We start from the raw sequence: 72,089 nt of genomic DNA, 5'->3' as shown, positions 1-72,089 counted from the left end.
AATATGTTGATTGAACAACCACAATGTCGATATCTCAGTTTTCTTTCCTTGGTGGTTAAGCCAGTCCCCCTCAGAATTTTTAGTCTGAGGTTTAGTAAAGAGAAATTCTGAGGTAGCTGTTCTTTCCACCATCAAGTGGTATCCTCACAATGACTCAACATTTTTCTTACAATACAAAAAAAAAAAATGGCCACTATTGTTTCCACCACTATCCAGTCGCTGCCTCATGGCACACTCAGGCACAGTTGTCAATGCCATCAAAGTACGACTGTTACTTTCACGAACATTAGTCAGTTTTCCTGTCAAACAGACAAAACTAGCAGCAGATTACAGATCATTAACTGCCCACATATTTGTTGACTTCAAATTAGATTTGTAATGTGGACACGACATTCGACTGGAGGACAGTTGGGAGGCTATTTCGACCACATTCAGCTCCATTAGACTAATGATTTTTCCATGTTGATGTGAATTTTCTCAGTTATATGCACTTGTCACATCATCCTCCCTTGTGAGGATATGGACTGGTGGCACAGGCCAAAGGCACAAGACCTGTCTTTTCCTAGCAGAAAGTAGAAGGGAGACTGGGACTCAAAGCACTAAGCCTGTCTTCTCTGGAAACTAGTAGATGGGAGAACTTAATCCAAAGGGCAATTCTGTCCTCACTTATTTTGAGTCTTACCTATAAATCTAGGACATTGTGTCCTGCCTCTATTTCCTATTAGGAACCAGGTTGCTGACTTTGGTTTTTCAGTTCCAATCCCTAACATATTTCCAGGAAGTAGAGCTGAGAGATTAGCGCACATAATATCTTCCAAATTTCTCCAACATAGACTGAAATGGTGGTATAAGCCCAAGTTCCAAGCCTGTTTTCTGTGAATAAATATTGCTTGGAGCCCTGGCTCAAAGCAAAAGACTTCTTTGGGAAGAAAAAATAAAATGAGTCTGTGGAAATCCGAATCAAGTGTGGACCACTTAAAAGCAAGCAGTTAAACTCAGGGCCACAGCGTTAAGATCATCCAATTGGTAACAATATCCAGTCTAAAGACCTAGGCCCACAAATATCCAACATGGCCCCTGGTAAACGAAACTATAGTTGACAGCTTGGCCTACAGAATCAAGCTGACATCTCCTAGAATGAGGAAGAATGGAGTAGTTGTGCGTGGTTCCAAGATGATCTTCCCTTTAAAATATATATGATAGAATTTGGACCAGGCACCAACCTGTGTCAATACATTCAACATAAACTAGTTCCATGTCACCAAATTTTCCTTTTATACAATTCTTGAACGGTGACCATACATTACAGCACAAAGCCTTTACCCTGGTAATAGAATGTATTTTGGCCACTAAGATACCTGGATCAAAGCCTGAACTGTTTTCTAAGTTACTCAACTGAAGAGCCCGAAAGCACAGACAAGCAATGCTTTTATTTCCAGTTAGTAGAGTGGTGACTTTGGCACACAGAATGTAGTTTAACTTTACTTAACGGATCTTTAGTAGGAAAAAATGTAGATGGAAGTCCATGACCCAGGAACCAGTCCTCTGCTGGAACTAGGGTAAGTTGTGTGGATGTTTAAAACACAACACCATGCCTGTTTCATTTACAGGGTACACTCAATTGCAAAACATTTCACAAACTGAAGCCTGATTCATTGTAAGAAAGGGGGCAAATACCTACAGCCACAGGAAGAAGACTAGTCACCTGGTAGAAACCAGATTCCTGCAGGGTCTTCTTTGACCTCCATGTGAACTTCTCCAGGTATTTTTTGACCTCCATGGAATTCACTGGTGGTTACTTCGTGATTTTCAGGTGACTTCCACCTTATTCCTCTTCTCTTATTTTCAAACAAGTGTTTTCAAAACACATTTCATAAACTCTTATTTTCAATATTTCAGCATTGAGTCATTGGCCTTAAAGCAATTTTTTTTCTACAGTAGTAGCCCAAGATAAACCTTCAAGAATGGCATGGATCTTTCATCAGAACTGTTAAGGGTTCTACTCACAATGACTCAGCATTTCTCCTACGATACAGCACAATGGTGCTTACAGTTTTCACCGCTCTAAGGTAGCTTCATTATTTGGACTCAGCCTCTAAATTTCAATGCGGTTGATGTGTGACTGCTGGTCCCATGTAAACAAGCAGGTGGTCCAACAAGAAACTAAATCTCAGGGCAGTTACCTAAGGACAGTTGTGTGTTAGCTTATTCCGCCATCCTCAAGCAAGTCTTGTCATGCAGATTGAAGGGCTTTTAGGTGGCTTTGTTACACAGGTAATCTTATTTTCTCAGTGCTTAAGTGAATTTTACCAAGGAATGTCGAAGGGTGATACAAAAGTGAGTGCCACATCATCACTACAATTTCACATGATTTTCGTTTGTTGCCCTCAGGCCATTCTCTTTCTGGTCATGCAAATTCTGTGGCAAAGCCTCTTGAGTATCACGAGTTTCCCTAATTCTTGTTATGAGAATTCCAAGTGACTTCCACCTTATTACCACCAAAACTTTTCAGAATATCTTGAAGAAACTGCCTCAATGTAAGTATCTCAGCTTTGCTTCCATATTGGTTAAGCTAGTGTCTCGAAGATATTAAGTTCTGTGGTTTGATATAGAGAAATTCTTAAGCAGCCATTCTTTTTGCAATGAAGGGGTATCTTCACAATGACTGAGCATTTTTCCTACAATAAAGCAACACGGCAGCTATGGTATCAACCACTATCTATTCACTTCCTCACAGTACACTCAGGCTCGATTATGAACGCAGCCAATGTGCAACTTCTGCCTTCACTGACATAGGCAGTTTTCCTGACAAACAGACAAAAATAGAGATGAATTAATGATCATTGACTGCCCACATATACCGTTGAACTCACATAAGATTTGTAATATGGACGTGACATTCGATGGGAGGTCAGTACTTTATCTATCTCAGCCTCCTTTTGTTCCAGGCGTACTAATGATTTCTCAGTGTTGATGTGAATTATCTCAGTAATATGCACTCATTATTTCAAAGAAAGCACTACATCATCTTACCTTGTAGAATGCGGATTGGTGACATGGGCCCAAGGCACAAGGTTTGTCTTTTCCTAATAAAAAGTAGAAGGGAGATTGGGACCCAAGGCACTAAGCCTTTCCTTTCTGAAAACTAGTAGATAGGATAATTTAATCCAAAGGGCAAGCCTGTCCTCATGTAATTTGAATCTTATCTAGAAACCTAGGATTTTGTCTTTTGTATGCATTTCCTATTGGGATCCAATGTGCTGTCCTTGGTTGCAGTTACAATTCTTACCTCTATTTCCAGAAAGTAGATTTGAGAAATTAGCCCAGAATTTCTTTGACAGAGACTGAAAGGATGGCATAAGCGCACAGTTCCAAGTCTGTTCTCTGTGTACAAATGTTGCCTGAAGTCTTTGTCTCAAAGAAAAAGTTTTTTTAGAAAACAAACAGAAAAATGGAGACTGTGGAAATCTAAATGAAGCCTGGACCACCTAAATGGACATAGTTAAAAACCAGGCCCACAACATCAAGACCATCCAATTGGTAACAATGTCCAGTCTCAAGACCTAGACTTATAAACATCCAGCCTGGCCCTTCTTACCTGAAACTCTCGTGGACACCTTGGCTTATAGAACCAAGTTGTCATCTCCTAAGAGGAGGAAGAATGAGGGACTCGGTGCACACCTCCCAGACTATACTCCCTTGAAACATTTATGATAAGAATTGGGCCAATGGCACCAACCCCATGTCATCATAACAGTACATTCATCACAACCTGGTCCCATGTCACCAATTTTCTTTTTAGATGATTAGTGAAAGGTGACAATACCTTGCGGCACCAAGCCTTTCTTCTGGTAAGAGAAGGTAGTGTGGGCAGTGAGAGATCTGGCCAAAGCTTGGACTGTTCTTTAAAAAACTTGCAACTAGCAATCACAACTGGGCAACTTGCAATCACAACTAAGTGTTGCTCCTCTTTCTAGAAAGTAGAGTGGAGACCTTGACCCACAGAATCTAGCCTAACTTTACATAACAAATCTTTAGAAAGAAAATGTAGAACACGGTCCCAAAACATTTTTGGCAGGAAAAGAAAAGTTGTTAGAAGTCCATGGTATATGAGGCAGTCTGCTGCTGGAACTGTGGTATGTTGAGTAGATGTTTGAAAACACAACACCACGCCAATCTCATGTGTAAGGTAAACTCATTTGCAATACGATTCATTCTGTGAAACCTCGTTCATTCTAAGAAGTAATGTGAAAATCTACGGCCACTACAACAAGACTGGTCACTTGGTATATACCAGATTAGTGTGGGGTATTCTTTGATCCACATATGAATTCTACCAGGTGTTTACTCGATCGCCGCTTGATTCTCTAGTGATTTCTAAGTGATTTTTGGTGATTTCCACCTTATTCCTCTTCCTCTATTTTCAAACAAGTGTTTTCAAAACTCTTCTCTTAAACTCTTATGTTCAATATTCAGCATTGAGTCATTGTCATTTAAGCAATTCTCGTCAATGGAAGTGGCAAAACGTCCACGTGAAAGAATAGTGCGGGAGTCCCACATGAAGTCGTACAGAGTTATACTAACAATAACTCAGATTTTTTGCTATAATACAGCAAAATGATGCTTGCAGTTGACACCTCTCTAAAGCAGACGCAGCCTCCAAATATCAACGCAATTAATATTTGATAGCAGTTTCCATTGAGTTCAAACAGGTTGTTGGACCACAGATGAAAACTGAGGCCATTTATCTGACAACAATTTTCCATACACCTATGCTGATGTCCTCAAGTGAAAATTCTCAGGCAGACATGACCTTTCAGTTGAAGGGCCATTAGGTGGCTATGTTACATAGACACTATCATTTTCTCAGGAGTTATCTAAATTTTATCAAGAAATGGAGAAATTTAACTCAAAAGTGAGTGTCATACCGTCAACCCAATATCGCGTGACTCCCTATGATGCCCTCAGGCCTATCTACTGATGGTCACATGAATCATGCAGGAAAGCCTTGTGAATATCACAAGATTCCCTAATTCTTGTGACGAGATTTCCAGGCTACTTGAACCTCACTTTCCTCTGCTAGGCTAAAATAAGCCTCTTCAGAACACGTAGATGGAACAGCCTCAATGTCAACATCTCAGTTTTCTTTCATTGGTGATTAAGCCAGTCCCTCTCAGAATTTGTAGTCTAAGGTTTGTTATAGAGAAATTCTGAGACAGTCGTTCTTTCCGCCATCAAGTGGTATCCATACAATGAGTCAACCTTTCTGCTACAACACAGAAAAATGGCGGCTATTGTTTCAATCACTATCCAGTCACTTACTCACGGCACACTCAGGCTCAATTTTCAACACCGCCAATATGCCAGTTGCCCCCACAAAACTAAAGCAGTTTTCCCGACAAACAGACCAAACTAGAGGTGAATTAGAGATTATTGACTGCCCGCATATACCGATAATTTCAAATTAGATTTGTCATGTAGACACAACATTCGATTGTGGGATGATTAGGAGGCTGTCTTGGCCACCTTCTGCCCTACATAGATGACTTCTCTATGTTGATATGAGTTTTCTCAGTTATATGCACTTGTCACTACAAAGGGAGCACTACATCATCCTCCCTTGTGAGGATATGGATTGGTGACATGAGTCCAAGGCACAAGACCTGTCTTTTCTTAACAAAAAGTAAAAGGTAGACTGGGACCCAGAGCACTAAGCCTGTCCTCTCTGAAAACTAGTACACAGGAGAACTTAATCCAAAAGAGAAGACTGTCCTCAAGTAATTTGAGGCTTATGTTGAAACCTAGAACTTTGTCCCCTGCTTCTATTTCCTATTAGGAACCAGTTTGCTGACCTTCGTTTTGCAGTTCCAATCCCTAGCCTTATTTCCAGGAAGTAGATCTAAGAAATTAGCCCACAGCATTTCTTCCAACTTTCTCTGACATTTACTGAAATGTTGGCGTAAGCCCAAGACCAAGCCTGTTTTCTGGGAACTAATGTTGCCTGGAGCCCTGGCTCGAAACAAAAGCCTTGTTATGGAAGAAAAAAAAAAGGAGACTGTGGAAATATGAACCAAGTCTGGATCACCAAAAAGGAAGCAGTTAAACTCCGGGCTACAACATCAAGATCATCCAAATGATAACAATATCTTGTCTGAAGACCGAGGCCCACAAACATCCAGACTAGACCCTGCTACCTGATACTCTTGTAAAAAACTTGGCCTACAGAATCAAGTTGTCATCTCCTAGTAGGAGGAGAATAGAGGGCATAGTGCACAGTTCCAACTGCCCTCTCTTTAAAGTAATTATGATAAAAATTGGGCAAAAGACACAAACATGTGTCCTTATAAGAGTACATTCAGCACAAACTGGTTCCACATTACCAATTTTTCATTTATACAATTATTGAAAGGTGACCCTACCTTATAGCACCAAGCCATTCTCCTGGTAATAGTACATAGTTTGGGCATAAAAAAAGAAACCTGAATCAAAGCCAGAATTGTTTTGTAAGTTACTCGATTGAACAGCTGGAAGCACAGCCAAGCATGGCTTTTATTTTCAGAAGGTAGAGTGGATACCTTGGTATAGAGAATCTAGACTAACTTTACTTAACGGATCTTTAGAAAGAGGACATGACACAAAATCACAACACCTTCTTGGCAGGAAAAAAATGTCAATGGAAGTCCATGGCCAAGGACCCAGTGCTCTGCTGGAACTAGGGTAAGTTGTGTAGACGTTTAAATATGCAACACCATGCCCTTCTCATTTAAAGGGTACACTGGAATGCAAACATTTCACAAATTGAAGCCAGATTCACTGTAAGAAGTAAGGCAAAAGCAAACAACCACAGCAACAGTACTAGTCTCCTGGTAGATACCAGATTCCTGCAGGACTACCTTGATCCCCACGTGAATCTCTCCAAGTATTCACTTGACCTCCATGTAATTTCTTGGTGATTACTATGTGACTTTTAGGTGATTTCTATCTTATTCCTCTTCCCCTATCCTCAAACAAGTGTTTTCTAAACACATCTCATAATCTCTTATTTTCAATATTTCAACATTGAGTCATTGGTCTTTAAGCAATTTCTTCTCAACAGTAGTTGCTTAAGTTTTACCTTCAAGAATAGCATGGATCTGCCACCAGAACAGTTAAGGATTCTGCTCACTGTGACTCAACATTTCTGCTACAATACAGCATAATGGCACTTAGAGTTTCCACTGCACTAATGTAGCTTGGTCATTCAGACTCAGCCACTAAATTTCAACGTGGTTGATGTGCAGCCACTGCTCCCATTTTATACAAACAGGTTAATGACCAGAGACAATACCTTAGGGCAGTTACCTAACAACAAGTGTGTGTTAGCCTATGCCGCCATCCTGAAGCAAGTCGTCTCATGCAGATATGACCTTTCGATTGAAGGGCTATTAGGTGGCTCTATCACACAGGTAATTTTATTTTCTCAGTGCTTATGTGAATTTGACCAAGGAATATAGAATGATTAAACAAAGTGAATGCCACACCATCACCCCAATTTCATGTGATTTTCGTGTGTCGCTCTCAGGCCAATCTCTTCCTGGTTTGTGAATCCCGCAAGAAAGCCTCGTGAGTATCACGAGATTAACTAATTTTTGGAATGAGATTTTCAGTCAACTTCCACCTCATGACATCTGCTAAGCTAACACAAGCCTTTTCAGAACACATTGAACAAAGTGCCTCAATGTCAGTATCTCAGCTTTTTTCCATATTGGTTAAGCCAGTCTCTCGAAGATTTTTAGTCCATGGTTTGATATAGAGAATATCTTATGCAGCTGTTCTTTTTGAAAAGAAGAGGTATCCTCACAATGACTCAGCATTTTTCCTACAATAAAGCAATATAGCAACTACGGTTTCAACTGTTCTTCATTTGCTTCCTCACAGCACACTCAGGCCTATTAATGAACACAGCCAATGTGCAACTTCTGCCTACATTGACATAGGCAGTTTTTCTGACAAACAGAAAAAAATTAGAGCCTATTAAAAATCATTGACTACCTGCATATGCCGTTGATTTCACATAAGATTTGTAATGTGGACATGACATTCGATTGTAGGTAGGTATGAAGTCTGTCTCCGCTACCTTCTGTCCCACGCATACTAATAATTTCTTAATGTTGATGTGAATTTTCTCAGTGATATGCATTCATCAATTCAAAGAAAGAATTATATCATCTTCCCTTGTGAGGATGTGGATTGGTGACATGGGCCCAAGGCACAAGGCCTGTCTTTTCCTAAAAAAAAAAAAAAAAAAAAAGTAGAAGGGAGACTGGGAACCAAGGCACTAAGTCTATCCTCTCTGAAAACTAGTAGATAGAAAAACTTAATCCAAAGGATGAGTCTGACCTTGTGTAATGTGAGTCTCATCTTAAAACTTAGGATCTTGTCTCCTGCCTGCATATTTTATTGGGATGCACTCTGCTGTCCTTGGTTTCAGTTACAATTCTTACTTCTATTTACAGAAAGTAGATTTGAGAAATTAGCCGAGAATTTCTTACAATTTTTCCACATAGACTGAAAGAGTGACGTAAACTCATAGTTCCAAGCTTGTGATCTATGAACAAATGATGCCTGAAGTTTTTGTCTCAAAGCAAAAGCCTACTTTAGGGAAGAAAAAGAATATACGAAGACTGTGGAAAACTGAACCAAGCCTGGACCTCCGAAAAGGACATAGTTAAAGCCCAGGCCCACAATGTCAAGATCATCTAATTGGTAACAATGTCCAGTCTCAAGACATAGACCAACAAATATTTAGCCTGGGCCTTGTTACCTAAAACTCTGTGGAAACCTTAGCCTATTGAACCAAGCTGTCATCTCCTAGGAGGAGGAAGAGTGGAGAACTTGGTGCATGCCTTCAAGACCTTACTCCCTTGAAAGCATTTGCAATAGAAATTGAGCCGATGGAACCAACCCTGTGTCATCATAACAGTACATTCTGCACAACCTGGTCCCACATCACCAATTTTTCTTTTAGACATTTATTTAAAGGAAACCATATCTTGCAGCACAAAGCCTTTCTTCTGGCAAGAGAAGGTAGTGTTGGCACTCAGAAACATGGCCAAAGCCTGGACTTTTCTTTATAAAACTCGACTGGGAAGCTTAGAATCACAACCAAGTATTGATCTAGTTCTAGGAAGTAGAGCGAAGACGTTGGCCCACAGATTCTAGCCTACCTTTCATAACGAATTTTTAGGTGGAGGACTTGGAAAATGGTCACAGGACACTCTTGGTAGGAAAAGAAACGTCATTGGAAGTCCATGGCTTAGGATGCAGTCCTATGTTGGAACCGGGGTAAGTTGGGTGGATGTTTAAAAACACAACACCACGCCAATCTCGTATTTAAGGTAAACTCGATTATAATACTATTCATGGTGTAAATCCTGGTTCATTCTACAAAGTAATGTAAAAACATACGGCCACAGTAAAAGAGTGGTCAAAGTGTAGACACCTGATTAGTGCGGGTTATTCCTTCATCTGCATGCGAATTCCACTAGGTGTTTACTTAAGTATGCATGATTCCGTAGTGATTTCTAAGTGATTTTTTTAGGTGATTTATAACTTTATTCTATACTGTATTTTCAAAAAGTGTTTTTAAACTCATCTATAAACTTTTATTTTTGATATTCAACATCAACTCTTTGGCCTTTTAACAATTCTCTGTCAACAGTAGTGGCCAAAGTTTTGCATAAAAGAATAGTGCTTGAGTCCCACCTGAAGCCATTAAGAGTTATACTCACAATAACTCAGCATTTTTGCTATAATACAGCAAATGGTGCTTACAATTTACACCGCTCTAAAATTTCTTTGGCAAGCAGACTCAGCCTCCAAATATCAACGCAGTTAATGTTCGACAGCACCTTCCATTGTGTTTAAGCAGGTTGCCTGACCAAAGATGATACCAAAAGCCAGTTATCTAACAACAATTGTCTGTTCCCCTATGCCGCCATCCTCAAGCGAACCTTCTCAAACGGACATGACCTTTAAATAGAGGGGCCACTAGATGGCTATGTTACACAGACACTATCATTTTCTCAGTTGTTATCTAAATTTTAACAAGGAAAGGAGAAGGGTAATTCAAAAGTGAGCACCACACTATCAACACAATATCACTTTACTCCCTGTGATGCCCTCAGGCCTGTCTATTGACGGTCATGTGAATCCTGCAGAGTAGCCTCGTGAGTATCGTGAGATTCCCTAATTCTTGTTACGAGATTTTCAGGCCATTTCCCCCTCACTTTCCTTTGCTTGACTAAAATAAGACTCTTCAGAACACGTTGATGGAACAGCCTCCATGTCAATATCGCAGTTTTCTTTCTTTGTGGTCAAGCTTTGAGGTTTGATACAGAGAAATTCTAACGAAGCCGTTCTTTCCTCCTTCAAGTGGTATCCTTACAATGTCTCAGCATTTTTCCTACAATACAGAAAAATGGCGGCTATTGTTTCCATCACTATCCAGGTGCTGCCCCAAACACACTCAGGCTCAATTTTCAACACCGCTAATGGGCAACTGTAGCCCCCACGAACATTAGGCAGTTTTCCTGACAAACAGACCAAACTAGAGGCAAATAAAGACCATTGACTGCCTGCATACACCGTTGACTTCAAATTAGATTTGTAATGTGGATAAGACATTCGATTGGAGGACAGTTAGGAGGCTGTCTCGGCCATCTTCTGCTCCACATAGACTAATGACTTCTCAGTGTCGATGTGAATTTTTTCAGTGATAGGTGTTATCACTACAAAGTGAGAACTGCGTCATCTTCACTTTGGAGGAAATGGATTGGTGACACGATCCAAAGTCCCAATGCCCGTCTTTTCCTAACAAAATGAGAAGGCTGTCTGGGAATCAAAGCATTAAGCCTGTCTTTTCTGAAAACTAGTAGATAGAAGGACTTAATCCAAAGAGCAAGCATGTTCTCATATATTTTGAATCTTACTTAGAACCTATGACCTTATCTCCTGCCTCCGTTTCTTATTCAGGGCCAGGGTGCTGATCTTGGTTCTGCAGTTCCAATCCCTACCCCAATTTCCAGGAAGTAGATCTGAGAAATTAGCCCATAGCATTTCGTCCAACTTTCTATGACAAAGACTGAATCAGTGGCCTAAGCCCAAATTCCAAATTCCATTTGTTGTTTACTATGAACAAATGTTGCCTGGAGCCGTGGCTCAAAGCAAAAGCCTTCTTTAGGAAAGGAAAAATAAAATGGAGACTGTGGAAATCTGAACCAAGCCTAGACCACCTAAAAAGAAGTAGTTAAACTCAGGGCAACAACATCAAGATCATCCAATTGGTAACAATATCCAATCTGAATACCTAGGCACACAAACATCCAGCCTGGCTCCTGCTACCTGAAGCTATTGTAGATAACTTGGCCTACAGAATTAGACTGCCACTTCCTAGAGGGAAGAAAATAGGATGACTTGGTGCCCAGTTTCAAGATTGTCCTCCCTTTAAAGCATTTATGATAGAAATTGGGCCAAAGACTTCAACCTGTGTCATCTTAACAGTACATTCAGCACAAATTGGTTCGACGTCACCAATTTTACTATTATACAATTAATGAAAGATGTCCATATCTTACAGCACCAAGCCTTTCCCCTGGTAATAGAACATAGTTTGGGCACTGGGAAACCAGGATCAAAACCTGAACTGTTTTGTAAGTTACTCGATTGGAGAGCCTGCAAGTTTGGTCAAGCATTGCTTTTATTTCAAGGAAGTAGAGAGGAGGACTTGGCACACAGGATCTAGCCTAACTTTACTTAATGGATCTTTAAATAGAGGACATGGTACATGGTCACAAGACCTCTTTGGTAGGACAAAATGTCGATGGCAGTCCATGGCCCCGGACCCAGTCCTCTGCTGGAACTAGGGTAAGTTTTGTGGAATTTTGAATGCACAAACTATGCCGGTCTCATTTACAGAGTACACTTGAGTGCAAAACACTTCATAAATTGAAAACTAATTCATGGTAAGAGGGAAGGTGAAAACGTACAGCCATAGCAATAAGACTAGTCACCTGGTAGACACCAGATTTTGCAGGCTCTTCCTTGATCCCCACGTGAATACTTCTAGGTGATCACTTCACTTCCATGTAATTTTCTGGTGATTACTATGTGCTTTCCAGGTGACTTCCACCTTATTCCTCTTCCCCTATACTCAAATAAGTGTTTTCAAAACACGTCTCATAAACTCTTATTATCAATATTTAAGCATTGAATCAATGGCCTTTAAGCAAATTTTTCTCGACAGTAGTAGCCTAAGGTTCACCTTCAAGAATAGTATGACTCTCTAACCAGAACCATTAAGGGTTCTGCTTAAATGACTCAGCAGTTCTGCTATAATACAGCATAATGGCGCTTAGAGTTTCCACCACTCTAGAGTAGCTTCGTCATTCAGACTCAGACTCTAAATTTCAATGTGGTCGATGTGTGACGGCTGCTCCCATTATATACAAGCAAGTTGCCAGAGCAGAGTCGAAATCTCAGGACAGTTACCTAACAACAAGTGTTTGTTAGCCTATGCCACCATCATCAAGCAAGTATTCTCATGCAGACATGACCTTTCGAATGAAGGGCTATTAGGTGGCTATGTTATACAGGTAATTTTATTTTCTCAGTGCTTACGTGAATTTTATCAAGAAATATAGAAGGGCAACCAAAAAGTGAGCACCATACCATAACCGCAATTTAATGTGATTTTCGTGTGTTGCTCTCAGGTCAGTCCCTTCCTGTCATGTAAATCCCGTGTGTGTATCCCTTGTGTGTATCCCAAGATTTACTATTTCTTGGTAAGAGATTTTTGGAGACTTCCAGTTCATGACCTCTGCTAGGCTATAAAAGCCCTTTCAGAACATGTTGAAGAAACTGCCCCAATGTTGAACCTCAGCTTTTTATCCATATAGGTTAAGCCAGTCTCTCACAGATTTTCAGTCTGTGGTTTGATATCAAGAAATTCTCAAACAGCCATTCTTTTTGCAATGAAAAGGTCTCCTCACAGTAACTCAGGATTTTACCCACAATAAAGCAGTATGGCAGCTATGGTTTCAACCACTATCTATTGGCTTCCTCACAGCACAATTAGTCTCAATTATGAATGCCACTCATGTGAGAATTGTGCCTCCACTGATGACAAAAGACAAAAGTAGAGGTGAATTAAAGATCATTGACTGCACCCATATACCATTGAACTCATATAAGATTTGTAATGTGGACATGAGATTCAATTGGAGGTCAGTACCAAGTCTGTTATCAGCCATCTTCTGTCCCACACATACTGATAACTTCTCTGTGTTGATGTGAATTTTTCAAGTAATATGCACTCATCTCTTTAAAGAAAGCATTAGATCATCTTCCCTTGTGAGGATGTGTATTGGTGACATGAGCCCAAGACACAAGCTCTGTCTTTTCTTAACAAAAAGTAAAAGGAAGACTGGGAACCAAGGCACTAAGGTTATTTTCTCTGAAAACTAATAGATAGGAAAACTGAAACCATGGGCAAGTATGTACTCATATAATTTGAGTCTTATTTGGAAACCTAGGACCTTGTCTCCTGCCTATATTTTCTATTGGGATACAGTGTGCTATCCTTTGTGGCAGTTACATCCCTGCCTCTATTTACAGAAAGTATCTTTGAGAAATTATCCCAGACTTTCTCCAACATAATCTCACAGTTCCAAGCCTGTTCTATGTGAACAAATGTTGCCTGAAATCATTGTCTAAAAGCAAAAGCCTTCTTTAGGGAATAAAGAGTCAAATGGAGACTGTGGAAATCTGAATCAAGCCTGGACCTTATAAAAGGACATAGTTAAAGCCCAGGCCCACAACATCAAGACTATGCAATTGATAACAATGTCCTGTCTCAAGACCTAGACCAAGAATATTCAGCCTGGCCTTTGTTACCTGAAACTCTTGTGGACACCTTGGCCTAAAGAACCAAGCTGTGATCTCCAAGAAGGTGGAAGAGTGGAGGATTCGGTGCATGCCTCCAAGACTGGGATCCTTTGAAAGCATTAACTATATAAGTTGGGTCAATGGCACCAACCCTTTGTCATCATAACAGTACATTCAGCACAACCTGGTCCCACGTCACCAATTATCCTTTTAAACATTTACTGAAAGATTACAAAGCCTTTCTTTGGTAAGAGACGGTATTATGGGCACTAAGCAATCTGACCAAAGCCTAGACTGTTCTTTAAGAAACTCGGTTGGGGAGCTTGGAACACAACCAAGTATTTTTCCTATGTCTAGGATGTAGAGTGGAGACCTTGGCCCAAAGAATATAGCTTAACTTTATATAATGAATCCTTAGGTAGAGGAATTGGCAAATGGTCACAAGACATTCTTAGTAGGAAAATAAAAGTTGTTGGAAGAACATGGACTAGGAGGCAGTCCTCTGATGGAACTGGAGTAAGTTGGGTGGATGTTTGAAAACACAATACCATCTCATATATAAAGTAAACTTTTTTGCAATACGACTCATGCTCTGAAGCCTGGTTGATTCTACGAAGTAAAGTGAAAACCTACGGCCACAGCAACAAGACTAGACACTTAGTAGATTTCAGATTCGTGCAGGTATTCCTTGATCCTCATGTGAATTCGACCAGGTGTTTATTTGATCTCCGTGTGATTCTCTATTGATTTCTAAGTGATTTTCAGTGATGTCCATCTTATTCCTCTTCCACAATTTTCAAACAAATGTTTCAAAACTCATCTCATAAACTGTTATTTTAAATATTCAGCATTGAGTCATTGGCCTTTAAGCAATTCCTTATCGACAGTAGTGGCCAAAGGTGCACATAAAATAATAGTGTGAGAGTCCCACATGAAGCCATTCAGAGTTATACTCCCAATGACTCAGTGTTTTTGCTATGATACAGCAAAATGGCGCTTACAGTTTACACTGCTCTAAAGTAGCTTCGTCAAGCAGACTCAGCCTCCAAATATCAATGGAGTTAATGTTTGACAGCAGCTTCCATTGTGTTCAAGCAGGTTGCCTGACCACAGATGAAACCTAAATCCACTTATCTAACAACAATTGTTTGTTCACCTATTCCACCTTCCTTAACGAACTTTCTCATGCAGACATGACCTTTCGATTGAGGGGCCATTAGGTGGCTATGTTACACAGATACTATCATTTTCTCAGTGGTTATCTAAATTTTACCAAGGAATAGAAAAGGGTAACTCAAAGTGAGTGTCACACCATCAACCTAATATCACGTGACTCCCTGTGATGCCCTCAGCCTGTCTCTTAACGGTCACATGAATCCCGCAGGTAAGCCTCGTGAGTATGGCGAGGTTCCTTAATTCCTGTGACAAGTTTCACAGGCGACCTCCACCTCACTTTCCTCTGCTAGACTGACATAAGCCTCTTCAGAACACGTTGATAGAACAGCCTCAATGTCAATTTCTCAGTTTTCTTTCCTTGGTGGTGAAGCCAGTCCCTCTCAAAATTTGTAGTCTCAGGCTTAGTATAAAGAAATTCTGAGGCAGTTGTTTTTTCCTCCACCAAGTGGTATCCTCACAATGACTCAGCATTTTTTCCTACAATACAGAAAAATGGTGGCTATTATTTCCACACTATCCAGTCACTTCCTCTCAGCACACTCATGCTAAATTATCAACAGCACCAATGTGCGACAGTTGCCTCTATATACATAAGGCAGTTTTCCTGAAAAACAGAACTAGAAGCAAATTAAAGATCATTGAATGAACGCATATATAGTTGACTTCAAATTAGATTTGTAATGTTTACACGACATTTGATTGAGGACAGTTAGTAAGCTATCTTGGCCATGTTCTGCTCCAGGTAGACTAATGACTTCTCGATGTTGATGTGAATTTTTTCTGTGGTATGCACTTGTCAGTACAAAGATATCACTACATTATCCTCCCTTGTGAGGATATGGATTGTTGACACAGGCCCAAGGCAAAAGGCCTGTCTTTTCATAACAAAAAGTAGAAGAGAGACCGGGTCACAAAGCACTAAGCCTCTTCTCTCTGAAAACTAGTAGATAGGAGAAATTTAATCCAAAGCGCAAGCCCGTCAGTTGTAGATTGAAACATTTCAGATTGTGCATCTTGTGTGACACATGTAGTAGCCATTCCTGATCACAGAACACAGACTTCTTATTTGCATAATCTACATTGCCTTACCTTCAATTAAGCTAGATACACAAGGTGCTCAGACATGAAATGTACATGATGTACTGATGTACACAGAGGGATTTGAGCCAATTACCTTTGCTGTCACTTCCCCTTTTAGAAATTCTGTTGGCTGCTGACTTATAAAACTGCCTTCTTTGGAACTGACATGTAAAATAAAAGCACTGTGCTCAACAAAAACAAAAACAAAACATATGCATACAAATATAACATAATTATTATTTATCTGACAAACTTCTCATGCAACTTTAGTATATCAAATAAGACTGATTAGTTTAAATGTTCTCTTTTATAAAGAGAAAGAACAAATTTTTGAAGTATTCCAGCAGCCCACTGATAGAATGACCTAAAGCCATTTCCAGGTTAAAAAATGTCTCTTTTATATTGTGAACTCTGGGAAGTTCCTCAAACGTGCTTGACCAAAAGGATTGTGTATCATTATGAAACAATATTAAACTATCCATTTTTCAAAGTGAAAATAAAAGATGTCAAACATAAATACAAGTTACTAGTTTTATGAAAATCTTAATTTTTAGGATTGAGATTATTTTTTTGAGTAATCAAGTGCCTGATTAAGATAACATTAAATACACAAAATACTATTTTTTTAATAGAGAATCCTTGCTTTTTAGGTAGAAAACCGTACAATATCTTATCTGGAGCAGAACAATAGAGAAAAACTTTTATACTGTCCTTTTGACAGTGTAAAAGAGAACCAAACTCTAATTCTGAGAAAAACTTTAAGTTTTGCAGCATTTACATTAATAAATCTAAAATATAATCAAAGATTAAGCATTGTTATTTGACAATTCTTTTTGTGTAATTTAACATACCAAATAGGCCTAATTATTTTAATTTCTCTTTTTATAAGGAGAGGAAACAAGTCTTTGAGGTATTTCAGGTATCCTTCTGAAAACCTCCTACGTTCTTAATCTCAAATGTCAAGAAAATGACTCTCCTTAGATTTTGAATCTTAGGAAGTTTGTCAAACATAGTCAACCAAAAAGATTCTTTCATTATTGTAAGGCAACATTAAATTATTTATTTATCCAAAGTGACAATAGAAAATTTTAAATATAAATACAGAAGTTTACATAATTATTAGCACAACTTAGTTTTTACTATTAGAATCTAATTTTCAAAAAGAAGAAAAGAAAAGAATCTTGAAAGAAGCAAGAGAGTAGTTAGTGGTCACATATGAGGGATTCTCAATAAGATTATCAGCAGATTTCTCATCAGAAACTTTAGAGGACAGAAGACAGTGGCAGATATATTCAAAGTGCTAAAAAAGTAAAACTCCAATACAAAATCTTATATTTGGCAAAGCTGTCCACCAAAACTGAGGGAGAAATTAAGATATACACTAGATAAATAAAAGCTGAAGGATCTGTGACCACTAGATATGTCTGGCAAGAAATACACAAGGGAGTCCTGCAAGGTAAAATAAAAGAACTCTAGAAAGAAATTCAAAGCCATGTGAAAAATTAAAGATCTCAGCAAAGGTAAATATGTGGACAATCATAAAGTTAGTATTATAATAATGTTTTGTAATAGTACTTTTTGTTTACTATGTGATTTGAGAGACTAACATATTTAAGGAAAAAAGATTACTATCGTAAAAGCTAGTATTAATATAACCTTGGTTTGTAACTCCAAATCTTATTTTCTACATAATTTAAGAGACCGACACATGTAAAAGAATTTTAATTTATGTTTTAAAACACACAATATGTAAAGACAATTCTGTGTATCCGTAAGTGAAAAGGATGGGGATAGAAGTGTAAAGAATCAGAGTTTTTGTATGTTGTTGAAGTTAATCTGATATAAATTCAGATTAGAGTATTATAATGTTGGAATGTTCTAGGAGATCTCCTTTCATAGTACCAGTAGAAGTCCAAGGTCCAGAACCCAGTCCTTAGCCCAGATCAGGAGAAGTAGAGTGGATACTGGCCTCATTTTCAAAGTAAACTCGAGTGGAAAACGTTTTCCACACACTCAAACCTGGTTAATTTTAAGAAATAGAGTGAAAACCTACACCCATAGCAACAAGAATAGTCACCTGGTAGACACATGATTCCCTCAGGGTCTTCTTTGACACCCATGTGAATCCTGTGAAGTGTTCAAATGACTGCCGTGTGATTCCCTAGTGAGTGCTATGTGATTTTCAAGTGACTGCCACCTTATTCCTCTTCCCCTATCCTCAACCAAGTATTTTCAAAACACGTTTCATAAATTCTTCATTTTCAATATTCTGGCATTGATGCTTTGGCCGCTAAGCAATTCCCTTTCGATAGTAGTGGCCTAAAGTCCTCATACAAGAATAGTGTGGGAGTCGCACCTGAAGCCTTTAAGAGTTATGCTCACAATTACTCAGCATTTTTGCTACAATACAGCAAAATGGCTGCTGTTGTTTCCACTGCTCTAAAGTAGCTTCCTCAAGCAGACTCAGCCTCCAAATTTCAATGCGGTTAAAGTGCAACAGCCTTCAAACAGGTTGCCCGACCACAGAGGAAACCTGTTATGTAACAGCAATTGTCTGATAGCCTACACTGCTATCCGCAAGCAAGTCTTTTCTTGCAGATTTGACCTTTCAACTGAAGGACAGTGAGGTGGCTGTATGGGTTATGGTCCATTACACACAGACTTTCCTTTTGAGGCATTTATGTGAATTTTACCAAGGAATGTAGAAGGATAACTCAAAAGTGAGTTACCGCACCATCACCCCAATGTGACATGATCTCCCTGTAATGCTGTCAGGCCAGTCTCTTGATGGTCATGTGATTCCCATGGGGCAGCCACATGAATATCGCAAGATTCCCTAGCTATGAGATTTTTAAGTGACTTTCACCTCATTTTCTTCTGCTAGCCTAAAGCAAGGGTTTTCAGAACACATCGAAGAAACTTCCTCAATGTCAATACCTCAGCTTTCTTTCTAGGCCGTCTCAGAATTTGTAGTCTAACGTTTGCTAGAGAGGAAATTTTTAATTTATTTTTTTATTTTTACTTTTTATATTAACTTTATTGGGGTAACATTGGTTAATACAATTATACAATTTTCAGGTGTACATTATAATTTGACATCTATATATTCTATTGTGTGTTTACCACCCAAAATCCAGTTTCCTTCAGCTACATATATTTGATCCCCTTTACCCACTTCACCTTCCTTCTACACCCCTATATTTGACCTCTTTTACACTGTCTACCTCCCTCCTCCTCCTCCCCCACCCTCTACCCTCTGGTAACCACTAGTCCATTGTCCATGTCCATGAGTCTTTGTTTGTTTGTCCTGTTCATTTGTTGCTTTTAGGTTTATATCTCACATGCAAGTGATATCATGTGATTTTCAACTTTTTCTGTCTGGCTTATTTTGCTTAGCATGATTATCTCAAGGTTCATTATTGTTGTTGCAAATGGCAGTATTTTATCTCTTCTTATGGCTGAGTAATATTCCATTGTATATATGTACCACAGCTTCTTTAGCCAATTATCTATCAGAGGACATTTCGGTTTCTTCTATGTCCTAGCCACTGTGAATAATGCTGATATGAACATCAGTGTGCAAATCTCTTTTTGGATATGAGTTTTCAAGTCTTTGAGGTAAATACCCAGTAGAGGGATTGGTAGATCACTTCTTAGTTTTTTGAGGAACCTCCAAACTGTTTTCCATAGTGGCTGTACCAATTTGCAGTCCCACCAGCAGTGTGGACTTTTTTCCGCATCCTCTCTAACACTTGTTACTACTTATCCTGTTGATTATAGCTCTTTTAACAGGTGTGAGATGGTATCTCATTGTGGTTTTGATTTGCATTTCTCTAATAGGTGGTGAAGTTGAGCATCTTTTCATATATTTATTGGCTAATGTATGTCCTCTAGGGAGAAATGTCTATTCAGTTCTTGTGCTCATTTTTTGATTGGATTGTTTGTTTTTATGTTGTTTTGAGTTCTTTGTATATTTTAGATATTAGGCCTTTATCAGAGTCATCACTTACAAATATATTTTCCTATTTGGATGATGTCTCTTTGCCTTGTTGATGATTTCTTTTGCTAAGCAGAAGCTTTTTAGTTTGATGTCTCATTCCTTTATTTTAGCTTTTACTTCACTTGCCTTTGAGATCAAATTCACAAAATCCTATTCAAGTCCAAGGTCCTTGAGTTTAGTTCCTATATTTTTTTCTATGCATTTAATTGTTTCATGTCTTATATTCAGGTCCTTAATCCATTTTGAGTTAATTCTGGTGTGTGGTGATAGACCGCAGTCTAGTTTCATTCTTATTGAAGTGGCCTTCCAATATTCCCAGCATCATTTCCTTTCTCCACTATATGTTTTTGGCCATTTTGTCAAAAATTATTTGCTCATATAAATATGGGTTTACTTCTGGACTCTTGATTCTGTTCCACAAGTGTGTCCGTTTTGCTGCCAATACCATGCTGTTATGATTACTGTCTCTTTGTAGTATAATTCGAAGTTGGGCAGAGTGATGCCTCCAGCCTCGTTCTTTTTTCTCAGAATGGCTTTGGCAATTGGGGTCTTTTGTGCTTCCATACAAATCTGATGATTTATTTGTTCTATTTCTTTAAAAAATGACAATGGGATTTTGATGGGGATTGCATTAAATTTGTATAATGCTTTAGGTAATATGGTCATTTTAACTATGTTCATTCTTCCAATCCAAGAACACAGAATATCTTTCCATTTCTTTCTATCTTTGATTTCTTTTAATAGGGTATTGTACTTTTCATTTTACAGGTCCTTCACATGTTTCGTTAAATTTATTCCTAGGTATTTTATTCTTTTTGGCGCAGTAGCGAAATAAATTATTTTTTCTACTTCTTTTTCTGACACTTCATTATTAGAGCATAGGAATGCTATGGATTTTTACATTGATTTTGTATCCAGAAACTTTACCGTATTTGCTTATTGTATCTAGTAGTGCTCTTGTGGAGTCTTTAGGGTTTTCTGTATAGAGAATCATGTCATCCTCAAATAGTGATAGTTTGACTTCTTTGTTTCCTATTTGGATGCTTTTATATCTTTCTCTTGCCTGATTGCACTCGCTAGGACCTCTGATGTTATATGGAATAACAGTGGCAATAGTGGACAGCCTCGCCTTGTTCCTGATCTTAGAGGGAAGGTTTTTAGTTTTTCACCATTAAGTGTAATGTTGGCTGAGGGTTTGTCATATATGGTCTTTATTATGTTAAAGTACTTTCCTTCTATACCAATTTTGTTAAGTGTTTTGATCATAAATAGATGCTGTATCTTCTCAAAGGCTTTTTCTGCATCGATTGATATTATCATATGATTTTTATTTTTTAATTTATGTGGTATATCATATTAATCAATTTGTGTATGTTGAACCATCCCTGTGCCTCTGGGATGAAGTCCACTTGATCATGGTGTATAAATTTTTTAATATGTTCCTGTATTCGGTTCGCTAGTATCTTATTTAGGATTTTTGTATCTGTGTTCATGAGAGATATTGGTCAGTAGTGTTCTTTTTTGTGTTATCTTTATCAGGTTTTGTTATCAGAGTAATATTGGCTTCATAAAATGAGTTGGGAAGTATTGCCCTCTCTTCAATTTTTTTGGAATACTATGAAGAAAATAGGTATGAAATCTTTGACTGTTTGGTAGAATTCACTGGTGAAGCCATCTGATCCTGGATTTTTACTTTTTGGTAGGTTTTTGATGATTGTTTCAATTACCATACAATTGATCTATTTAGATTTTCCAGATCTTCTTGATTCAGCTGCCATTTCAATTGCCATACAATTGATCTATTTAGATTTTCCAGATCTTCTTGATTCAGTCTAGAAAGATTGTATTTTTCTAAGTACTGGTCCAGTTCTTCTAGTTTATTAAATTTGTTATTATATACTTTTTCATAGTATGCTAGCATGATCCTTTGTATTTCTATGATGTCAGTCATAATTTCCCCTCTTTCATTCTTGATTTTGTTTATTTGTGTCCTTTCTCTTTTTTCTTTAGTGAGTCTACCCAGGGGTTTGTCAATTTTATTAATATTTTCAAGGAACCAGCTCTTTGTTGTATTTATTTTTTCTGTTTTTTTTTCTATTTCAATTTCATTTATTTCTGTTCTAATTTTGATTATTTCCTTCTGCTGACTTTAGGCCTCATTTGTTCTTTTTCTAGTTTTTTGGGTTTTTTGTTTGTTTGTTTGTTTGTTTTTAAGATGAAGTGTTAGTTTTGTTATTTGGGCTCGTTCTTGTTTTTGGAGATAGGCCTGTAATGATATGAACTTTCTTCTTATGACCGCTTTTGCCATGTCCTACAAGATTTGATATGTTTTACTATCATTATCATTTGTTTCTATGTATCTCTTGATCTCTCTTTTATTTCTTCCCTGACATGGTTATTTTTCAGTAGCATGTTGTTTAATTTCCATGTATTTGTGGTTCTTCCTGATTTCTTTTTGCAGTTGATCTCTAGTTTCAATGCATTATGTGCAGAGAATATGGTTGGTATGATTTCAACCCTCTTACATTTGTTGAGGCTATCTCTGTGTCCCAGTATGTGGTCAATTCTTGAGAATGTTCCATGTGCACTAGAGAATGTATAAGCAGCTGTTTTGAGATGGAAGGCTCTGTAACTGTCAATTTTGTCCAGTTGGTCTAATGTGTCTTTTAAGGACGTTATTTCCTACGGATTTTCTGTTTGGATGATCTGTCCATATCTGACAGTGGTTTATTTAGGTCCCCTAGTACGATAGTGTTTTGGTCTTTTTCTCCCTTTAGTTCTGGTAGTAATTGCTTTACATATTTCAGGGCTCCCTGATTGGGAGCATAGATATTAATAAGTGTTATGTCTTCTTGGTGCATGATTCCCTTTATCATTATGAAGTGTTCCTCAGTATCTTTCACTACCTTTTTTATTTTGATATCTATTTCATCCAATGTTAGTACCACTACTCCTGCTTTTTTTCTGAATGCCATTTGCTTGAAATGTCATTTTCCACTCTTTCACTTTGAGTCTGTATTCGTCTTTGGAGCTGAGATGTGTCTCCTGGAGGCAGCATAAGGTTGGGTTTTGTTTTGGGGTCCATTCTGCAACTCTGTGCCTTTTTATTGGTGACTTCAGTCCATTTATATTTAGGATGATTATTGAAATATGAGGTCTTCTTATAGCCATTTTATTTTTTGCTTTTGGTAGGTCGGTGTTTCCATTGCTTCCTTGTCCTTGTGTTTGTTTATTTTGGTTGGATTATGTGGATTTTCCCTCTTCTTCTTTTATATTATATATTTTAGTTCTGAATCTTTGGTGTGTGGTCACCATTACGAATATGTAAAGGATAGTTATATATATACAGTCATCCATTTTCTTCTGTGTTTGCCTTATCTTCATTCCTCTTTGCAAATTTGGATCTTTGAATCCTTACTTTTTCAAGTCATTGCTATCTCATTTTGTCCCTATGTATGCTGAACGTTCATCACTACCTTGCTATAGCAATTCTCTTATTATTTAAGCTTATAATACCTTGTTTTTAATAAGGATTGCACTCCTCTGCTTCTATTTGCCTTATAGTCACTTTGCTTCTAATTATGTTTTATTTTTTTTTTATTTCTGTCATTTTGTTTTAGGTGAGCTGACCTTTTTCAGTATTTCTTGTAGTACAGGCCTCATATTGGAAAAATTCCTCATTTTTATATGTCTGGAAAGGTCTTAATTTTTCCTTCATATCTGAAGGGGACCTTTGCTAGATACATTATTTTAGGCTGGTAGTTCCTTTCACTTAATAGTTTAAATATTTCATTCCATTCCTTTCTAGCTTGTAAGGTCTGTGCTGAGAAAACTGATGATAATATAATGGGCTTTTCTTTATAAGTTACCATTTTCTTCTCCCTGGCTTCCCCGAGAATTCTATCTTTGTCATTGATTTTTGATAATTTTAATACAATGTGTCTTGGTGAAGGCTTTTTTAGGTTGAGATAATTGAGTGATCCGTTGACTTTTTGAAATCAAAGCTCCAGCTCATTCCTTAGATTTGGGAAATTCTTGTCAACTCTTTATCGGAAAATGCTTTCTAGTCCCTGCTCTTTTTCCTCGCCTTTGATAATGCCCATTATACTTATGTTTGCTCTCCTATTGGTATCAACTAGGTCTTGTATTTCTCTTTCATTATTTTTCATTCTTTGGTTTCTCTGTTCTTCCTTCTGGTTTATTTCCAGATTTCTGTCTTTGATATCACTGACCCTTTCCTCCATTTAATCGACTCTATTTCCCAAGCTTTCTATTTCATTTTTCAACTCTTGCAGTGTGTGTGTGTGTGTGTGTGTGTGTGTGTGTGTGTGTGTTTTATCTTCAGAAGATCTATTCCGCTCATCTAGTTGTTTTTTCAATTCCTGAAATTATTGATATGACTCATTTCAGAACTCAGTGAGTTTTTTCAGAAGCACCAACCTGAATTCTCTGTTCTTTAAGTTGTATATTCCTATGCTTGTAGTCTATTTTATGGAGATTTTTCTCTTTCTTTCTGATATCCCTTTTCACCTTGATTGTTGATAGTGTTTAATGGACTATTTCTCTGTCTGAGCGTTAATGGAAGTGTATTTTGCTGTTTTCCAGAAAGAATATTTATTACATAAAAGTCTCTCTTTAACCTGCTGCAAAGAAAGTGCTTTTCTTTTGGTTTCCAGCAGGTAGTGTCTAAGCCTCTTGGACCCTGCATTATATAAATCCTAAATAATGCCTTTTTTGTTTAATTGTATCTATTTAATCATGCTTGCTACCCTCAGTTTCAGTCCCTGTCAATGTCAGTGACAGTCTTGGCAGCTTTTGCTCAGATTCTGCTTGGGCTATGTGATGATTGTTCTCTGAGGGTATAGAGGAAGGAGCCCTCTGGGTTGGGAGCTGGGGGCTGCAGCTCAACCTCAGCTTTGCAACCACAGTCGGTAAAAATCAACTGTTATTTCGCTATGGTCCTCTCCTGCTTCTTTGCTTTCTGCTCTGATGACTGGGTCCTGCTGTCAGCTGTGTGGAGATCGCAAAACCTCCAGACAGGGCAGTTCAGGGAAGTTGTCACAGCTACTCTCCTCCCCTTTCTCCTGCAGGGAGCTCCAGAGGCTGTGAGAGGCAGCTTCAGTATCAGCAGCATTAGGAGAGAGGAATTCTGAGGCAGCAATTCTTTCTGCCATGAGGAGGTATCCCTACAAAGATTCCTACAATACAGAAAAATGGCGTATGTTGTTTCCATAGCTATCCAGTCACTACCTCACAGCACAATCAGCCTCCAATTTTCAAGGAGACAAAGATGGGACAGCGCCTCCACTGCCATAAAGCAGGTTTCCTGACAACATACAAAATCTGAGGCAAATTAACTATCATTGTCTTGCTGCATATACCGTTGACATCAAGTAAGTTTTATTGTAATGTGAACACAACATTCGATTGGAGGTCAGTTAGGAGACTTTCCCGGCAACCTTCTGTTACACACAGAATAATGTTTTCTCAGTGTTTATGTGAATTTTATCAAGTGATCTGCACTCATCATTCAAAAGGGAGCACTGCGTCATCCCCATCTGTCACACAATCTCCCTTTGTTTCATACAGGACAGTCTATTGATAGACACGTGACTCTTGTGGGACAGTCATGTGATCCTATCATGACTCCCACTAGGCCATGTCTCTGACATTAAGACTGTCTAATTTTGAACAGACTGGGCAAAAGACCTACGCACACTACCAACAGCTTAGACTCTGTGACAAAAAGAAATGTGCAGTGCATGACCCACAGATCAAAGCTATCTACTCTTAAGGAAAGAAAGGAAATAACCATTCATGGTAAAAGTACTGTCCTCCCTTCAAATGATGTAGACTGGAGGCCTGGGCCCATGACACAAAGTCGGTCTCTTCCTAACACTTATGCAACAGAGCCCTGGTCTAAAGCCACCAAGCCTGTCTTCATTGAAAATTAGATTGGAGACTTAAAACCACAAGGCCAGCTTTTCCTCATGTAAGAATATCTTTCTTTGAGAACTAAAACCTTGGATCTAGGCCTAGACTTTCTGTTAGAGCGAGAGTGGTGACTTTGGCTTACTGTTCCAACCCCTTCACTTATTCCAGGAGGTATAACTGAGACCTCAGCCCACAGCATTTCTCCTGTCTTTTCCTCACAGAGACTGAAGTGGAGGCCTGGGCCCACGGTTCTGAGCCTGTCCTTTATGAATGAATGTTGTGTAGTGTCTTAGTCTCACAGCAACAAGCCTGTCTTTATGCAAGAGAAACTAGAATGGAGACTTTGTCCTGTGACACCAAGCTTGGACTTTCCTCACGGGAACTAGAGTGCAGTTCTAGACTCCCAAAGTCAAGACCATCTAATTGATAACAGACTAGATGAAGAAACTACTCACACTACACCCAAGATAGCCCCAGTGAACAGAAACTTACGTGGAGTGCATGGCCCACAAACAAAGCTGTCTTCTCTGAATTAAAGAACAAAAGAAGGCCTCCATTCGTACCAGCAACACTGTCTTCCCTTAAAAGGATGTGGAGTGGTGACACGGACCCAAGGCAGAAAGCCTGTTTTTCCTACCAATAAGTACAAGGGAGACTGGGACCCATGGCACTAAGCATATCCTCTTTGAAAACTAGTATTAGAAGACCTTACCACACAGGGCAAGACTATCTTCAGGTAAGAGAATCTTAACTCGAAACCTAGGACCTTGTCTCCTGTCCAGATTTTTAATCAGGAACGAGAATGCTGACCTTGGTTTGCAGTTTCAATCCCTTCTCCTGTTTCCAGGAAGTAGAGCTGAGAAATTCACACACAGCATTTCTTCTGACTTCCCCTAAGAGACCGAAGTGGTTTCCTGGGCCCACAATTCTAAGCTTGTCCTATCTGTATTAATGTTGCCTTCAGTCTTAGGCCCAGGAAAACAAATGTTCTTTGTGGAAGAGAAACTAAAACCAAGATTGTGAAAAAAGGCACCAATTCTGGAACTCCTAAAAGGAACTAGTTGGCAGCCACAGGCCCACAAGGTCAAGAACATCCAATTAGTTACAAGACCAGACTGAAGACAGGCCCACAACACTTAGCCTGGCCCAAGAAATACTTGGGGAGACCCTGGACCACAGAACCATGCTGTCATCTTCTAGGAGGTGGAAGAATGAAGGACTAGGTTCACAGGACCAAGATAGGCTTCTTTTAAAGGATTTACAATAGAAATTTGGGCCAAAGACACCAACCTTGTGTCATCCTAACAGTCCGTTCAGCACAAACTTGTCCAATGTCACCAATTTTTCCCTTTTGGCATTGATTGAAAGGTGACTGTTACCTACAGCGCCAAGCCTTTCCTCAGGTAAGAGAAGGTATTTTGAGCACTTAGAAACTTGGCACAAAACCTGGACTCTTCTTTCAGGAACTCAATTGGGTAGCTTGGACGCATGGCCAAGCATCGTTTCTATTTCCGGGAAGTAGAGTGGAGACCTAGAAACACAGAATATAGTTTATCTTTTCTGAATGGAAGCTTAGGTAGAGGACTTGACACACAGTAACAGGATTGTCATGGTAGAAAAAAAAAAAGTCAGTAGAATTCCATGGCCCAGGACACAGTCCTCTACCCAGATCAAGGGAAGTAGGATGAATGTTTGAAAACAAGACACCATGCCAGTCTCATTTTCAACATAAACTTGAGTGGAAATTGTTGCACACTCATTCAAGGCTATTCCATTCTATGAAGTATAGTGAAAACTTACATCTGCAGTAACAAGCCTAGTCACCTGGTATACACAACTCCCTCGGGTTCTTCCTTGACCCCAAGTGAATTCCACGAGGTGTTCACCTGACTGCCTTGTGATTTCCTATTGATTGGAACATGATTTTCAAGTGACTTCCACCTTATTCCTCTACCTTAATTCTCAAACAAGTGCTGTCAAAACACATCTCATAAACTCTTCATTTTCAATTTTTAATTTTGGATCCACTGTCTGTTAAGCACATCCCTCTCAACTGTAGTGGCCTAAGGTCCGCATACAAGAATAGTGCAGGAGTCGCACCTGAAGTCGTTAAGAGTTATGCTAACAATGGCTCAGACTATTGCTACAATACAGCAAATGGCGACTGCTGTGTCCAACATTCTAAACTAGCTGCTGCAAGCATACTCAGACTCCAAATTTCAACGTGGTTAATGTGCAACAGCCGTTCCCATTGCCTTCAAGCAGATTTTCTGATCACGGATGAAACCTCAATCCAGTTATGTAACAACAATTATCTGGTAGCTTACATTGCTGTCTGTAAGCAAGTCTTATCATGCAGACTTGACCTTTCCATTGAAGGGCAGTGAGGTGGCTGTCTCAGCCAAGTTGTTACACGTAGACTCTCATTTTCTCAGTGTTTATGTGAATTTTACCAAGAAATGTAGAAGAGTAACTCAAAAGTGAGTGCCACACCATCACTCCAATGTGACCTGATCTCCCTGTAATGCCCTCAGACCAGTCTCTTGATGGTTACGTGATTCCACCGGGCAGCCACATGAATATCATAAGATTCCATAGTTCCAGCAACGAGAATTTCACGTGACTTCCACTTCACTTGCTACTGGCTAAATCAAGGGTTTTCAAAACACATTGAAGGAATTGCTGCATTATCACTAGAGCAGCTTTCTTTCCATGGTCCTTAAGCCAGACCCTTTCAGACTGGTCCATTCTAAGAAGTAGAGTGAAAATTTATGCTCAGCAACAAGACTAGTAACCTGGTAGACACAAGATTCCCACGGGATCTTCTTAGATCTCCATGTGAATTCCTTGAGGTACTCACATGAGTGACGCATGATTCTCTAGTGATTGCTATGTGATTTTCAGGTGACTTTCACCTTATTCCTCTTCCCCTATTCTCAACCAATTGTTTTCAAAACACATCTCATAAACTCTTCATTTTCAATATTTCACTTTTGATATATATATATTGGCCGTTAAGCAATTCTCTATCGACAGCAGTGGCCTTTGGTCCGTATCGAAGGATAGTGTGGGAGTCGCAAATGAAGCCGTTAAATGTTATCATCACTAATGTGCAGTGCATGGCCCATAGACCAAAGCTCTCTACTCTTACAGAACAGAAAGGAGACCTCTGTTCATGATAACAGTACTGTCCTCCATTCAAATGATATAGACTGGAGACCCAGGACCATGACACAAAGCCAGTCTTTCCCTATCAATATTACTCTGGAGCACTGGTCTAAAGCCAGCAAGCCTGTCCTTTTTGAAAATTAGTAAATTGGAGACCTTAATCCACAAGGCCAGTCTTTCCTCTGCTAAGAATATCTTTCTTGGAGAACTAGAACCTTGGCTCCATGTCTGGAATTTCTTTTAGGGGAGAGAGTGGAGACTTTAGCTTTTAGTTCCAATATCTTCACCTTTTCTATGAGGTAGAGGTGAGAGAGCCACAGCATTTCTTATCTCTTTTCCTAAGAGAGGAGGCCCATGGTCTAAGCCTGTCCTCTCTGAATGAATGTCGAGTGGTGTCCTGGGCCCACAGCAACTATCCTGTATTTATGTAGGGAGACTAGAATGCAGACTTAGGCCTATGATAGCAAGCCTGAACTCTCTTCTCAAAAACTAGAGTTCAGGCCCAGGCTCTCAAAGTCAAGACCATCTATTGATAATAGACTAGATGAAACAACTACTCACACTACACCCAAGGTAACCCCAGTGAACAGAAACTCATATGGAGTTCATGGACCACAACCAAATCTGACTTCTCTGAACAAAAGATTGAATGGAGTTGTCCTGTTGTATCAGCAACCCTGTCTTCCCTTGAAAGGATGTGGAGTGGAGACATGGTCCCAAGGCACAAAGCCTGTCTTTTTCTAATAATAAGTACTAAAGAGATTGGGACCCATTACAGTAAACCTTTCCTCTGTGAAAACTATGATAGAGGAGATCTTACCCCACTGGGCAAGCCTGTTGTCAGTTAACAAAATCTTAACTCTAAACGTAAATTCTTGGCTCCTGCCTAGATTTTTAATCAGAAACCAGAGTGCTGACCTTGGTTTATACTTCCAGTCTTTTCCCCTATTTCCAGGAAGTAGAGCTGAAAAATTAACTCACAGCATTTCTTCTGTTTATCCTTAACAGATACTTAACAGGTGGCATGGACCCACGATTCTAAGCCTGTCCTCTCTGAACGAATGTCACTTCGAGTCCTAGGCACCCAGCAACAAGCCTTCTTTATAGAAGAAAAACTGGAACGGAGACTGTGGAAATTGGCACCAAGCTTGGACCTCCTCAAAAGAACAGGTTAGCAGCCCAGGCCCACAAGATCGAGACCATTCAATTGGAAACAAAGTCAAGACTGAAGATGTAGGCCCACAACACCCATACTAGCTGTAAGAACTTCTTGGGGAGACCTTGGCCCACAGAACCAAGATGTCATCTACTGGGAGGTGAAAGAATGGAGGACTCGGTTCACAGCACAAGACTATCCTGTCTTTAAAGCATTTGCAAAGGAAATTTGACCCAATAACACCAATGATGTGTCTCCTTAAGAGTCCATTCTACACAATCTAGACCCATCTCACAAATTTTCTCTTCTGGCAGTTATTGAAAGGTGAGTGTAACCTATAGCACCAAGTCTTTCCCCTAGTAAGAGAAGATACTATGGGCGCTTACAAACTTGGCACAAAGTCTAGACTCTTTTTTCAGAGTCTCAACTGGGGAGCTTGGAAGTACATCCAGCAGTGGTCCTATTTCAAGGAAGTAGAGTGGAGATTTTGGCCCATGGAATCTAGAATAATTTTTCTTAACAAAACCTTTGATGGAGGACTTGGCACACGGTGACAAGACCGTCTCGGTAGAAAAAAAAAAATAGGTTGATAGAAGTCCATGACTCAAGAACCAGTACTGTGCCTGCATCAGAGGAAGTAGAGTGGAGGTTTAAAAACACGACACCATGCCGCTCTCATTTTCAAGGAAAATTCGAGAGGAAACCGTTTCACGCACACTCGAACCTGGTTAATTCTAACAAGTAGAGTGAAAACCTACACCCACTGTAATAAACTTGATATCTGGTAGACAAATGATTCCATGAGGTCTTCCATGACTCCCTTGTGAATCCCGTGAGGTGTTCATGTGACCGCTGCATGATTCTCCAGTGATTACGGTGTGATTTTCAGGTGACTTCCACCTTGTTCCGCTTCCCCTATCCTCGACCAAGTGTTTTCAAAACATGTTTCATAATCTGCACATTTTTAATATTTCAGCATCGATGCATTGGCCATAAATCAATTCCCTCTCAACAGTAGTGCCCTAAGATTCACATCCAAGAATAATACGGGAGTCACACCTGAAGCAGTTTAGAGATATGCTCACAAAAACTCAGCTTTTTTGCTCTAATACTGCAAAATTTCCTGCTCTTTCCACTGCTCTAAGGTAGCTTCCTCAAACAGATTCAGCTCCAAATTTCAAGGCGGTTACTGTGCAACAGCCGCTCCCATTGCCTTCAAGCAGGTGGCCTGACCATAGCCAAAACCTCAGGCCAGTTATCTAAGGATCATTGTCTGGTAGCCTACACTGTTGTCCTCAAGCAAGTCTTCTCATGCACACCTGAACTTTTGATTAAAGGGCAGTAAGGTGGTTGTCTGGGCTGTGCTCTGTTACACACAGATTCTCATTTTCTCAGTGTTTATGTGAATTTTACCATGAAACATAGAAGGGTAACTCAAAAGTGAGCATCACACCATCACTCAATGTCAAGTGATCTCCTTGTGATGCCCTCAGGCTAATCTCTTGTTAGTTACGTGATGGCTGTGGGCAGCCACGTGAGTATCGTGAGATTCCCGCATTCTTTCTATGCAATTTCAGGTGACTTTCACCTCGTATTCCTATCCTGGCCTAAACCAATGGTTTCCTGAACACATTGAAGGAAGTGCTTCAATATCAATATCTCACCTTCCTTTTTATGGTCGTTAAGACAGTCCCTCTAAGGATTTGTTGTCTGAAGTTTGCTGTTGAGAAATTTCGAGGCAGCCATTCTTTCTGCCATGAAGAGGTATCCTCACAATGACTCAGCACTTTACTACAATACAGCAAAATGTCAGCTGTTGTTTCCAATGCTATGCAGTCGCTTCCTCACAGCACATTCAGCCTCCACGTTTCAACGCAGCCAATATGCGACCGCCTCCTCTACTGCCATAAGCTGATTTCCTGACAACAGACAAAACTTGAGGCGTATTAAGGATCAGTCTGGCCATATATACCATTGACCTCAAGTAAGTTTTGTAATGTGGACACAACATTTGATTGCAGGTCAGTTAGAGGCTATCTCAGCCACCTTCTGTCACACAGACTAATGTTTTCTCAGTGTTTATATAAATTTTATCAAGTGATATGTAGTTGTCATTCAGCAGGGAGCACTACATCATTTTCTTCTGTCACATGATCTCCACATGTCAGACATACCAGTCTTTTGATGGGCACATGATTACTGCATGGTGATCTCCTGATCCTGTCTTGACTCCCATCGGGCCATGTTCCCAAGGTTAACACTGTCTAATTTTGAACAAATTAGACAAACAAACTAGTCACACTACCAAGAACCTAGACCTTGCGACGAGAACTAATGTGAAGTGCTTGGACCACAAACAAACCTGTCCACTCTTACAGAAAAGAAAGGAGATCTCCATTCATGAACAGTACTGTCCTCCCTTCAAAAGATGTAGATTGGAGACCTGCACCCATGACACAAAGCCAGTCTCTTTTAACACTAATACAATAGAATCCTGCTCTAAAGCCATGTAGCCTGTCCTTGTTGAAAGTTAGTAGATTGGAGACCTGAAACCACAAAACCAGTCTTTCCTCTGGTAAGAATATCTTTCTTGTAGAACTAAAACCTTGGCTCCTTGTCTGGAATTTTTCTGAGGAACGAGAATGGTAGCTTTGGCTTGCAGTTCCAATCCCTTCACCTTTTCCAGCATGTAGAGCTCAGGCAAAGTCTTACAGCATTGCATCTGTTTTTTTGTTTGTTTGTTTGTTTGTTTTTGTTTTGTTTTGTTTTGTTTTTGCTAACAGAGATTGAAGTGGTGGCTTGAGCCCATGATTCTAAGCCTCTCCTCTCTGAGCGAATTTCGAGTGGTATCCTAGGTGCACAACAATAAACCTGTCTTTATGCAAGGGAAACTAGAATAGAGACTTAAGCCTGTGACACCAAACCTGGACTCTCTTCACAGGAACTGGAGTGTGGGCCCAGGCTACCAAAGTCAAGACCATCTAATTTATAACAGACTACATGAAACAAATACTCACACTATAACTAACGTAGCCACTGTGAACAGAAAGTCATGTGCAGTATACGGCCCACGAACAAAGCTGTCTTATCTGAACAGAAGGAAGAATGAAGACTTCTGTTCATATCAGCAAAAGTGTCTTCCCGTGTAAGGATTTGGAATGATGACACTGGCCCAAAGCACAAAGCTTGTCCTTTCCTAACAATAAATATAAGGGAGACAGAGACTCTTGGCAATAAACCTGTCCTCTCTCAAAACTAGGAGAGAAGAGATCTTACCCTACAGGGCAAGCCTGTCCTCAGGTAAGAGAATCTTAACTCGAGACCTAGGACCTTGTCTCATGATTAGATTTCTAATCAAGAACCAGAAAGCTGACCTTGGTTTGTCGTTTCAATCTGTACCCTTATTCCAGGAAGTAGAGCTGAGAAATTGACTCACAGCAATTCTTCAGTCTTTCTCTAACAGAGAGTGAAAGGGTGGCCTGCGCCCACGGTTCTAAGCCTGTCCTCTCTGAATGAATGTCACCTGGAGTCCTAGGCACACAGCAAGAAGCCTTCATTATGAAAGAGAAACTAGAATGGAGAAAGTGGAAATTGGCAGCAAGCCTGGACCTCCTCAAACAACTAGTTGACAGTCTCAGGCATACAAGGTAAAGACCATCCAATTGATAACAAAATCCAGAATGAAGATCTAGGACCACAACACCCAGCTCAGCTCCCTCCTATAAGAACTTCTTGGGGAGACCTTGGCCCACAGAACCAAGATGTCATCTCCTAAAGAAAGAAGAATGGAGAAGTCTGTTCATGGCACCAGGATTGTCCTCCCTTTATAGCGTTGTGATAGAAATTTGTACCAACAGCACCAACCTAGCATCATCCTAACAGTCTATTAAGCATAACCTGGTCCCATGTCACAAATTTTTCCTTTTGCCAATTATTGCAAGGTGACCTTAACCTATAGCACCAAGCCTTTCCCCTGGTAAGAGAAGGTAATGTGAGCACTACAAACTTGGCACAAAGAATGGATTCTTTTTCAGGAACTCGATTGAGGAGCTTGGAAGCACAGCCAAGCATAGTTCCTTTTTCTAGGAAGTAGAGTGCAGTCCTTGCCCACAGGATGTAGTCTGAATTTTCATAAAGTAACCTTTGGTGGAGGAGTCGGCACACGGTAACAAGACCATATCGGTAGAAAAAAAGAAACTGATAGAATTCCATGGCCTATGACCCATTTCTCTGCCTTGATCAGGGGAAGTAGAGGAGATGTTTGAAAACACGACATCATGTAGGTTTCGTTTTCAATATAAACTTCAGAGGAAAACGTTTCACACACACTCAAGCCTGGTTCATTAAAAGTAGAGTCAAACCTATGCGCACATTAACAAGTCTCGTCACCTGGTAGACAAACTATTCCTATAAGGTCTTCTATGGCCTACATGTGAATCCTGCAAGGTGTTCCCATGACTGACGTGAATTTCATGTGACTTCCACCTTATTCCTCTTCCCTTATCCTCAATCAAGTTTTCAATCCAAGTCTCATAAACTGCACATTTTCAATATTTCAGCATTGATGCATTGACCATTAAGCAATTCCTTCTTGACAGTAGTGGCCTAAGGTCAGCATCCAATAATATTAGTCACACCTGAAGCCATTAAGAGTTAATGTCCGAGTAACTCAGCACTTTTCTCTAATACAGCAAAATGGTGATTGCTGTTTCCACCGCTCTAAGGTAGGTTCCTCAAGCAGACTCAACCCCCAATTTCAAGGGAGTTAATTTGCGACAGCCACTCCCATTGCCTTCCAGCAGGTGGCCTGACCATGAACAAATCCACAGTCCAGTTATCTAATGACAATTGTCTGATAGCTTGCACCACTGTCAGCAAACAAGTCTCATGCAGATTTGACCTTTCAATTAAAGATCAATGAGGTGGCTGTCTCAGCCACGCTGTTACACATGGACTCTCCTTTTTTCAAGGTTTATGTAGATTTTACCAAGGAATATAGAAGGGTAACTCAAACTTGTGCACCACACCATAACCCAATGTCATGCGATCTCCCTGTGATGCCCTCAGGCCAGTCTATTGATGGTCACGTGATGCCCGCGGGGCAGCCACGTGAATATCACGAGATTACTGCGCTCTTGCTGTGAGATTTTTCAGATGACTTCCACCTCATTTTCCTCTACTAGCCTAAAGCAACAGTTTCTAGAACACATTGAAGGAACTGCCTCAATGTGAATATCTTGGCTTTCTTTTTAAGGTCATTAAGCCAGTCTCTCTAACAATTTGTAGTCTGAGGTTTGCTATAGAGGACTTCTGAGGCAGCCATTCTTTCCACCATGAAGAGATATCCCCACAATTACTCAGCATTTTACCTACAATACAGCAAAATGGCTGCTCTTGTTTCCACCGCTATGCAGTCGCTTCCTCACAGCACACACAGCCTTTGGATTTCAATGTGGCCAATATATGACCACCTCTTCCACTGTCATAAAGCAGGTTTCCTGGAAACAGACAAAACCTGAGGCAAATTAGAGATCATTGTCTGGCCACATATACTGTTGACCTCAAGTAAGTTTTGTAATGTGGACATGATATTCCATTGGAGGTCAGTTAGGTGGCTGTCTCAGCCACCTTCTTTTACACAGAGACTACGTTTTCTCAGTGTTTATGTGAATTTTGTCAAGTGATATTCCCCTGTCATTCCAAAGAGAGCACTATGTCATCACAATCTCTCACATGATCTCCCTAAGTTTCAAACAGGCCAGCCTCTTGATGGGCATGTGATTCCCACGAGGTGTCACATGATCCTGTCGTGACCCCCACAGGGAGCTGGTCCTGAGTTAACACTGTCTAATGTTGAACAGACTAGGTTAAAACGTACTCACACTACAAATAACATAGACTCTGTGATGGAAACTACTCTGCATTGCATGGCTCATCATCCAAAGCTGTATACACTTATAGAAAAGAAAGAAGACTTTCATTCATGGTAACAGTACTGTCCTCCCTTCATATGATGTAGAATGTAGACCTAGGCCCATGACACAATGCCAGTCTCTTCCTAACAATAATGCAATGGAGCCCTGGTCTAAAGACACCAAGCCTGCCCTCATCGAAAATTAGTAGAATGCAGAACTTAAATCACAAGGCCAGTCTTTCATCTAGTAAGATATTCTTCTTGGAGAACTAGAACTTTGGCTCCGTGTATAGAATTTCTCTTAGGAGAGAGATTGGTGACTTTGGCTTTCAGTTCCAATCCTTTCACCTATTCTAAAAGGTAGAGCTGAGACCTTGTTCCACAGCCTTTCTTCTGTCTTTTCCTAACAGAGACAGAAATGGTGGCCTGGGACACTGGTTCTAAGCCTGTCCTCTGAACGATGGTTGAGTAGTGTCCTAGGAACACAACAACAAGCCTGTCTTTATGCAAGGGGAACTAGAATGGAGACTTAGTCTTGTGACACCAAGCCTGGACTCTCCTCACAGGAACTAGAGTGCACTTCTAGACTCCCAAGGTCAAGACCATCTAACTGATAATAAACTAGACGAAGAAACTACTCACACTACACTGAAGGTAGCCATTGTGAACAGAAACTCGTATGGATTGCATGGCCCACAAACCAAGCTGTCTTCTCTGAACAAAAGGAAGAATGGAGGTCTCCATTTGTACCAGCAACACATTCTTTCTTCAAAAGGATGTGGATGTGGTGGAAAGGAAAGGATGTGGTGGCATGGGTCCAAAGCACAAGCCTGTTTTTCCCTAACAATAAGTTCAGGGATACTGGGACTTATGATAATATAACTATCCTCTCTAAAAAGTAAGATAGAGGAGAGTTTACCCCACAGAGTAAGCCTATCCTCAGGTAAAATAAGCTTAACTTGAGAAGTAGGACCTTGTCTTTTTCCTGGAATTCTAAGCAGGAACCATAGTGCTGACCTTGGTTTGCAGTTCCAATCCCTTCCCCTATTTCCAGGATGTAGAACTGCGAAATTGGCCAACAGCATTTCTTCTGTCTTTCTTTAAAAGAGACCTAAGAGGTGGCCAGGGCCTACGGTTCTAAGCCTGTCCTTTCTGCAAGAATGTCTACTAAGGCCTAAGCCCACAGAAACAAGCCTTCTTTATGGAAGAGAAATTAGAATGGAGGCTGTAGAAATCAGCACCAAGCCTGGACCTCCTCAAAAGATCTAGTTGACAGTCCCAGTCCCACAAGGTCAAAACCATCCAATTAGTAACAAAGTCCAGACTGAAGACCTAGGCTCACATAATCCAACCTAGACTCTGCTACCAGAAACTCTTGGGGAGGCCTTGGCTCCCAGAACCAAGATGCAATCTCCTAGGATGAGGAAGTATTGAGAACTCGATTCACGACACAATACTGTCCTCCCTTTAAATCATTGACGGTAGAATTTTGGGCCAATGGCACCAATATTGTGTCATCCTAACAGTCCATTCAGTACAACATTGTCCCATGTCACCGATTTCCCCTTGGCCAATTATTGAAAGGTGATCATAACCTACAGCACCAAGGCTTTCCCCTGGAAGAGAAGGTAGTGTGGGAACTTAGAAACTTGGCACAAGGCCATGACTTTTTTTCAGGAACTCATTTGGGGAGCTTTGAGCACAGTCAAGTATTGTCCCTATTTCCAGGAAGTAGAGTGGAGACCTTGGGGCACAGAATATAGCCTAAATATTCATAATGAAACATTTGGTACAGGTCTTGGCACATGGCAACAAGACCATCTTGGTAGAAAAAAAAGTTGATAGCAGTCCGTGGCCCATGACCCAGTTATCTGCCTGTATCATTGGAAGTAGAATGGATGTTTGAAAACCAACACCATCATATCTCATTTTCAAGGTAAACTCGAGTGGAAAACATTTCATACACACTAAAGCCTGGTTTATTCTAAGAGGTAGAGTTAAAACCTAGTAGATAAATGATTCCTGTGGAATCTTCCATGACACTCATGTGAATTCCGCAAGGTGTTCACATGACTGCTGCATGATTCCCCATTGATTGCTACGTGATTTTCAGGGGACTTCCACCTGATTCCTCTTTTCCTATCTTCAACCAAGTGATTTCAAAACAGGTCTCATAAACTGCACATTTTCAATATTTCAGCATTGATACATTTGCCATTAAGCAATTCCTTCTAGACAGTAGTGGCCTAAAGTCCACATCGAAGAATAGTGCAGGAGTCGCAGCTGAATCTGTTAAGAGTTATGCTTACAATGGCTCAGCCTTTTTTCTACATTATGTCAAAATGGCGGCTGTGGTTTCCGCCTCTCTAAAGTAGCTTCCTCAAGCAGTCTCAGCCTCCAAATTTCAACGAGATTAATGTGCGACAGCCGCTACAATTACTTTCAAGCAAGACCCTAACAACAGACAGTACTCGAGGTTAATTAAGGATCATTGTCTGCCTGCATATACCATTGAACTCAAGTAAGTTTTGCAATGTGGACACTATATTTCAAAGGAGGTTAGTTAGGAGGCTGTTTTCGGCAACCTACTGTTACACAGAGACTAATGTTTTCTCAGTGTTTATGTGAATTTTATCAAATGATATGCGCTCGTCATTCCAAAGGGAGGAGTACGTCATCCTCATCTGTCACATGATCTCCCTGCATTTCATACAGGCCAGTCTCTTGATGGGCACATGATTCCCACAGGGCCATCATGTGATTCTGTCATTATTCCTGTAGGGCCGTGGTCCCGAAGTTAACACTGTCTAATTTTGAATAGACTAGGCTATGACCTACTCACACTACCAACAACCTAGACCTATATCAGAGACTAATGTGCAGTGCATGAACCACAGAACCATGCTCTCTATCTTTTAGAAAAGAAAGGAGACCTTTGTTCACAGTAACATTACTGTCCTCCCTTCAAATGATGTAGACTGGAGATCCAGGCCCATGATACAAAGCCAGTCTTTTCCTAGCAATAATACAATGGATCTCTAGTCTGAAGCCACCAAGCCTGTCCTCATTGAAATTAGTAGATTGAAGACTTTAAGCTACAAGGCCAATCTTTCCTCTGGTAAGAATATCTTTCTTGGAGAACTAGAACATTTGCTCCATGTCTAGAATTTATCTTAGGAGTGGTAGAGCTGAGACCATGTCCCACAGTATTTCTTCTGTCTTTTACTAACAGAGACTGAAGTTGTAGCCTGGGCCCATGGTTCTAAGCCTGTTCTCCCTAAACAAATGTCTAGTGATGTACTATGTGCAGAGCAACAACCTGTCTTTATGCAAGAGAAACTAGAATGGAGACTTAGGCCTGTGACACCAAGCTTGGACTCCCCTCACAGGAACTAGAGTGCAGACCCAGGAACCCAAGATCAAAACCTTGTAATTGATAACAGACTTGACTAAACAACTACTCACACTACACTCAAGGTAGCCCCCATGAACAGAAACTCATGTGGGTTGCATGGCCCACAAACAAAGCTGTCTTCTCTGAACAAAAGGAAGAATGGAGGCCTCCATTTGCAGCATTAAAACTGTCTTCCCTTGAAAGAATATGGAGTGGTGACACGGGCTCAAGGCACAAAGCCTGTCTTTTCCTAATAATGAGTATAAAGGGGACTGGGATCTATGGCAATAAATATGTCCTCTGTAAAAATTAGGAGAGAGGAGACCTTAACCCACAGGGCAAGCCTGTCTTCAGCTAAGAGAATTATCACTTAAGAACTAGGACCTTATCTCCTGCCAGGATTTCTCATTAGGACCAGAGTGCTGTCTTTGGTTTACAATTCCAATTACTTCCCTTATTTCTAGGAAATAGAGCTGAGTAATTGGCCTACAGCATTGCTTTGGTCTTTGCCTAACAGAGATGAAAGAAGTGGCCTGGACCCACCATTCTAAGCTTATCTTCTCTGAATGAATGTCTCCTGGAGTCAAAAGCACACAACATCAAGCCTGGTTTATGGAAGAGAAAGTAGAATGAAGATTATGGAATTTGGCACCAAGCCTGGTCCTCCTCAAAAAAACAAGTAGGCAGACCAAGGCCCACAATGTTAAGATGATCCAAGGGTAAAAAAAAATCCAGACTGAATACCAAGGCCCACAATACCCAGCCAGGCCCTTCTACCAGAAACTGTTGTAGAGACCTTGGCCCACAGAACCAAGATATCATCTCCTATGAGAATGAAGAATGAAAGACTTGGTTCATGACACAAAGACAATTCTCCCTTTAAAGCATTTATTATATAAATTAGGGCTGATGACACCAAGCTTATGTCATCCTAACAATCCATGCAGCACAACATTGTCCCATGTCACCAATTTCACTTTTTGCCTATTATTGAAAGGTTACTGTAACCTACAGCACCAAGACTTCCCCCTGTTAAGAGAAAGAACTGTGTGCACTTAGAAACTTGGCACAAAGCCTGGACTCTTCTTTCTGGAACTCGATTGGAGAGCTTGGAAGCATGGCCAAGCATTGTTCCTATATGTAGGAAATAGAATGGAGACTTTGGCCCACAGAATATAGCCTAAATTTTCATAATGGAACCATTGGTGGAGGACTTGGCACATGGTAACCACACCATCTTGGGTAGAAAGAAAAATAAATCAATAAAAGTTCATGGCCCATGACCCAGTCCTCTGTGTGGATCATGGGACAATGTGGATGTATGAAAACAGGATACCATGCTGGTCTCTTTTCAAGGTAAACTTGAGTGGAAAATGTTTCACAAACACTCAGGCCTGGTTATTCTAAGAAATAGAGTGAAACCTATGCCCACAGTAACAAGACTAGTCACCTGGTAGACAAACGATTCCCGCTAGGTTTTACATGACCCCCATGTAAATCCCGCGAGGTGTTCCCATGAATGATGCATGTTTTCCTAGTGATTGCTATGTGATTTTCAGGTAACATTAACTCTATTCCTTTTCTCTTTTCCTCAACCAAATGTTTTCAAAACACATCTCATAAACTGCACATTTTCAATATTTCAGCATTGATGCATTGGGCGTTAAGGTATTCCTTCTTAACTGTAGTAGCCTAAGGTCCGCATCAAAGAAGAATGCAGGAGTCATTAAGTGTTATGGTCACAATGACTCAACATTTTTGCTACAATAGAGCAGAATGGTGGCTGCTGTTTCCACCACTCAAAGGTAGCTTCCTCAAGCAGACTGAGCCTCCAAATGTCAACATGGTCAATTTGTGACAGCTGCTCCCATTGACTACAAGCAGGTTTTCTGACCAGAGCCATAACCTCAGGCCAATTATCAAAGGATTACTGTCTACACTGTTGTCCTCAAGCAAGTCCTCTTGCAGTCTTGATCTTTTGATTGAAGGGCAATGACGTGGCTGTCTTGGTCACACTCTGTTACATGTGGACTCTCCTTTTCTCAGTGTTTATGGAAATTTTACCACGAATGTAGAACAGTATCTCAAAAGAGAACATCCGACCATCACTCAATGTCACGAGATCTCCCTGTGAAGCCCTCGGGCCTTTTGCTTGATGGTCACGTGATTCCTTCAGGGCAGGCATGTGAAAATTGCGAGTTTCTCATTTCTTTGTTATATGATTTTCAGGTGCCTTCATTTTCCTCTACTGGCCTAAGCAAGAGTTTCTAGAACATGTGGAAGGAATTGCCTCAATGTCAATATCTCAGCTTTCCTTTTATGGTTGTTAAGCCAGTCCCACTCTGAAGTTGTAGTCTGGGATTTGCTAGAGGAACTATGAGGCAACCATTCTTTCTGCCATGAAGAGGTATCCTCAGGATGAGTCAGCATTTTGCCTACAATACAGCAAAATGGTGGCTGTCATTTTCACCGCTATGCAGTCACTTCCCCAGAGTACACTCAGCCACCAAGTTTCAACGTGGCTGATATGTGACGCTGTCTCCACTGCCACAAAGCAGGTTTCCTGACCACAGAGAAAACCTTAGGCGAATTAAGGATCACTGTCTGCAAATGCCATTGACCAAAGTTTTTTTAATGTGGAAACAACATTCAATGGAGGTCAGTTAGGAAGCGTCTCAGCCACCTTCTGTTACACAGAGACTAATGTTTTCTGAGTGTTTTTGTGAATTATATCAAGTGACATGCACTCGGAATTCCTAAGGGAGCACTACGTTATCCCCATCAGTCACATAATCTCCCTGTATTTCATGCAGGCCAGTCTCTTAATGGGCACGTGATTCTCACGGGGCAGTGAAGTGATCCTTTCATGACTCCTGCATGGCCATGGTCCCAAGATTAACATTGCCTAATTTTGAACAGACAGGCAAAAACCTACTTACTATCAAGAACCTAGACCCTGTGACAGAAACTAATGTGCAGTGCATGGCCCACAGACCAAAGCTGTCTACTCTTACAGAAAACAAAGGAGACCTCCATTCGTGATAACAGTACTGCCCTCATTTCAAATGATGTAGACTGGAGACCAAGGCTGGTGACACAAAGCCAGTCTTGTCCTGAGAATAATACAACAGAACCCTGGTCTAAAGCCACCAAGCCTGTCCTAGTTGAAAATTAGTAGATTGGAGATCTTATACCATGAGGCCATTCTTTCCTCTGGTAAGAAAATCTTTCTTGGAGAACTAGAACTTTAGCTCCATGTTTGGAATTTCTCTTAGGAGGGAGCATGGTGATTTTGGCTTGCAGTTCCAATCCTTTCACCTTTTCCAGGAGGTAGAGCTGAGACCTTGTCCCACAGCATTTATTCAGTCTTTTCCTAACAGAGATGGAAGTGGTGGCCTGGGCCCACGGTTCTAAGACTGGCGACCTGAATTCATGACGAGTGGTGACCTAAACCCAAAGCAAAAAGATTGTCTTTATGCAAGAGAAACTAGAATGGAGACTTAGGCCTATGACACCAAGCCTGGACTCTGCTCACAAGAACTATAATGCAGGCCCAGGCTCCCAAGATCAAGATCGTCTAAATGATAACAGACTAGACAAAACAACGACTCACACCACACCTAAGGTAGCCCCTGTGAACAGAAACACATGTGCTGTGCATGGACCACACAAAAAAGCTGTCTTCTCTGAACAAAAAAAAAAGAATGGAGGCCTCCGTTTGTACCAGCAACACTGTCTTCCCTTGAAAGAATGTGGAGTGGTGACATGAGCCCAAGGCACAAAAGGCACAAAACTAGATGAGAGTTGACCTTACCCCACAGGGCAAGCCTGTCCTCAGGTAAGAGAAGCTTGACTCAAGATCTAAGACCTTGTTTCCTGCCTAGATTTCTAATCAGGAATGAAAGTGCCGACCTTGGTTGAAGTTCCAAACCCTTCCAATATTTAAGCATGTTGAGCTGAGAAATTGGAAACAGCATTTCTTTAGTTTCCCTAACAGATCTTGACAGGTTGGTCTGGGACCTCAGTTCTAAGCTGTCCTCTCTGAATGAGTGTTTTAGGCACAGAGCAACAAGCCTTTTTATGGAGACTAGATGGAGACTATGGAAATTGTCAACAAGCCTGGACCTCCTCAAAGGAACTAGTTGGCAGCCACAGCTTAAAAGGTCAAGACCAATTAATTGGTAAGAAGTCCAGACTGAAGACATAGGTTCACAACACCCAGTCTGACCACTGCCATGGGAAACTCTTGGGGAGATCTTGGCCCACAGAACAAAAATGTCATCTCCTAGGAGTAGGAAGCATAGAGAATTCAGTTGACAGCACCAAAACTGTCCTCCATTTAAAGCATTTATAATAGAAATGGAACCAAACTTGGAACCAAACTCTGTCATCCTAACAGTCCACTCAGCATAACCTGATCCCACGTCATCCATTTTCCCTTTGGCCATTGATTGAAAGGTGACTGTAACCTATAGCATCAAGCCTTTCCCCTGGTAAGAGAAGGAAGTGTGGACACTTAGAAACTTGGCACAAAGTCAGGACTCTTTTTTTAGGATCTCGAATGGGGAGATTGGAAGCATGGCCAAGTATTGTTACTATTTTCAGGAAGTAGAGTGGAGACCGTGGAACAAAGCATCTTGCCTAAATTTTCATTATTGAACCTTAAGTGGAGGACTTGCCACACATAAAAGACTATCTCCATTAAAAAAAAAAAAAAGTCGATAGAAGTCCATGGCCCCTGATCCCATCCTTTGCCTGTATCAGGGGAAGAAGAGTGGATGTTTGAAAACACAACACCATGCTGGTCTCATTTTCAAGGTAAACTCAAGTGGAATATGTTTCACACACACTCAAGCCTGGTTCATTCTAAGAAGTAGAGTGTAAACCTACACCCACAGAAACAAGACTAGTCACCTATGTGACAAAGGTTTCCCACGGAGTCTGCCATGACCCTCATGTGTATCATGTGAGGTGTTAACGTGACCATTGCACGATTCCATAATGATTGCTACGTGAATTTCAAGTGACTTCCACCTTATTCCTCTTCCCCTATCCTCAACCAAGTGCTTTCAAAACACATCTCATAAACTGTACATTTTCAATATTTCTGCATTGATGCATTGGCTGTTAAGCTATTTCCTCTTGACAGTAGTAGTGGCTTAAGGTCCGCATTCAGGAATAGTGCAGGAGTCACCCCTGAAGCCTTTAAGAGTTATGCTCACAATAACTCAGCATTTTTGCTACAATACAGCAAAATGGCGGCTGTTGTTTCCTTTGCTCCAAAACAGCTTCCTCAAGATGACTCAGCCTCCGAATTTCAACAGGGTTAATGTACAACAGCCGCTGCCCTGGCTTCAAGCAAGTTTTCTGACCAAGATGTAATCTCAGGCCAGTTATCTAAGGATCAATGTTTGGTAGCCTACACCACTGTCCTCAAACCAATCATCTCATGAAAGCCTGACTTTTCGATTAAAGGGCAGTAGGTGGCTGTCTGGGCCATGCTCTGGTATACAAGGACTCTCCTTTTCTCAGAGTTTAAGTGAATTTTACCAATAATGTAGAAGGGTAACTTAAAAGTGAGCACCACACCATCACCCAGTGTCACAAGATCAACCTATGATGCCCTAAGGCCAGTCTCTTGATGGTCAGGTAAATCCCGAAGGACAGGATGTGAATATTGCGAGCTTCCATCGTCCTTGCTCTGAGATTTTCAGGTGACATCCACCTCACTTTCCATTGCTACCTAAAACAAGGAATTCTAAAACACGTTGAAGGAACTGCCTCAATGTCAATATCTTAGCTTTCTTTCCATGGTCGTTAAGCCAATCCCTCTCAGAATATGTAGTCTACGGTTTGCTATAGAGAAAGACTCTAGAGGCAGCCATTCTTTCCGCCACGAATAGGTATCCTCACAATGACTCAGCATTTTACATACAATACAGCAAAAAGACAACTGCTTTTTCCACCTATCTAAAGTTCCTTCCTCAATTAAACTCAGCGTCCAAGTTTAAACGTGGTTAATGTGCAAGAGCAGCACCCATTGCCTACAAGCAGGATGCCTGACCACAGCCGATATCTCTGGCCAGTTATCTAAAGATGTTGTCTGGTAGCCTACACTGCTGTCCTCAAGCCAATCTTCTCATGCAGACTTGAACTTTCTATTGAAGGGCAGTGACGTGGCTGTCTCTATCATGCTTTGGTACACACAGACTCCCTTTTTCTCTGTGTTTATGCAAATTTTACCAAGGAATGTAGAAAGGCAACTCAAAAATGAGTGCCACACCATCAACCAATGTCACGTGATCTCCCTGTGATGCCTTCATGTCAGTCTCTTGACAGTCTTGAGATTCCCACAGGGCAGCCACATGAATATAGCGATATTGCCGTGTTCTTGCTACAAGATTTTCAGGTGATTTCTACCTCATTTTCCTCTGCTGGCTAAACCAAGGGTTTCCAGAACACATTGAAGGAACTAGCTCAATGCCAAATTCTCAGCTTTCTTTCCATGGTCGCTACACCGATGCAACAGAATTTTAATCTAGGGTTTGCTATAGCAGAATTCTGAGGCCACCATTCTTTGTACTCTAAAGTGGTATCCACACAATGACTCAGCATGATACCTACAATACAACAAATTGGTGGCTGTTGTTTTCATCGCTATCCAGTTGCTTCCTCACAGCACACTCAGCCTCCAGGTTTAATTGCGTTGGTTATGTGACTGCCGCCTCCTTGCCATAAAGCAGGTTTCTGGACAACACACAAATCCTGAGGCATTTTAAGGATCATTGTTTGGCCACATATACTGTTGACCTCAAGTAAGTTTTGTAATGTCGATAGGACGTTCAATTGGAGGTCAGTTCGGAGGCTGCCTTGGCTGCATTCTATTATATACAGACTAATGTTTTCTCAGTGTTTATTTGAATTTTATCAGGTGATATATACTTGTCACTCAAAAGGGAGCACTATGTCATCCCCATGTTTGACATGATCTTCCTTTTTTTCATACAGGCAAGTCTCTGATGGGCACCGGATTCCCACGGGGTGGTCACTTGATCCTGTCATGACTCCCGAGGGCTGATAGTCCCAAGGTTAACACTGTCTAATTTTGAACAAACTATGCAAAAGACCTACGCACACTACCAACATCCTAGACCTTGTGACGGAAACTAATGAGAAGTGCTTGGCCCACAGACCAAGGCTGTCTACTCTTATAGAAAAAAAAGGTGACCTCCGTTCTTGGTAATAGCAGTGTCTTCCTTTCAAATGATGTAAACTGGAGACTCATGCCCATGACAAAAAGGGTGTCGCTTCCTAACAATAATACAGTGGAGCCCAAGACTAAAGTCACCAAGACTGTCCTATTGAAAATTACTAGGTTCGAGATGTTAAATTGCAAGGCCAGTCTTTCCTTTGATAAGATTATATTTCTTGGAAAATTAGAACCTTGGAATTTCTCTTAGGAGCGAGAGTGGTGACTTTGGCTTGCAGTTCCAATTCTTTCACCTTTTCCAGCATGTAGAGCTAAGGCAAAGTCCTACAGCATTTCATCTGTTTTTGTTTTTGTTGTTGTTGTTGTTGTTGTTGTTGTTGTTGTTGTTTTCCCTAACAGAGATTGAAGTGGTGGCCTGGGCCCATGATTCTAAGCCTCTCCTCCCTGAGCAAATTTCGAGTGGTATCCTAGGTGCACAACAACAAGCCTGTCTTTATGCAAGGGAAACTAAAATAGAGACTTAGGCCTGTGACTCTCCTAACAGGAATTAGTGTGCAGGCCCAGGTTCCCAAGGTGAAGACCTTCTTATTGCTAATAAACTAGAAAAAATCTACTTCTCACACTATGTCCAAGGTAGCCCCTGTGAATAGAAATTCATGTGAAGTTTATGGCACACAAACAAAGCTGTCTTCTCTGAACAAAAGGAAGAATGTAGGCCTCTGTGCCAGCAACACTGTCTTCCCTTGAAACGATGTGGACTGGTGACATGGGCCCAAGGCATAAAGCCTTTCTTTCCCTAATGATAAGTACCAGGGAGACTGGTACCCACGGCAATAAACCTCTGATCTCTGAAAACAAGTTAGAGGAGACCTTACCACAGGTCAAGCCTGTTCTTGGGTAAGGGTATCTTTACTCGAGACCTAAAACCTTGTCCCTGCCTGAATTTCTAATCAGGAACCAGAGCGCTGACCTTGGTTTGCAGTTCCAATCGCTTTCCCTATTTCCAGGAAGTAGAGCTGAGAAATTGGCCCAAAGCAGTTCTTATGTCTTTCCCTAAAAGAGACTGAAGCGGTGGCCTGTGGACACAGTTCTAAGTCAGTCCTTTTGAACGAATGTCATCTTTGGTCTTAGTCACATGGCAACAAGTCTTTCTTTATGGAAGAGAAACTAGAGTGGAGACTGTGGAAATCGGCACCAAGCCTGGAACTGATTATAGAAAATAGTTGTCAGCCACAGGCCCACAAGGTCTAGACCAATCAACTGGTAACAAAGTCCAGACTGAAGACGTAGGCCCACAATACCCAGCCTGGCCCCTGGAACTAGAAACTCTTGGGGAGACATTGGTCCAAAGAACCAAGATGTCATCTCCCAGGAGTAGCAGAGAATTCGGTTCACGGCACCACTACTGCCCTCTCTTTAAAGCATTTATGATAGAAATTCGGGCCAATGGAAACCAACTTATATTATACTAACAATCCACTCAGCACAACCTAGAACTCATGTCACAATTTTCCCTTTTGCCATTGATTGAAAGGTGACTGTAACCTATAGCACCAAGTCTTTTTCCTGGTAATAGAAGTTACTCTGGACACTTAGAAACTTGGCAGGAAGCCTGGACTCTTCTTTGAGGAACTTGAATGGGGAGATTTCAAGCATGGCCAAGCATTGTTCCTATTTCCAGGAAATAGAGTAGAGACCTTGGCTCAGAGTATCTTGCCTAAATTTTCATAAAAGAACGTTTGGTAGAGGACTTGGCACACATAAAAAGACTGTCTTGTTAAAAAAAAATAATGTTTGATAAAAGTCCATGGCTCATGACTCTGTCCTCTTCCTACAAGTAGAGTGGATAATTAAAAACATGACACCATGCCAGTCTCATTTTCAAGGTAAACTCGAGTGGAAAACGTTTCACACACACTCAAGCTTGGTTCATTCTAAGAAGTAGAGTGAAAACCTACATTCTCAAGAACAAGACTAATCACCTGGTTGACACAATTTCTGCGAGGTCTTCCATGAGTATCGTGTGAGGTGTGAACATGACCACCGCACAATTCTGTAGTGATTGCCATGTGAGATTCAGGTGACTTTTACCTTATTCTATTTCCCCTATCCTCAACCAAGTGATTTCAAAACACGTCTCATAAACTGCACAGATTCTATATTTCAGCATTGATGCATTGGCTGTTAAGAAATTCCCTTTCGACAGTAGTGGCCTAAAGTCCGCTTCCAAGAATAGTGCAGGAGTCATATCTGAAGCCTTTAAGAGTTATGCTCACAATAACTCAGCATTTTTGCTACAATAGAGCAAAATTGAGGCCACTGTTTCCTCTACTCCAAAATAGCTTCCTCACATCAACTCAGCCTCCAAATTTCAACGCGGTTAATGTGTGACAGCTGCTGGCCTTGCCTTCAGCTGATTGCCTGACAAAGCCATAGCCTCAGGCCAGTTTTCTAAGGATCATTGTTTGGTAGCCTACACTGCTGTTCTCAAGCCAGTCTTCTCATGCAGACCTAACCTTTCGATTGAAGTGCAGTGAGGTCGCTGTCTTGGCCACGCTGTGGTACACATGGACTCTCTTTTTCTCTGTGTTTATGTGAATTTTACCAAGGAATGTAGAAGGGTAACTCAAGTGAGGGTCACATCATCATCCAATGTCATGTGTTCAACCTGCGATGCACTTAGGCCAGTCTCTTGATAGTCATGTGAATCCCTCAGGGCAGCCACGTGAATATTGTGAGACTTCCAGATTCTTGCTACAAGAATTTCAGTTGATATTCTGCCTCATTTTTCTCTGCTGCTTGGACCAAGGGTTTCCAGAACACGTAGAAGGAACTGACACAATGTCAAATTATAAGCTTTCTTTCCATGTTCGTTAAGCCAATCCCTTTCAGAAATTGTTGTCTGAGGTTTGCTATAGAGGAATTGTGAGACAACCGTTCTTTTCAGCAAGAAGAGGTATCCACACAATGACTCAGGATTTTAACTACAATCCAGCAATGGTGGCTGTTGTTTCCATTGCTGTTCAGTCGCTTCCTCACAGCACACTCAGCCTCCAGGATTCATCGCGCTCCATATGTGACTGCCACCTCCATTGCCATAAAGCAGGTTTCCTGACAACACACAAAATCTGAGGCAAATTAAGGATCATTTTCTGGCCGCATATACCATTGACCTCAAGTAAGTTTTGTAATGTGGATAGGACATTCGATTAGAGGTCAGTTAGGAGGCTGTCTTGGCCAACTTCTGTTTCACACAGACTAATATTTTCTCAGTATTTATGCGAATTATGTCAAATGATATGCACTCATCATTCCAAAGAGACCAGTACACCATAATCTATGTGTGACATGTTCACCTTCTATTTCATTCATGCAGGTCTCTAATGGGCACTAGATTGCCAAGGGGCTGTCCCGTTATCCTGTCATGACTCCTGCAGGCCGATGGTCCCAAGGTTAACACTGTCTAATTTTGAAAAGACTATGCAAAGACCTACTCAGAAAACCAGCATCCTAGACCTTGTCACATAAACTAACGTGAAGTGCATGGCCAACAAACCAAAGCTGTCTACTCTTACAGAAAACAATAAAGACCTCCTTTCATGGAAACAGCACTGCTCTGCCTTCAAATGATGTAGACTGGAGATTCGCGCCCATGACACAGAGCCTGACCCTTTCTAGCAATGATACAATGGAGCCCTGTCCTCGTTGAAAATTAGTAGGTTGGAGACGTTAAATATCAAGACCAGTCTTTCACTTGGTAAGAACATCTTTCTTGTAGAACTGGAATCTTCCTCCATGTCTGGAATTTCTCTTAGGAGCGAGAATGGTGTCTTTGGCTTGCAATTCCAATCTTTCACCTTATATAGCATGTAGAGCTGAGACCTAGTCCCACATTTCTTTTTTTCTTTTTTCCTAACAGATATTGAAATGGTGGCCTAGGTCCATGATTCTAAGCCTATCTTCCCTGAATGAATGTCAAGTGGTGTCCTAAGCCCACAGCAAAAATTCTGTCTATATGAAAGGGAAACTAAAATGAAGACTTATGCCTGTGACACCAAGCCTAGAGTCTCCTAACAAAAATTAGTGTTCAAGCCCAGATTTCCAAGGTCAAGATCTTCTAATTTATAACAGAATAGACAAAACAATTTCTCATACTACACCCACGTAGCCCATGTGAAAAGAAATCCATGTGAAGTTTAGGGCTCATAAACAAAGCTTTCATCTCTGAACAAAAGGAAGAATGGAGGCCTCCATTTGTACAAGCAACACTGTCTTCTCTTGAAAGGAGATGGAGTGGTGACACAGGCTTAAGGCAAAAAGCCTGTCTTTTCCTAAGGATAAGTACCAGAGAGATTGTATCCAAGTAATTAATGTGTGCTCTCTGAAATCAACTTAGAGGGGACCTCAGCCCACAAGGCAAGCCTGTCCTCAGGTAAGAAAATCTTAACTTGAGACCTAAAACCTTGTTCCTGCCTGTATTTCTAATCAAGACCCAGAGGGCTGACCATTGTTTCCAGTTCCATTTCCTTCTTTACAGTAAGTAGAGCTGAGAAATTGGCCCACAGCATTTCTTCTATCTTTCTCTAACAGAGACTGAAGTGGTTACCTGGCATCACAGTTCTAAGCTTGTCTTCTCTGCATGAATGTCTCCTGAAGTCGTAGGCGCACAGCAACAAGCCTTCTTTATGGAAGAGAGACTAGAATGGAGACTGTGGAAATCAGCACCAGGCTTAAACTTCTTAAAAGTAACTGCTTGGCAGTGCCAGTCACAAAAGGCCAACACCATTGAATTAATAACAAAGTCCAGACAGAAGACCTAGGTCCCCAACAGCCAGCCTGGCCTCTGCTAACAACACTCTTGGGAAGACCATGGTCCACAGATTTAAGATGTCATCTCCTAGGAGGTGGAAGAATAGATGACCTGGTTCACAGCACCAAGACTGTCCTCCCTTTAAAGCATTTACGATAGAAATTTGGGCCGATTGTACCAACCATGTGTCCAACTAACAGTCCACTCAGCACAACTTGGTTCCACGTCTCTAATTTTCCCTTTTTGCCATTGTGTGAAAAGTGACTATAACCTACCAATCCAAGCATTTCTCCTGATAAGAGAAGGTAGTGTGAACACTTAGAAACTTGGCACAAAGCCTGAACTCTTCTTGCAGGAACTTGAATGGAGAAATTGGAAGAATGAACTAGCATTATTTCTATAACAGGGAAGTAGAGTGGAGACCTTGGCCCAGAGTATCTAGCCTAAATTTTAATAACAGAACCTTTAGTGTAGGACATGGCACAGGTAACAAGACATAATTGGTAAAAAAAAAAAAAAAAAAGATACAAGAACATGACCCATGACCATGTCCTCTTCCTGGAAGTAGAGTGCATTTATGACACCATACTGGTCTCATTTTCAAGATAAACTCAAATGGAAAACATTTGACACACTCAAGCCTGGTTCGTTCTAAGAAGGAGAGTGAAAACCTACTAACTCAGGAACAAGACTAGTCACGTGGGTGAAAAACTGTTCCCACGGGGTCTGCATTGACCCCATGTGTATTCTCCTAGGTGTTAACATGACAGCCACATAATTCTCTAGTGATTGCTATGTGATTTTCAGGTGAATTTCACCTCATTTCTCTTCCCCTATTCTCAACCAAGTATTTTCATAGCATGTGTCATAAACTGCACATTTTCAATATTTCAGCACTGATGCATTTGCATTAAAGCAATTCCCTCTCGACTGTAGTGGCCTCGGGTCCAAATCCAAGATTAATGTGGGAGTCGCACCTGAAGCCTTTAAGAGTTATGCTCACAATGACTCAGCATTTTTGCTACAATAGAGCATAATGGCAGCTGCTGTTTTCTCCGCTCCAAAGTAGCTTGCTCAAGCCAACTCAGCCTCTAAATTTCAACACGGTTAATGGGCCTCAGCCACCGCCCTTGCTTTCAAGGAGGTTGCCTGATTAAGCTGAAATCTTTGTCTAGTTATCTAAGTATCATTGTCTGTTATCATATACTCCTGATCTCAAGGAGTCATATCATGCAGACATGTCCTTTCAATTGAAGGGCAGTGAGGTCACTGTCTCGGCCATGCTCTGGTACATATGGACTTTCCTTTCTCAGTGTTTATGTGAATTTACTAAGGAATGTAGATGGGTAACTCAAAAGTGAGTGCCACATTATCACCTAATGTCACATGATCTCCCTGTGATGCCCTCAGGCCAGTCTTTTGATGATCACGTGATTCCTGCAGGGCAGAGACATGAGTATCACAATATTCCCAAGTTCTTGCTATGAGATTTTCAGGTGTCTTCCATCTCATTTTCCTTTGCTGGACTAATCCAAGGTTATCCAGAACACATTGAAGGAACTGGCTCAATGTCAAAATCTCAGTTTCTTTTCACAGTCGTTAAGCCAATCCATCTCAGAATTTGTAGTCTTAGGTTTGCTATAGAGAAATTCTGAGACCGCCATTCTTTCGCCACGAAGAGGTATCCACACAATGACTCATCATTTGACCTACAATGCAGCAAAATGGCAGCTGTTGTTTCCGCCACTAACCAGTTGGTTCCTCACAGCACACTAGCCTCCAGGTTTCATTGCATTCCATAACAGGGATGCCAATCTTTCCTCTGGTAAGAAATCTTTTTTAGAGAACTAGAACCTTGGCTCCATGTCTGTAATTTCTCTTAGGAGTGAGAGTGGTTACTTTCGCTTGCAGTTCCAATTTCTTCACCTTTTCCAGGATGTAGAGCTGAGACCTAGTCACACAACATTTCTTCTGTTTTGTTTTGTTTTGTTTTGTTTTGTTTTGTTTTGTTTTGTTTTGTTTTTTATGGCCTCCATTGCCATAAATCAGGTTTCCTGACACACAAAACCTGAAGTGAATTAATGATCATTGCCTGGCTATATATATCGTTCACCTCAAGTAAGTTTTGTGATGTGGATACGACATTAGATTTGAGGTCAGTTAGGAGGCTGTCTCGGCGACATTCTGTTACATACAGACTAATGTTTGCTCAGTGTTTATGTGAATTTTATCAGGTGATATGCACTCTTAATTCCATAGGGAGCACTATGTCATCCCCATGTGTGACATGATCTCTCTCTGTTTCATACAGGCAGGTCTCTGATGAGCACAGGGCGGTCACGTGTTCCGATCGTGACTCCCTCAGGTTGATGGTCCCGAAGTTAACACTATCTAATTTTGAACAGACTATGCGAAATTACTACTCACACTACCAATATCCTAGACCTTGTAACAGAAACTAATGTGAAGTGCATGGCCCAAAGACCAAAGCTGTCTACTCTTTTGTAAAACAAAGGAGATCTTCTTTCATGGTAACAGCATTGTCTTCCCTTCAAATGATGTAACGTGGAGACTCGCGCCCATGACACAAAGCCAGTCTCTTTTTAAAAATAATACAATGGAGCCCTGGGATAAAACCATCAAGCCTGTCCTCATTGAAAATTAGTAGGATGGAGATGTTAATTTGCAAGGCCAATCTTTCCTCTGGTAAGAAATCTTTTTTAGAGAACTACAATCTTGGCTCCATGTCTGTAATTTCTCTTAGGAGTGAGAGTGGTTACTTTCGCTTGCAGTTCCAATTTCTTCACCTTTTCCAGGATGTAGAGCTGAGACCTAGTCACACAGCATTTCTTCTGTTTTGTTTTGTTTTGTTTTGTTTTGTTTTTTCCCTAACAGATATGGAAGTCGTGGCCTGGGCCCACTGTTCTAAGCCTAGCCTCCCGGAACAAATGTTGAGTGGTGTCCTAGGCCCATAGCAACAATCCTATCTTTATGCAAGGTAAACTAGAATGATGAATTAGACCTATGACACCAAGCCTGGACTCTCATAACAGGAATTAGGGTGCAGGATCTGGCTCCCAATGTCAATACCGTTTAATTTATAACAGCTTAGACAAAACAACTTCTTACACTACTCCCAAGTTAGGTCCTGTGAAGTTTACGGTCCACAAACAAGCGGTCTCCTCTGAACAAAAGGAAGAATGAAGGCCTCTGTTCGGGCCAGCAACACTGTCTTCCCATGAAAGGATGTGGACTAGTGACACAAGCCCAAGGCACAAAGCCTGTCTTTTCCTAAATTAAGTACCAAGGAGACTGGTACCCATGGCAATAAACCTGTGCCTTCTGAAAACAAGTTGGAGGAGACCTTATGCCATAGGGCAAGCCTGTCCTCAGGTAGGAGAATCTTAACTCGAGGCTTGGGCATTATCTCTTGCCTGGATTTCTGATCAGAAACCAGAGTGCTGACTTTAGTATGTAGTTTGAATCCCTTCCCCTATTTCTAAGCTGTAGAGCTGAGAAATTGGCCCATAGCATTTCTGCTGTCTTTCTCTAACAGACACTGAAGCAGTGGTCTGAGGTCACGGTTCTAAGCCTGTCTTCTCTGAATGAATATCACCTTTGATCTTAGGCACACAACAACAAGCCTTCTTTTTGGAAGAGAAACTAGAATGGAGACTGTGGAAATCAGCACCAGGCCTGGAAATTCTAATAGAAAGTAATGGCAGCCATAGGTCAACAAGGTCTAGATCATCCAATTGGTAAAAAAGTCCAGACTGAAGACCTAGACCCACAATACCCAGCCTATGCCCTGGTACCAGAAACTCATTAGGAGGCATTGGCCCACAGAACCAAGATGTCATTTTCTAGGACTAGGAAGAATGGAGGTGTCGGTTCATGGCATCGAGACTTTCCTTCCTTTAAAGCATTTATTATAAAAATTTGGGCCCCTGGAACCAAACTTGTGTCATCCTAACAGTCCACTCAGCACAACCTAGTACCACGTCACCAATTTTTCCTTCTGCCATTGATTGCAAGGTGACCATAACCTAAAGTACCAAGCCTTTCCCCTTGTAAGAGATAGTACTGTGGACAAGTAGAAACTTGGCACAAAGCCTGGACTCTTCTTTCAGAAACTCAAATGGGGATATTGGATGCACGGCTGAGCATTGATCCTATTTTTAGGACATAGAGTGGAGACCTTGGCCTAGGGCATCTCGCCTAAATTTTCATAATGGAAACTTTGGTGCAGGACTTGGCACGTGTAACAAGACTGTATTGGGGAAAAAAAAAAAGGTTGATCGAAGTCCATGGCCTATGACACTGTCCTCTGCCTGAATAAGAATTAGAGTGGATGTTTGAAAACATGATACCATGCCAGTCTCATTTTCAAGGTAAACTTGAGTGGTAAACCTTTCACATACACTCAAGCCTGGTTCATTCTAAGAAGTAGAGTGAAAATCTATGAACTCAGAAACAAGACTTGTTACCTGGGTGACAAAGAATTCCCACGGGATCTTTCATGACCCCCATGTGTATCAGGCAATTTTTTCATGTGACCGTGGCATGATTCATTAGTGATTGCTACGTGATTTTCAGGTGACTTCCATCTTATTCCTCTTCTCCTATCCTCAACCAAGTGTTTTCAAAACAAATCTCATAACTGCACTTTTTCAATATTTCAGCATTGACACATTGGCCATTAAGCAATTCTCGCTCGACAGTAGTGACTTAAGGTCCACATCCCAGAATACTGCGGGAGTCACACCTGAAGCCTTTAAGAGTTATGGTCACAATGACTCAGCATTTTTGCTACAATAGAGCAACATGGTGGCTGTTGTTTTCTCCACTCTAAAGTAGCTTCCTCAAGCAGATTAATCTTCTAAATTTCAACATGGTTAATGTGCAACTGCCACTACCCTTCAAGCAGGTTGCCTGACCAAGTTATAACCTCAGACCAGTTATCTAAGGATCAGTGTTTGGTAGCCTACATTGCTGTCCTCAAGCCAGTCTTTTCGTGCAGACGTGACCTTTCGATTAGAGTGCAGCTGGATATCTCAGCATGCTCTGGTACACAATGACACTCCTTTTCTCAGTGTTTATGTAAATTTTACCAAGAAATATAGAAGAGTAACTCAAAAGTGAGTGTCATACCATCATTCAATGTCATGTGATCAACCAATGATTCCCAGAAGCCAGTTACTTGATGGTCACGTGATTCTCACGGGACAGGACATGAATATCACGAGATCCCGGCGTTCTTGCTACAAGATTTTCAGGTGACATCCACCCCATTTTCTGCTGCTGGCTAAAACAAAGAATTCCAAAACAAGTTGAAGGAAGTAGCTCAATGTTAAGTTCTCAGCTTTCTTTCCATGGTTGTTAAACCAATTCCTCTCAGAATTTGAAGTCTACGGTTTGCTATAGAGGCATTCCAAGGCAGCCGATCTTTCCACCATGGAGCTATCCTCACAATGACTCAGCATTTTACTTACAATACAGCAAAATGGCAACTGCTGCTTCCATCACTCTAGTTTCCTTCCTCAAGTAAACTCAGCCTGCATATTTTAATGCGGTTAATGTGCTAGAGCAGCTCACTTTGCCTGCAAGCAGGTCGTATGATCACAGCTGAAACCTCTGGCCAGCTATCTAAGGAATTGGTAGACTACAATGCTGTCCTCATGCCAGTCTTCTCATGCAGATGTAACCTTTCGATTGAAGGGCAGTAACATGGCTGTTTCAGCTATGCTCTGATATACATGAATTCTCCTTTTTATGTGAATTATCCAAGAAATATAGAAGGGTAACTCAAAAGTGAGCACCACACCATCACCTAATGTCACATGTTCAAACTGCGATGCCCTCAGGCCAGTCTTTTGATGGTCATGTGATTCCTGAGGGTCAGCCACATGAATATATCGAGATTCCTGTGTTTGTGCTAAAAGATTTTTAGGTGACTTCATCTCATTTTTCTCTGCTTGCCTAAACAAAGTGTTTCCAGAATGTGTTGAAAGAACTGACTCGATGTCAAAATCTCAGCTTTCTATCCATGGTCGTTTAGACAATCCCTCTCAGAATTAGTAGTCTGAGGTTTGCTAGAGAGGAACTCTTAGGCAGCCTTTCTTTGCACCACGAAGACGTATCCACACAATTACTCAGCATTTTACCTAAAATCCAGCAAAATGGTGGCTTTTTTTTCCCACTGCTATCCAGTCACATCTTCAGAGCACACTTTGTCTCCAGATTTTATTGTGCTCCATAGGTTACCAATGCCTCCATTGCCATAAAGCAGGTTTCCAGACAATCACAAAACCGGAGGCAAATTTAGGGTCATTGTCTGGCTGAATATACTGTTGATTTCAAATAAGTTTTGTGATGTGGATACAACATTCGATTGGAGGTTCATTAGGAGGCTCCTTCAACCAGCTACTGCTACACAAAGACTAATGTTTTCTCAGTATTTATGTAAATTTTATGAAATGATATGCACTCGTCATTCCAAAAAGAGCACTATGTCATCCCATATATGACACGATCTCCCTTTGTTTCATACAGACAGGTCTCTGATGGGCACCTGATTCTCACTGGGCAGTCATGTCAACCTATCGTGACTCCTGCAGGTCTATGGTCCCGAGATTAACACTGTCTAATTTTGAACAGACTACGCAAAAGACCTACTTACACTACCAACATCTTAGACCTTGTGACAGAAACTAATGCGTAGTCCTTGGCCCAAAGACCAAAGCTGTTTACTCTTACAGAAAACAAAGAAGATCTCTGTTCATGGTAACAGCACTGTCCTCTTTCAAATGATGTAGACTCCAGACTCACATCCATGACAGAAACCCAGTCTCTTCCTAAGAATGATATAATTGAGCCCTGGACTAAAGCCATCAAACCTGTCTTCATTGAAAATTAGTAGGTCGGAGATATTTAATCGCAAGGCCTGTCTTTCTTCTGGTAAGAATATCTTTTGTCGAGAATTAGAACCTTGGCTCCATGCTGGAATTTCTCTTAGGAGTCGGAGTGGTGAATTTTTTCACCTTTTCTAGGAGGTAGAGCTGGAATCTAGTCCCACAATATTTCATCTGTTTTTTCCTAACAGAGATTGAAGGGTTTAAGCCTCTCCTCCCTGGATGAATGAAGAGTGCCATCTTAGATCCACAGCAAGAATCCTATCTTTATACAAGTAAGAATAAAATAAAGTTTTTTGTACACCAGCCTGGATTTTCCTAACAGGAATTAGTGTGCAGGCCCCAGTTGTCAAGGTGAAGACCCTCTAATTGATAACAATAGACAAAAACAACTTCTCACATTACATCCAAGGTAGTCCTTGTGAACAGAAACTTACATGAAGTTTTTGGCCCGCAAACAAAGGTATCTTCTTTGAACAAAAGGAAGAATGGAGTCCTTCGTTCGTACCAGCAACACTGTCTTCCCATGAAAGGATGTGAAGTGGTGATACCAGTCCAAGGCGCAAAGCTTGTCTTTTCTTAACGATAAGTACCAGGGAGACTGGTAACCATGGAAATAAACCTGTGCTCTCTAACCTGTGCTCTAACACTAGTATAGAAGAGACCTTATCCCACAGGGCAAGCCTGTCCTCAGGTAAGACAATCTCATCTCGAGACCTAGGACCTTGTCTCTTGCCTGGAATTTGAATTAGGAACCAGAGCACTGACCTTGGTATGCAGTTCCGAACCCTTCCCCTATTTCCAAGAGTTAGAGCAGAGAAATTGGCCCACAGTATTTCTTCTGTCTTTCCCTAAAAGAGACTGAAGCGGTCACCTGGGCTCACGGTTCTAAGCCTGTCCTCTCTGAACGAATGTCACCTTTGGTCCTAGGCATACTGCAACAAGCCTTCATTATGGAAGAGAAACTAGAATGGAGACTGTGGAAATCAGCACCAAGCCCAGAACCCCTAATAGAAAGTAGTTGGCAGCTGCAAACCCACAAGGTCTAACCAACCAATTGGTAACAAAGTCCAAACTGAAGACCTGGCCCAAAACACCCAGCCTGGCCCCTGGTTCCAAAATGTCTTGGGAAGACATTGGCCCACAGAACCAAAAATCATCTGCTAGGAGTAGGAGGAATGGAGGACTTGAGTTATGGCACCAAAACAGTAAAGCATTTATAAGAGAAATTTGGGCCAATGGAAGCAAACTTCTATCATCCTAACAGTCCACTCAACACAACCTCTTCCAACATCACCAATTTTCCCTTTTGGCATTGATTGAAAGGTGACCATAGCCTATAGCACCAAGCCTTTCCCCTGGTAAGAGAAGGTAGTATGGGCACTTAGAAGTTTGGCGCAAAGCCTTGAATTTGAATGGGGAGATTTGAAGCATAGCCAAGCATAGTTCCTATTTACAAGTATAGTGGAGATACTGCCTAGAGTATTTCACCTATATTTTCATAACGGAAACCTTGGTGCAAGAGTTGGCACAAATAACAAAACTGTCTTGATAAAAAAGAAAAAAAAAAGTTGATGACTCATGACCCTACACTCTGCCTGGATAAGGGGAAGTAGAGTGGATTTTTGAAAACACGACGCCATGCCAGTCTCATTTTCAAGGTAAATTCGAGTAGATAATGTTACACACACACTCAAGCCTTGTTTGTTCTAAGAAGTAAAGTGAAAACGTATGCCCTCAGCAAGAAGACTAATCACTTGGGTGACAAACGATTCCTGCGAGTTCTTACATGACACCCATATGTATCCCACAAGGTGTTAACGTGACAGATGCATGATTTCGTAGTTTTTGCTACATGATTTTCAGGTGACTTCTACATTATTCTTCTTCTCCTATCCTCTACCAAGTGTTTTCAAACACTTCTCATAAACTGCACATATTCAATATTTCAACATTGATGCATTGGTCGTTAAGCTATTCCCTTTTGACAGTAGTGGCCTAAGGTCCACATTCAAGAATAGTGCATGAGACGCACTTGAAGCCTTTAAGAGTTATGCTCACAGTAACTCAGCATTTTGCTACAATAAACAAAATGGCGACTGCAGTTCCCCTGCTCTAAAGTAGCTCCCTCAAGACGACTCATTCTCTAAATTTCAACACTGTTAATGTGCAATAGCTACTGCCCTTGCCTTCAAGCAGGTAGCATGACCAAGCCATAACCTCAGGCCTGTTATCTAAGGATCATTGTGTAGTAGCCTACACAGCTGTCCACAAGCCAGTCTTCTCATCCAGACCTGACCTTTTAATTAAAGGGCAGTAGGTAGCTGTCTCGGCCACACTCTGGTACACAAGAACTCTCCTATTCTCAGTGTTTATATGAATTTTCCAAGGAATATAGAAGAATAAATTCAAAGTGAGAGTCAGACCATCACCCAATGTCACATGATCAATCTGTGCTGTCTTCAGGCCAATCTCTTGATGGTCACATCATTCTCGCTACAGGACATGAATATCACGAAATTCCCGCGTTCTTGATATGAATTTTCAGTTGATTTCAACCTCATTTTCCTCTGCTGGCCTAAGCCAATGTTTTCCTGAACATGTTAAAGGAACTAGCTCAATGTCAGATTCTCAGCTTTTTATCCATGGTCGTTAAGCCAATCCCTCTCAGAATTTGAAGTCTGAGGTTTGCTACAGAGGAATTCTGAGGCAGTGTTCTTTTGCTACGAAGAGATATCCACACAAAAACTCGGCATTTTACCTACAATCCAGCAAAATAGCAGCTATTTTATCCACCGCTATCCAGTCACTTCCTCACAGGATGCTCAACCTCCAGGTTTCATCGTGTTTTATATGAGACCGCCGCCTCCATTGTCATAAAGCAGGTTTCTTGACATCTGACAAAACTGGAGGCGAATTTAGGATCATTGTCTGGCTGAATATACCATTGGCCTCAAATAAGTTTTGTGATGTGAATACAACATTCAATTAGAGGTCAGTTAGGAGGCTGTCTAAGTCATCTACTGTTACATACAGACTAATGTTTTCTCAGTTCTTATGTGAATTTTATGAAGTGATATGCATTCGTCATTCTAAAGGGAGCCCTGTGTCATCCCCATGTGTGATATGATCTCCCTTTGTTTCATACAGACAGGTCTCGAATGTGCACCGGATTCCCACAGGGCAGTCATGTCAACCTATCGTGACTCCCGCGGGTCAACGGTCTGAGGTTAACACTGTCTAATTTTGAACAGACTATGCAAAAGACCTACTCACACTACCAACATCCTAGACCTTGTGACGGAAACTAATGTGAAGTGCATGGCCCACAGACAAAAGCTGTCTACTCTTACAGAAAACAAAGGAGACCTCTGTTCATGGTAACAGCATTGTCCTCCTTTCAAATGATGTAGGCTGGAGACTCATGCCCATGATACAAAGCCAGTCACTTCCTAACAATGATATAATGGAAACCTGGACTAAAGCCATCAAGGCTATCCTTGTTGAATATTAGTAGGTTGGAGAAGTTTAATTGCAAGGCCTGTCTTTCCTCTGGTAAGAATATTTTTCTTGGACAACTAGAACCTTGGCTCCATGCTGGAATTTCTCTTAGGAACCAGAGTGGTGACTTTAGGTTGCAGTTCCAATCCCTTCATCTTTTCCAGCATGTAGTGCTGAGACAAGTTCCTACAGCATTTCATCTATTTCATCCTAACAGATATTGAAATGGTGGTATGGGTCCATGGTTCTTAGCCTCTCCTCCCTGATCGAATGTTGAATGTTGTCTTAAGGTCACAACAGCAATCCTGTCTTTATGCAAGGGAAACTAGAATGAAGACTTAGTCCTTGTACACCAAGTCTGGACAGGAATTATTGTATAGGGCCAGGCTCCCAAGGTGAAGACCTTCTAATTGATAACAGAATAGACAAAACATCTTCTCACACTACATCCAAGGTACCCTTGTGAACAGAAACTCATGTGAAGTTTACAGTCCACAAACCAAGCCTCCTTTTCTGAACAAAAGAAAGAATGGAGGCCTCCATTCATACTAGCAACACTGTCTTCCCATGAAAGAATTTGGAGTAGTGACATGGGCCCAAGGAATAAAGCTTATCTTTTCCTAACAATAAAGTAACAGGGAGACTGGTAACTATGGCAATAAACCTGTGCTCTTTGAAAACTAGTATAGAAGAAACTGTACCCCACAGGGCACGCCTGTCCTCAGATAAGAGAATCTTAACTCTAGACCTGGGACCTTGTCTCTTGCCTGGATTTCTAAATGGGAAGAAGAGCACTGACCTTGGTTTGCAGTTCTAATCCCTTCTTGTATTTTCAGGAAGTACAGCTGAGAAATTGGCCCACAGCATTTTTTCTGTCTTTCTCTATCAGAGACTGTAGTGGTGACCTGGGGTTACAGTTCTAAGCCTGTACTGTATTAATGAATGTGGCCTTCGGTCCGAGGCACACAGCAACATGCCTTCTTTATGAAAGAGAAACTAGAACAGAGACTGTGGATATCGGCACCAACCTTGGAACTCCCAATAGAAAGTAGGTGGCAGCCGCAGACCCACAAGGTCTAGACCAACCAGTTGGTAACAAAGTCCAGACTGAAGACTTTGGCCCACAACACCTAGTCTGGCCCCTGGTGCCAGAAACTCTTGGAGAGACATTGGCCCACAGAACCAAGAAGTCATCTCCTAGGAGTAGGAAGAACAGAAACTCGGCTTACAGCACCAGGACTGTCCTCCCTTTAAAGCATTTATAATAGAAATTTGGGCTGATGCAACCAAACTTGTGTCATCTTAACAGTCCACTCAGCACAACCTGTTCCCATGTCACCAATTTTACCTTTTGTTATTGATTAAAAGGTGCCCGTAACCTACAGCACCAAGCCTTTTCCTTGGTAAGAGAAGGTAGTGTGGGTACTTAGAAACTTGGCACAATGCCGGACTCTTCTGTCAGGAACTGGAATGGGGAGAATGGAAGGACGACCAAGCATAGTTCCTATTTCCAAGAAATATAGTGGAGACCTTGGCCTAGAGTGTCTCACCATATTTTCATAATGGAAACTTTGTACAGGACTTGGCACAAATGAAAAAAAAAATGTTGAGAGAAGTCCATGGCCCATGATAATGTCCTCTGCCTTGATCAGGTGAAGTAGAGTGGAAGTTTGAAAACACAACATCTGTCGGTCTCATTTTCAAGGGAAACTCAAGCAGATAACGTTTCACATACACTGGTTCATTCTAAGAAGTAGAGTGAAAACCTATGCCCTCAGACAAACATTCCCGCAGGGGCTTCTATGACCCCCATGTGTATCCCGTGAGGTGTTAACGTGACCTCTGCATGATTCCCTAGTGATTGCTAAGTGATCTTCCAGTGAATTCCACCTTATTCTTCTTCTCCTATCCTCTACCAAGTGTTTTCAAACATGTTTCATAACCTGCACATTTTCAATATTTCAGCATTGATGCATTGGCCTTTAAGCTATTCCCTCAATACAGTAGTAGCCTAAGGTCTGCATCCAAGAATAGTGTGAGAGTCGCACCTGAAACCTTTAAGAGTTATGCTCATGATGACTCAGCATTTTTGCTACAATAGAGCAAAATGCTGGCTACTGTTCCTCTGCTCCAAAGTAGCTTTCTCAAGCCGACTCAGCCACCCAATTTCAACTTGGTTACTGTGCAACAGCCTCTGCCCTACCCTTCAAGTAGGTTGCCTGAACAAGCAGTAACATCAGGCCAGTTATCTAAGGATCATTGTTTGGTAGTCTACACCGCTGTCTTCAAGCCAGTCGAAGACCTGACCTTTCGATTAAAGGAAGTAGGTGGCTATCTCAGCCATGCTCTAGTACAAACAGATTCTCCTTTTCACAGTGTTTATGTGAATTTTAGCAAGGAAGGTAGAAGGGTAACTCAAAAGTGAGTGTCACACCATCACCCAAAGTCACGTGATCAACCTGTGATGCCCTCGGGGCAGTCTCTTGATGATCACATGATTTCACTTGGACAGGAAGTGAATATTGTGAGATTCCCATGTTCTTACTATGAGATTTTCAGGTGACATCCACCTCATTTTCTGCTGTTACTACAAGGAATTCCAAAACCCATTGAAGGAACTGGCTTAATATCAAATTCTCAGTTTTCTTTCCATGATCATTCAGCCAATCCCTCTCAGCATTTATAGTTAACGACTTGCTGTTCTTTCTGCCATGGAGAGGTATCCTTGCAATGACTCAGCATTTTACTTCAATACAGCAAAATGGCAACTGCTGTTTCCACCGCTGTAAAGTACCTTCCTCAAATAAACTGAGCCTTCATATGCATACACGGTTAATGTGCTAGAACATCTCCCATTGCCTAAAATCAGATAGCCGAAACCTCTGGTCAGTTATGTAAGATCATTTTCTGGTAACCTACACCACTGTCCTCAAGCCAGTGTTCTCATGCAGACCTTACCTTTCGATTAAAGGGCAGTGAGGTGGCTGTCTCCGTCACCCCCTGGTACACAAGGATTCTCCTTTTCTTTGTGTTTATGTGAATTTTACCAAGGAATGTAGAAGAATGTTTCCAAAGTGAGCACCACACCATCACCCAATGTCACGTGATCAACCTGTGATATTCTCAGGCCCGTCTCTTGATGGTCACGTGATTCCCGCTAAGGATGTGAATATCACGAGATTCCTGTGTTCTTGATACAAATTTTCAGAAGACTTCAACCTCATTTTCCTCTGCTGGCCTATACCAAGGGTTTCCTGAACAAGTTAAAGGAACTGGCTCAGTGTCAAATTCTTAGCTTTTTTTCCCATGGCTGTTAAGCGAATCCATCTCAGAATTTGTAGTCTGAGGTTTGTTATAGAGAAAATCTGAGGCAGCATTTCTTGTGCTATGAAGAGGTATCTACACAAAGACTCAGCATTTTACCTACAATCCAGCAAAATAGCAGCTGTTGTTTCCACCTCTATCCAGTCACTTACTCATAGCACACTCAGCATCAGGTTTCATCGTGCTCCATATGCGACCACCTTCTCCATTGTCATAAAGCAGTTTTCCTGACAATACACTAACTCTAAGGCAAATTAAGGATCATTTTCTGGCCCCATATGCCATTGAACTAAAGTAATTTTTGTCATGTGTATACGACATTCATATGGAGGTCAGTTAGGAGGCTGTCTTGGCCACGTTCTATTATACACAGACTAATGTTTTCTATTTTATGTGAATTTTATCAAGTGATATTAACTCTTCATTCCAAAGGGAGCACTACATCATCCCCATGTGTGACCTATCTCCCTTTGTTTCATAAAAGAAATCTCTGATGGGCACTGTATTCCCACAGAGTGGTCACATGATCTTGTCGTTATCCCTACGGGTCAATGGTCCTGAGGTTAATACTGTCGAATTGTGAACAGACTAGGCAAAAGACCTACTCACACTACCAACATCCTAGACCTTGTGATGGAAACTAATGTGAAGTTCATGGCCCGAAGACCAAAGCTGTCTGCACTTACAGATAACAAAGGAGACCTCCATTCATGGTAACAGTACTGTCCTCCCTTCAAATGATATAGACTGGAGACCTGGGCCTATGATACAATGCCAGTCTCTTCCAAACAATGATACAATGAAGCCTTGGACTAAAACAGCCTAGCCTGCCCTCATTGAAAATTTGTTGAAGACATTGAATCATAAGACCAGTCTTTCCTTTGGTAAGAATATCTTTCTTGGAGAACTAAAACCTGGCTCCATGTCTGGAATTTCTCTTAGGAGCCAGAGTGTTGACTTTGGCTTGCAGTTCTAATCTCTTTACTTTTTCTAGGATGTAGAGCTGAGAACTTGTCCCAAATATTTCTTCAGGTTTTTTTTTTTCTAACAGAGATTTAAGTGTAGGCCTGGATCCATGGTTCTAAGCCTCTCCTCCCTGAATGAATGTCGAGTGGTGTCCTAGGCCCACAGCAACAATCCTGTCTTTATGCAAGGGAAACTAGAATGAAGACTTAGGCTTGTGACACAAAGCTTGGACTCTCCTAACAGAAATTAGTGTGTAGGCCTATTCTCCCATGGTCAAGACCATCTAATTGATAACAGACTAGACACAACAACTTCTCACACTACACCCAAAGTATCCCCTGTGAACAGAAACACATGTGAAGTTACGGCTCACAAACAAAGCTGTCTTCTCAGAACTAAAGGAAGAATGGAGGCCTCCTATCGTACCAGCCACACTGTCTTCCCTTGAAAGTATGTGGAGTGGTGACAAGGGCCCAAGGCACAAAGCTTGGCATTTCCTAAGGATAACTACCAGAGAGACTGTACTAATTGAAATAAACCTGTGCTCTCGAAAGACAAGATAGAGGAGACCTTACCCCACAGGGAAAGCCTGTCCTCTAGTAGAAGAATCTTAACTCGAGATATAGGACCTTGTCTCCTGCCTGGATTTCTAATCAGAATGCTGACCTTGGTTTGCAGTTCCAATTCTTTCTCTTATTTCCAGGAAGTAGAGCTGAGAAATTGACTCACAGCATTTCTTCTGTCTTTCCCTAACAGATACTGAAGCGATGGCCTGGAGTCATGGTTCTAAGCCTGTCCACTCTGAAAGAATATTGCCTTCGGTCCTAGATACACAGCAATGAGCATTACTTATGGAAGATAAACTAGAACGGAGACTGTGGAGATCGGCACCAAGCCTGGAACTTCTAATAGAAAGTGTTGTCAGCACAGGCCCAGAAGGTTTAGACCAACCAATTGGTAACAAAGTCCAGACTGAAGACCTAGGCCCACAAAACGCAGCATGGCTCCTGGTTCCAGAAACTTTGGGGAGTCATTGGTCCACAAAACCAAGATATCATCTCCGAGGACTAAGAAGACTGGAAGGCTCTGTTTAGGACACCAAGACTGTTTTCCCTTAAAAGCATTTATGATAGAAATTTGGGCCGATGGAATCAAACTTGTGTCATTCTAACAGTCCACTCACTGTAACCTAGTTACATGTTATCAATTTTCTCTTTTGTTATTTATTATAAGGTGACCATAATCTACAGCACCAAGTCTTTCCTCTGGTAGGAGACAGAAGAAGTGTGGGCACTTAGAACATGACAAAAAGCCTGGCTTCTTCTTTCAGGAACTCAATAGGGAGATGGGAAGCATGGCCAAGCATTGTTCCTATTTCCAAGAAGTATAGTGGAGAACTTGGCCTAGAGTATCTCGCATAAATTTTCATAACAGAACTTTTAGTAGAGGACTTGACACATGTAACAGACCATCATACTAAAAAAGAAGAAAAAGTACATATAAGTCCATTGCCCATGACCCTGTCCTCTGCCTGGATCAGGGGAAGTAGTGTGGATGTTTGAAAACACGACACCATGCTGGTCTCATTTTCAAGATAAACTTGAGTGGTAAACTTTTCACACACAAGCCTGGTTCATTCTAAGAAATAGAATAAAACCTATGCCCTCAGGAACAAGAATAGTCAGTCTTCTGGGTCACAAAAGATTCCCGCAGGGTCTTCCATAACCTTCATGTGTCTCCCAGGTTTTAACGTGACTTCCACGTGATTTTCTAGTGACTGCTACGTGATTTTCAGATGATATCCACCTTATTCCTCTTCCCCTATCCACAACCAAGTGTTTTCAAGACACATCTCATAAACTGAACTTTTTCAATATTTAGCAATATTTAGCAATATTTTTCAACATTAAGCATTTCCCTGTCCCAAATAGTGGCCTAAAGTCCGCATCCAACAATAGTGCGGGAGTCTCTATTTAAGACTTATGCTCACAATGACTCAGCATTTTTGCTACAATAGAGCAAAATGGTGGCTACTGTTTCCTCTGCTCCAAAGTAGTTTCCTCAAACCAACTCAGCCTCGCAATTTCAACGTGGTTAACGTGGTAGAACAGCTTCCATTGCCCATAGGAAGATGAATGACCACAGCCAAAACCTCAAGCCAGTTACCGAAGGATCTTCCTCTGGAAGCCTACACCACTTTCCTCAAGCCAGCCTTCTCATACAGACCTAGCCTTTCCATTAAAGGGCAGTACGTAGCTGTCTCTGCCAGAGTCTGGTACACAAGGACTCTCCTTTTCTCAGTGTTTATGTGAATGTTACCAAGGAATGTAGAAGGGCAACTCAAAAGTGGGAGCCATACCATCAACCAAGGTCACATGATCTCCCTGTGGTTCCTGAAGGGCAGCCACATGAATATCACAAGATTTTTGCTACAAGATTTTCCAATGACTGCCACCTCATTTTTCTCTGCTGGAATAAACCAAGGGTTTCCAGAACACATTGAAGGATCTGGCTCAATGTCTAATTCCCAGCTTTCTTGCCATGGTCATTAAGCCAATCCCTCTCAGAATTTGTAGTCTAAGGTTTGCTAAAGAGGAATTCTGATGCAGTCCTTCTTTGTGCTACAAAAAGGTATCTTCACAATGACTCAGCATTTCACCTACAATCCAACAAAATGGCAGTTGTTGTTTCCACTGCTATACAGTAGCTCTCTCACAGCATACTCATTCTCTAGGTTTCATCGTGCTCCATATATGACCACCGCCTCCATTGCCATAAAGCAAGTTTCCTGACAACACACAAAACCTGAGGCGAATTAAGGATCAATATCTGGCTATCTATACCATTGACTCAAGTAAATTTTGCCATGTGGAAACATTAGATTTGAAGTCCGTTAGGAGGCCGTCTCAGCCAGCTTCTTTTACCCATAGACTAAAGTTTTTCAGTGTTTATGTGAATTTTATAAGGTGACATGCACTCATCATTCCTAAGGGAACACTAGCTCATCCCTATGTGTGACATGATCATCCTGTGTTACATACAGTCAGGTCTCTAATGGGCACCAAATTCCCATGGGTCGGTCACATGATCCTGTCATGACAACCGCAGGCCGATGGTCCCTAGGTTAACACTGTCTGATGTTGAATAGACTACAAAAAAGACCTACTCACATTACCAACATCCTAGGCCTTGTGACAAAAAGTAATGAAAAGTGCATAGCCCTCAGACCAAAGCTGTCTACTCTTATAGAAAACAAAAGAGACCTCTGTTCATGATAACAGCATTGTCGTTTCTTCAAATGATGTAGAGTGGAGACTTGCACCATGACACAAAGGCAGTCTCTTTCTAACAATGATACAATCAAGCCCTGGACTAAAGCCACCAAGCCTATCTTTGTTGAAAATTTGTAGGTTGAAGACGTTGAATTGCAAGGCCAGTCTTTCCTCTGGTAAGAATATCTTTCTTGGAGAACTGGAACCTTGGATCCATGTTTAGAATTTCTCTTAAGAGCCAGAGTGTTTACTTTGGCTTGCAGTTTCAATCCCTTTACCTTTTCCAGAAGGTAGAGCTGAGACCTAGGTCTACATATTTCCTCTGTTTTTTCCTAACAGAGATTGAAGTGTTGTCCTGGGCTCACAGTTTTAAGCCTCTCCTCCCTGTATGAATGTCGAGTAGTATCCTAGATCCACAATGACAATCCTGTCTTTATCCAAGGACTGTGATACCAAGCCTGGACTCTCCTAACAGGAATTAGTGTGTAGTCCCAGGCTCCCAAGGTGAAGACTGTCTAATTGATAACAGAATAGACAAAACATATTCTCACGCTATACTCAAGGTAGCCCCTGTGAACAGAAACTCATGTGAAGTTTATGGCCCACAAACAAAGTTGTCTTCTTTGAACAAAAGAAGGAATAGAAGCCCCTGTTCATTCCAGCAACATTGTCTTACCTTGAAAGGATGTGGTGTGGTGACCTGGGCCCAAGGCACAAAGCCTGTCTTTTCCTAACGATAAGTACCAGGGGGACTGGTACCCACGGGAATAACCTGTGCTCTCTGAAAAGAAGTTAGGAGAGATCTCACCCAACAGGGCAAGCCTGTCCTCAGGTATGAGAATTTTAACTCGAGACCAAGGATCTTGTCTCCTGCCTGGATTTCTAATCAGTAACAAGAGTCCTGACTTTGCTTTGCAGTTCCAATCCCTGCTCCTATTTCTAGGAAGTAGAGCTGAGAGATGGGCCCACAGCATTCCTTCTGTCTTTTCCTAAAAATGATTGAAGCAGTGGCCTGTGGTCATGGTTCTAAACCCGTCCTCTCTGAATGAATGTCATCTAGGTCTTAGGCAGACAGCAACAAGCCTTCTTTATGGAAGAGAAACTAGAACAGAGACTGTGGAAATTGGCACAAAGCCTACAACTCCTAATAGAAAATATTTGGCAGCCACAGGCCCACTAGGTCTGGTAACAAAATCCAGTCTGCAAACTTGGGCCCAAAACACTGATCTGGCCCATGGTACCAGAAACTCTTGGGGAGACATGGACCCACAGAACCTAGGATGAGGAAGACCAAAGGATTCACTTCATGGTACCAAAACTGTCCTGTCTTTAAAGAACTTATGATAGAAATTTGGCTGGATGAAAACAAACTTGTGTCATTCTAACAGTCCACTCAGCACAACCTGGACCCACATCACCAATTTTCCTTTTGCCGTTCATTGAAAAGTGACTGTAACCAACATCATCAAGCCTTTACCCTGGTAAAGAAGGTAATGGGGACACTTAGAAACTTGGCACTAAGCCTGGACTCTTCTTTCAGAAACTCGAATGGGGAGATTGGAAGCATGGCCAAGCATTGTTCCTATTTCCTAGAAGTGGAGTAGAGGCCTTGGGCCACAGTATCTCACCTAAATTTTTAAAACGGAGCATTTGGTGGAGACTTGGCACATGTAACAAGACAGTGTTGGTAAAAAGAAAAAAAAAAATCAATAGAGTTCCATTGTTCATGACTCAGTCCTCTGCCTGAATCAGAGACAGTAGAGTGGATGTTTGAAAACACAACATAATTCCGGTCTCATTTTTAAAGTAAATTCAAGTAGTAAACTTTTCACACACGCATGAGCCTAGTTCGTTCTAGGTAGAGTGAAACCTATACCCACAGAAACAAGACTAGTGACCTTGGTGAAATACGATTCCCACAGGGTCTTGCTTGACTCCCATGTGTATCCCACGAGGTATTAACGTGACTGCCGCATGATTCCCTAGTGATTGCTATGTGATTTTCAGGCGACTTCTACTTTATTCCTCTTCTCCTATACTCAACCAAGTGTTTTCGAAACACATCTCATACACAGCACATTTTCAATGTTTCAGCATTGATTCATTGGCCATTAAGCAATTCCCTCTCCACAATAGTGGCCTAAGGTCTGCATCCATGAATAGTGCACAAGTCATAGCTGAAGCTTTTATGATCCATGTCTTAAAGGACTCAGTATTTTTGCTACAATAGAGCAAAATGGCGGCTGCTGTTTTCTCTGGTCGAAAGTAGCTTCCTCGAACCAACTCAGCCTCCAAATTTCAACATGGATAATGTGCAAAAGCTGCTGCCTTCAAGCAAGTTGCTGAGTAA

This window comes from Pteropus vampyrus, unplaced genomic scaffold (genome assembly GCF_000151845.1).
Source record: "Pteropus vampyrus isolate Shadow unplaced genomic scaffold, Pvam_2.0 Scaffold1206, whole genome shotgun sequence".
Lineage (NCBI taxonomy): Eukaryota > Metazoa > Chordata > Mammalia > Chiroptera > Pteropodidae > Pteropus > Pteropus vampyrus.
This window is presented reverse-complemented; position numbering follows the sequence as displayed.